We start from the raw sequence: 67,139 nt of genomic DNA on the forward strand, positions 1-67,139 counted from the left end.
TCTGTGTGTGTGTGTGTGTGTGTGTTGGTCCTAGGGCTTGGACACAGGGTCTAGGCACTGTCCCTGAGCTTTAGTGCTCAACCACTTGAAACACTAAGGCTTTTTGGTGGTTTACTGGGGATAAAGTGTCTCATGGACCTTCCAGTCCATGCTGGCTTTGAACTTAGATCATCAGATCTCAGCCTCTCGAGTAGCTAGGATAACAGGTGTGAGCCACTGGTGCTGGCCAGCTATGTTTGACTATTCTTACTAAGTGCACATAATAACTATTCAAAGTAATTAATTAAAAAAAGTTACCTTAAGGGCAAAAAGAACCACTGCTTTAGAGAGAAGCAAATAAATTAAAGAGCTGATGAATAAGAATCTGAGCAGTGAAGCTAAACATGAGGGAATGGGGCAAGAAAGAGTCCTGGCAAAAAAGATAATTTTTACCTTGCCCATGAAATTGTAACCCCTCTGTATGGTATTTTCACAATAAAAAATTGCAAATAAAAACCAATGAATGCAAAAAAAAAAGTCAAAACACATTAAAATTATCTGTACATGGGCTGGGAAGGTGGCTCAGTGGTAGAGTGCTTGCCTTGCATGCCTGAGGCCCTGGGTTCGATTCCTCAGCACCACATAAGCAAAAAGAAAAAAGCTGGAAGTGGCGCTATAGCTCAAGTGGTAGCGCGCTAGCCTTGAGCTGAAGAGCTGAGGGACAGCGCCCAGCCCAGAGTTCAGGCCCCACGACCGGACCTCAAAAAAAAAAAATTATCTGTACATATAAACAAGTTGAAAAAAGTAAATTTTAGATGACATTTGATAATAGATGGTTATAAACACAGTTCATAGAAAAAGAAAAAGAATTACAAAGTTTCTAATTATTTGAAGCTGTCTAATTTTCTAAGTAAAATAATAAAAGCTACAAGATCAGAAAAAAAAGATAACCTTCCTTCCAGTTCCTTTTTGAAGTAATGTTAGATAAACAGACCCAAACCAGAAAACTCAATTTATCCACATTCAGCTTTATTCTGAATTAAACATCTATCAATTATGTACACCAAAAGTGTAGAAAAAATTAAAGGAGCCATTCAAAAAAGTTCTGTGGCAAGTGGAGGAAAGGACATGATGTTAGGAGACCTGTTTAGGGAAGGAGATATTATCCAGGTCATGGATGCCATTTCTGTCAATGATTCGAACACTGAAAGTTGGCAGATTCAAGATGAAGCGCTTCTGGAGCTGTAGAGACATAAGGGATATCAGTCAACACATGTTTTCTGAGCAAAGCTCTGTTCTAGGCCCAATAAAAATAATTGCTTTTGTGGAACTGATATTCTATTAGTAAGTCGAGGCTGGCTGGAAGATACTGAGCAGGACCTGGGGGATGCAGCTGGGAGCCTGTCTGATCAGTCAGCTGACCAGAAAAGGAAACAATCCAATGTTTTTATGTAGACAGTCTGCTACCAATCAGTTTGGTATTTCTCTTGAAATGTTTCCAGGTAGAGTGATTTAGGAACAAGCGCTGAACCAAAGCAGTATATTACTAGGTCCCAACTCTGCTCCAGACACCTACCCATATTAGATAGAGTAGTTAGTGTGAGTATGTTTGTGAGTGAAGGTAGGAAGGATATCATCAGAACCATTCTTAGAACAAGCTCTTCTATCTCTCTTCCAGTCTGGGCTGAGGCTGCCCCAAAGGAGCAATCTATATGCATGGAAACAGAGAGCAAAGCTTTAATGTCTTCACTTCTGTGGATATCCTTCCTGAACACCTTACCGACACAGGACACAATCCTGGTTCCCTCAGGATCCTATCCTGGAACTAGCCATCTCCCTAGACTTAAGCCCTCCTCCATTTCACGTTTCCATCTTCTTTGCAGCTGAGAATAGGGCAGCAACAGCCCACCCATTTCCAGAATCCTTTCTGGTTGATGACTCGTGTCCAGAATCAAACTCCAAGGTAAAAAAAAATGACAATACGGAAATAAAATTTAAAAATGACTATCTTCATGATCTCAAGAGCATTTGCTATTTCAGTAACTTCTTCCTGGAAGCCCCTATAATAGTTAGGGCTGGCTAGCTTCTCAGTTGAATGGTTAAGATGAATACATGAGCTAGTTCTGTGTCTGCTTTGGAAAAGGGATTTATACATATGAAGGAGAGGGGTACTATGGTCTAAAAAAGATGGCTTGTATAAGAGGCAAACTACATGATTGCCAGGGCTCTCATCTTCCTATTCTCTTACTAGACCATGACTTCAATTTTATAGGCCACAGGAGAGCAAAACAATGAAAAAGCCTAATGGAATTATTTTCTACCACCTCATCCTTTTATTTACATCCAACTTAAATTCTTAGTAGTAATGAAAAAGTTCCCCTATGCTTTTTTTTTTTTTTTTTGCCAGTCCTATGGCCTAGGCACTGTCCCTGAGCTTCTTTTTGTTCAAGGCTAACATTCTACCACTTGAACCACAGTGCTACTTCTAGCTTTTTCTGTTTATGTGGTACTGAGGAATCAAACGTAGGGCTTCATGAATGCTAGGCAAGCACTTTACTAATAAGCCACAGTCCCAGCCCAAATTGCCCTATACTTCTGCCAAAAGCTTCCTTTTGCTTTCTACAGCTTCCTGAATGCTTGGGGAAGGACTACAGACTACAAGGGCTTATGCACTGTTGAGTGAGTACACAATAGGGTATTTAATGGAGGCCTCAGAACAGAGCCAGTATCAACAGCTCTTATAGTTAAGTATTGGGCCCAGTTCTCATCTATAGAAAAATCACTGGGGACTGTCAGTTAAAATAGAGTCTCAGGTTCTACCTCTGGACAGCAGAATCAGAACTGGAGGCAGAGATGGGGGACAGTAAAATCTGCTTTTTAAACAAATTCTCCAGATGATTCTAATAGACACTGAATTTTTAGAACCACTAGTCTGTCTGGATAGACCACAAAGAAAGGAAATTAAATTATAAAATTGACATTGATGAGGAGATGACCCATGAGAAGTAAGTCTGCTACCCACACTGAACTCATCCCTGGTAGCAACTTTACATCTGGTCAGTGGGTATTTATTACACCTTCTGGCAAGGACTAGAAAGAAAAGCAACCAGGGAAAAGGAACACTGGCAAACAGAGAGAAAACATTCCTTCCAGGGTCCCATGGGAGCTACTTACCTCCTCCAGACATTTCCTAAGAAGCTCCACTGCCCTTTCACGGGAGATAGCTGAAAAGACAACAGGGAAGCCAAGTACTGTAGATGCTGTCATTAAATGCAATCTTGGCAGATTTTGATTAAATTTCAAATTTCTTCAGATCCAAGTGCCACAGAAACAAAAAAGGCAAAAATGTTTAGGCTTCAAGCCTGCAATAAACTCATTCCATATGCAATGGAGGGTGCCCCAGACCAGTGCTCCAGCAGCCACGAGCCATTGCAAATTGATTTGCTACAGAGAGGGGTAAGCATGATGGAATCTGTCTCCTCTGGCCAGAGCCACTGCTGATCAAGTCCAGTGGTCTGCCTCTCTTTTTCACAGCCCACCTTCCACTCTACTGCCCTTTAGTCTATGGCTAAAATCAATTTCATCTGCCCTAGCCAGCTGCAAATCAGAGACTGGTAGGACAAGGCCAGAGTTTTAGCCTCACCCTCCCAGTTAGGTCTTAGTTTAACAATGGGGAGAGAATTTGGAGGATGAAACTGAACCTCTCCTAAAACACGACCCAAAGGAATTGACTATGAGTATAGCAAACTGGGTCAACACATAAAAGCACTTAGGCTTAGGGATGCTTGTAGTTATTTTGGAGGGCAGAGCAGCTATATTACTGACATGTGCCAAATCAAGACATAATCATCAGAGGCTACACTAATTCTTTTCAGGATGTGGCCTAAAGCTCTAGCATGCCTGAAGTCAAGCAAGAGGGTAGCACCAAAAAGGAAGGAATATGCCAGATTCTTATGATACTGCCAGAGACAAATAGAAATACAAGGAGAAAAGTGATAGTCGGGGGCAGGTGGCTCATGCCTGTAATCCTAGCTACTCAGGAGGCTGAGATCTGAGGATTGCGGTTCACAGCCAGCCCAGGCAGGAAACTCTGTGAGACTCTTATTGGAGAATAAACCACTAGAAAACCGGAAGTGGCGTTGTGGCTCAAGTGGTATGGTGCTAGCCTTGAGCTGAAGAGCTCAGGGACAGCATCCAGGCCCAGAGTTCAAGTCCCATGACTGACAAAAAAACAAACAAAAAAAAAAAAATGAGAAAAGTGATAATCTATGCTACATCCAGTCTATAAAATCTAAGAATTCCAAATGCCAATTGTCCTTAGTGCTATGGCAGAGGTGAGGATCAGGGTCAAAAGAAAGAACTTATTACAAAAGCAACTCTGGTCTAAACCTTTGTCAAGATGACAATGCATGAACAGGCAAAGAGATAGTTTTCCCTTACAAGAGGGAGCTACCCTTACAGGATAAGGACCAAGGCCACGGCCAACACCCAGATTTATGGCCTTAAAAAGCTTTGAGTTTAAATAAAAATCCCTTGGTTGACATCCTCACAAGTTCAAAACCTTATACACAAACCATTTGGCTTACTTGCTCTTTATAACTGAGATGTCAATAATCAGAATTATCAACAATGAATAAAACAAAACTCTTGTAAGCTACCCAACCCTAATTTAAAACAAAACAAAACCTAGCAAAATCTCATTTGGCTGACAAAAGAGCGACTTTTACCAACAAGTTCTTTCTTTCTTTCTTTCTTTTAGTGCCAGTACTGGGGCTTAAACTCAGGGCCTGGATGCTGTCCCTGAGCTTTTTAATTTTTTACTCCAGGCTAGCACTCTACCACTTGAGCCACAGCCCACTTCTGGCCTTTTGGTAGTTAATTGGAAATGAGAGTCTCACAGACTTTCCTGCCTGAGTTGGCTTCAAACCTGATCTTCAGATCTCAGCCTCCTGAATAGCTAAGATTACAGGTATGAGCCACTAGTGCCTGGATTCATCAAGTTTTATGAGAACCCTTGACCACAAGAAACAGTAGCTTCGAGAGAAGATCCCTTTCTACCTAAGATCCAGCTATATAATTCCTAGGGTGGACATTACTGAGAAGGGACTAAGACAGGGATCTGCTACTGCTCCTTTCTTAAGGGCTGGTACTTACTTGGTGTGTAGTATCGGTCCAGGATACTGAGAGTCAGAAAGGCACCATAGCCATGGGCTGCAAAAGGGGCCTTAGCCAAGGCTGCCAGGTAGTCCATGTAGTAGAGTGCAGGCCCCTCATGCTCATCATAGCCAGCCAGGAGGAGGTTCACATGATATGGGGTCTGCAAAGGTAAGACATGGCAAAGAGAACACTATAGCTCTTCTCACAGAAAACAGAAATATCCTGGCTCTTGATGAACAAGGAAATATTAGCAACAACTAAGTAAATCACAGTGAAAATAAAACTGTATATGTGAAGATATAACAATAAACCTCCCTTTATAACTGATATAAGGCAATAAACAACTTAAAAAAATTTTTTAATGGAAACTGTAAAGAAATCTAGAGGATTTGAAGTATGGGTATAGATAAAGAGGCCAATTTTTTTTTTTTTTGAACATCTGGAGCACTGGTGGTATAAGAAAAGCTGCTTTTTGGGGCTGGGAAGGTAGCTCAGCGGTAGAGTGCATGCCTTGCAAGCATGAGGCCCTGGGTTCAATTCCTCAGCACCACATAAACAGAAAAAGCCAGAAGTGGCGCTGTGGCTCAAGTGGTAGAGCGCTAGCCTTGAGCTGAAGAGCTGAGGGACAGCGCCCAGACCCAGAGTTCAGACCCCATGACTGGCAAAAAAAAAGAAAAGAAAAGCTGCTTTTTAAAAACAAATTATTTTTATTTTTTGCTGGTCCCAGGGTTTGAACTCAGGGCCTAGGGTCTATCCCTGAGCCTCTCTGTGATCAAGGCTAATGCTCTACAACTTGAGCCACAGTGCCACTTCCAGCTTTTTATCTCTATCTGGTACAGAGGAATAGAACCCAGGGCTTCATGCATATTAAGCAAACATTCTACCACCAAGCCATATTCTCAGACCTGCTTTTTTCTTAAACCCTAAAGACAAGAACTTGATACAAAATTCTGCACTTCAAAGGCAAAGCATGGAGCTCTTGTGTCATTGCTAGCTACTAAAAGCAGCAAATATAACTCTGAATGCCTGGTCACAGACAAAGTAGCAGCTTATACCAATTTATAATTTGATTGGCTCATGAGCTCAGGAGTTCAAGGCCAGCCTGGGCAAAATAGGCTTGTCTCCAAAAAAAAAAAACAAGTTCAGTCTGGATATCTGAACAAAAATGTCAAATAATAAACTCTTCTACAACTTTTAACTCATAGCCTTTCCTACCTGAACGGGCTCTGAACTGTGATCCTCAGAACTCAGCCTCCTGTACTCAGGTTACAGGCATGAGCCACTTGTGCCTGGCCCAAATCACTAGACTTTTTTTTTTTTTTTTTGGGTCTGGTTGTGGGACCTGAACTCTGGGCCTGGGCGCTGTCCCTCAGCTCTTCAGCTCAAGGCTAGCACTCTACCACTTGAGCCACAGCGCCACTTCTGGCTTTTATCTTTTTGCTTATGTGGTGCTGAGGAATCGAACCCAGGGCCTCAGGCATGCAAGGCAAGCGCTCTACCACTGAGCCACCTTCCCAGCCCTCACTAGACTTTTATAAAGTCTAGAAGGAAAGTAACAAATGTTCACAAACACAAGAAAATGGCAATGTAAGAATTGTAGCTTTGGCTGAAATGCTCACCCTTTTCTGACACAGTAAAGTCTGACAACATAGCTAAAAATTACTTTTTTGTTGTTGGCTGTGAGGCTTGAACTCAGGGCCAGGGCGCTGTCCCTGAGCACTTTGGCTCAAGGCTAGTCCTCTATCACTTTGATCCATAGCCCCACTTCTGGTTTTTGAGTGGTTAATTGGAGATAAGAATCTCGTGGAGATTTTTCTGCCCCGGCTGGCTTTAAACTGTGAATCTCAGATCTGAGTAGTTAGGAATACAGGCACGTGCCACTGGTACCCAGCTTAAAACTACTTTATCTATGAGACAAATAAAAAGTTGTTAATAATTTGGATTTGTTCATGTCCTTTCTCTGTAGTATCTACAAGTCTAAAAACAGAAATCTTGAACCAAGTCAATTTTCTCCTTTAATTTGCAAATGGGTAGTAACTATTCCTTCTAAATCAGCTATGTTAAATTCAGCCTATCTATGCCCCCAGGCACCAGAGGTACAACTCCTATTTGACATGGTTTCCTTTTTGCCCACTAGATGCATTTTTTCTTGAATTTGCTTCACTAAGTAGTGAGCAGGGGTTGTTTGTGGTTTTTGTATAGGTATGCCTGTATTCAATTTAATGAGACACCTATTATGGAACATAAGTAAAAATAGCTAGCTAACGGTTCTAGGAACATTCTTTGAACACTGATGAATATAGGCACTTGGTAGCCCAAAGACACTCCTGTTAGAACACATGAAAGTATTTTCTGTTTACTTGGAATTCTACTAAGCCAGCTGTGTGTGAGGTAGGAAGCATTTGTAATATTTTTCCCAAACTGCAGAGAATTCCTAATCTCCAAACAAGTTTCTGCTTATGGGGTAAGATGATAGACATCTGGAAAGAGTAAGAACTGGCTGGGCACTGGTGGTTCACACCTGTAATCCTGGTTACTCATGAGGTTGAGATCTGAAGATTGTGGGTCAAAGCCAGCCTAAACAGAAAAGTCCATGAGAGTTTTATCTCCAATTAACCACCAAAAACTAGAAGTAGAGCTGTGGTTGAAGTAGAGTACCAGCCTTAAAGTGAAAAAGCTAGGGGACAGAGCCCAGGCTCCAAGTTCAAGCCCAATTACACACACACACACACACACACACACACACACACACACACACACACACACACAACCACCTCCCACCAACACACACACAACCACCTCCCACCAACACACACACTACCACCTCCCACCAACACACACACACACACACACAGGTAGGGAGAGCAAAAGGGAGAGGGAGAAGATTGAAGATTAGTAACAAAGGTTTCCAACAGGCTTTTCCTCCCCTCAGAAAAATGCTAATGTAGTTTCTGACTTATCACAAATAAATTAATCATTTTGCTAAGAGGATAACTTGACTCCTCCCTACTCACTAGCCAGAACACCCAATTGCATGATTAACTAAAACATTTTTACAAAGTTACAATGATTATATCATCCATCTAGACACAGAAACCTTAATCAGCAGAACCCAAATACATTCTATTTCTAATAAGGATCCTGGTCCATGCTGTTGAGATTAACTAACGTTTAGAACAATTAGTGTCACTTAAAAGTCACTATCAAGCCAGGTGCTGGTGGCTCCTGCTACTTAGCAGGATGAGATCTGAGGATCACAGTTCAAAGCCAGCTGGGGCAGGAAAGTCCATGAGACTCTTATCTCCAATTAAACACCAGAAAACGGGAAGTGGAGCTGTGGCTCAAAGTGGTAGAATGCTAGACTTGAGCTAAAAGCTCAGGGACAGAGCCCAGGCCTTGAGTTCAAACCCCATAACCGATTTTAAAAAAAGTCACTATCAAGAGATTTTATGTGAAACTTGGTCAACAGAATTCCAGTTGCAAACTGTATGAACTACTGGTATCATTCATGTATGCTTAAGCATGCACACACTCACCAAAGCTGGTATTCATAAACTACAACTCATGGAATAGAAGATAATTCACAAATATTGTGTGACTCTGAATTACCAACTTTCGCATGTGTGAGATGCTTAAGCATAAATAAATGGTGTTATCTAGACTAATTAAATCAATACATCTGTGTAACAATTTGAAGTTTTCTGAAATTCTTCTGACAATACTCCATCAAAGATCTCTTGCTCATACTAGCTTTTTGTCATTTGCTTGCTCCTCTACAAATTGTGGCGTTCAAAGCCATAGTTACAAAGTAATAATTACAGGTGTCTTTACTTGTCTATCTATACTAGATTTATTAAGTGTTTTCCTAGAATGAAATTCTATCTAAGCCATTCAATTTTGTATTATTCTTACAGCATAAACAAATGTGACTACTTGTGGTATGTTCAAGGAAAAACAGTATACATAAAATACATCTCATTCAATATTTATGCAATAATAAACTTGATAAAGGCAAGCTTGTCTAGTGATAAGCAAGCATATAGTATATGCTCAATAAATGAGTACCAATAACCACAGGTTTGAGTACATATGTGGCTAAAGCCTAGTATCTATTATTACAAGACAAGGTAAAGAGAACCACTAACTAATGCAGAAAATGTTAAGTCCTATTTTTTTAAGAACTAGTTTAAGACAACCGACACCATCTCTTTGAATGTACAGATTTGTTGCTTAGCTATCAATTCTCTCTTTCAAATTCCATTTAGACTGGAGTTGCTAAGCAGAGAAAAGCTTAGAATACAGGTTAGGCATTCAAACTAAATCAAGAAAAGGCCAACAGCATAAATAAGTGTCTCTGGAAGAAACAGTGAAGACATGAAACAAAGGGCTAAATCTGAGTTTGAATTATGGCTCTATTATCTTAAGTATGACTTTTGAAAAACTGTCACTTTTCTAAATTTTAGTATTCTCATTTAAAATAAGGACAATGCCTACTACAAAAGAGCTGTAGTGAGAATTCAGAGGCAATCATATAAATGATAAGTATCTAACCTAAAATATTGCAAAGACCGAATAAACAGCAACTATTATTACTAGGGAAATAGAATAATCTATGAAATAAACAGTGCCAGTAACTGAGAGAAGCCAACTACCACTGACAACTGATATAAGCAAATTCTTTTTGTACTTGTTCTGGGGCTTGAACTCAGGGCTTTACACCATCCCTGAGCTTTTCTGCTCAAGGCTAGTCTCTACCACTTCAGCCACAGCTCTGTTTCTGGCTTTTTTTATAGTACTAAATTGGTGGTGAAGTTCTCACAGAATTTCCTGCCCAGGTGGCTTCAAACTGCAATCCTCACATTAATTTTGTGCTGGTACTGGGGCTTGCACTCAGGGCCTGGGAGCTGTTCCTGAGCTTTTTTGCTCAAGGCTGGTACTCCACCACTTGCAGTACATCTCTACTTCTAAGTATGTACAGGAGGAATCAGACAAATGTATTTTTTCTTCCCTTATCAAGTACAGGATATCTGCTTATTTATAACATGAAGAGCTTTGGGCCACTTTGAGGTTTCTTTGGATTTAAATAAATGTATGTAAAGTATACAGTATAATGCCTTATATACATAATCATAATACAGACTCGCTAACCACCACTTTTAAGATTTGATTACATTGTTAGCAGATGTGACTAGATAATAAAATCAAGATGTTACCACAGAAAGTTACCACCTTTTTATGGTTGCCAAAGGGGCAAAACTTAAACTGGGTTAGTAGTCAATAAGCATCTTTCTTATGTACTTCTTCCTAAGACAGAAACGGACATTATCTCTGTGTGTCTGATCCCTGCAGAGCTGAGGAACACACAGTACATGGCACACACAGAAACTTTCCTTAAGTTGGATGGAATATTTCCCTTCCTCCAATGTTTGTGCACACAATTTCTTCTACATTCCTGCTACCATGAAAAAGGAACACTGTAGTGATTGAGAATGAAATTCCATAAATTTTACAGCTAAAGAGAACAGTTGTGACAAATACACTAAAACAACAAAATCAGAGTCTGGGTGGTGACAAGCAGCGGTGTGACATCTGGCGGAAGCCAAAGTCACAGCAAGGGGGAGAGAGGTGGGCGTGAGGAAGCATCCTGCCGAGCGTGGACACGGAAAAGGAGAGGAATTGACAGTCTTCTTTTGGAGCCAGGCCAGCCTTTGCCACCTCTAATTGAATGGGACGACATCACTATGAGGGAGGTGCCTTGAAGAATGGTGCAGTTTCTTAAGCACTGTACCCTACCTTGGAATGCCAAGCCGTATGGAAGGCATAACTGCCATTCCTATAAGAGGAGATAGAGAACAAGGAACAGGACAAATAAGTTTATCTAAAGATGACTGGATTTTGAAACAAATAGTGTGCATGCCCCCCTTTCTGTGGTCCTGGAAATTGAACCAAGGGCCTTGCACATGATAAGTGTATGCTTTATCAACTGAGCTATAACCCCAGTCCCAAACTTATTCCTTTTTGTCTGATTGTCAAAACTGCCTAAGATTCCATTTTGGCATTGAGAATACTCTACAGAAACACAGTTTATAGAGTTAAGAGGGACCTATGAATTCAACTAGTTTATCTAGCATACCTCTTATACATGTGAAGAATAAAGTTCAAAGAGGAGATAGTGACTTGCTCTAAATGACACATGTAATTAACATCAGAATCAGATCTAGAACTCAGACTTTTCAACTGCAAATCTTGTGTGCTTTTCCAGGAAATCATGCTGCCTCCACAAAATGGAAATTAGTGTAAAAATGATTCAATATGTAAATGTCACTTTCACACTCAAGTATTTCAGAATGTACTATTTTGAACACCACATCTATTGTTCTCCGTTTCACTTATCACATATATAACCAGTAATATTTTAGGCTTTAAATGGCAAGTTTAATGTTACAATTATAACTCTTCTACAGGGTCTAAATCTTTACACATATATACATGTGATGCTAGATATCAACATTTTAATTGCTTTGTCAGTGTCCCTTTTTTAACCTTATTAATAAATAAAATGGATGAATTATTTTCCTGTACTGATGCTATGTATTCTCAATTAGGAGCTTTTTTTTTTTTAAATTAGCCAACAGGATTTAGTTGTTTTGGTATAACTTTTAAAATTCCAATTTTGTCATTTTAATTAAAGAAAGATTTGGTACCTGAAAGAAAATTTCATTATAAAATTCTAGAACTTTCAATTATTGTGACCTAAGAACATTTTAGCTCAAAAACATTATGGTTATGTGGTCTAGAACTTTCAATTATTGTGACCTAAGTACATTTTAGCTCAAAAACATTATGGTTATGTGGATAAGAAAAGGGATGAAAGAGAACTATAAAGTCAAAGAAAAATGAATCATTTATACCCTGAACTTAATCCTCTTGGATATATTCTTTTTTAAGAAACCTTGTGCAGATTCAATCTCTTCTGGCCTTTAGTATAAAACATACAGTTTATAAAAGGATTCAACCAAATCCTACAAGAATTCCCTAGTATTACCAGAGAGCATAATTATGAAACAGGCAAATGCTCCAACCAGCTTCACTTCTGTGTTTAGAACATGAATAAATTCAATAAATATTTAGTTAGCATTTGCTGTGGGAGAAGCATTGTGCTAGGAGATGGAAGATGAGGCCTGGATCTGGAAGAAGCTCCCAAGAGACGTGGGTGGATAGAAAGGACCAGACAGAGGAAACAGCAGTATGAAAGTAAAGAAACAGGGAGGACCAGGAAGGTTTGGGTAATGAAGGCATTTAGGACACATATACCATAAAAGAACTGGAATGGTAATACCTTTGGCATCCTAGACTAAAGATAATGAACTTCCAGTATATAAACCACTGAGGAGCCAATGAAAATTGCTGCTTCCATATCTCTGCCCATTCATGTCTTCCACTAGTTCCAGCATTTTCTTTTCTCTTAAACAGTAGATTTGTAGACAGGAAGTACAAATAAATTGTCATTTTAAGATAGTAATTATAGTTGCATGACACTAAAACTAGGATGGGCCTAAAAGAACAGTTAGTAATACAGATGGAAGATAATGAGGGCCAATTGTGACAAAAGCAGAAGGGAATGGAGGAGGAGATATAAAATATATAATGCATTTAAAAGGCAGAACTGAACAACTAGTAAAACAGAAAAGAAGCCAGGTGCTGGTGGCTCACACCTGTAATCCTAGTTTCCCAGGGGGCTGAGATCTGAGGATTGTGGTTCAAAGCCAGCCTAGGCAGGAATGTCTGTGAGACTCTTATCTCCAATAAACTGTGGCTCAAGTGGTAGAGCGCTAGCCTTGAGCTGAAGAGCTGAGGGACAATGCCCAGACCCAGAGTTCAAGACCCATGACTGACCAAAAAACAAAGAAAGAAAAAGGAAGAAAGAAAAAAAAAAAACAGAAAAGAGGAGGGAGAAAGAGGAGTTGAGATTTTCAAGAAAGGGTATAACCCAGTTACAATGGCCAACACTGAATTTGAACAACAAATGTTGGCGGGGATGGGAGAGGAGGGGGAAAGAACCCTACTGTACTGTTGGTGGGAGTATAAACTAGCACACTCTGAACAGCAGTTTGGCAGTTCCTCATAAAACTAAACATAGACCTTCCCTACGATCCAGTCATACCACCCCTAGGCATTTATCCTGAACATCAAGAGCCAAGATATAAGGACATCTGCACATCCATGTTCATTGCAGCAATATTCACAACAGCCAAGATATGGAAAACAGCCCAGATGCCCCACAATAGATGAGTGGATCCAAAAAATGTGGTACCTATATACAATGGAATTTTACACAGCCCTCAGAAAGAATAAAATTATGTCATTTCCAGGGAAATGGATGGAACTAGAGCAAATCATGTTAAGTGAGGTAAGCCAAGATCAGATAGATAAATGGTGCACATTCTCTCTGATATGAAGAAGTTAGATCCAAAACATACTGGGAAATGATGAATTATACAGGATTCTAGATACTCACATACAGTAAGACCCAAAGAGGATACTCTTTTGGGGAATAGAGGAGAGAATCACAAAGGTGCAGTGTGTAAGCCTCTTCATATTTATATAAATATACATACTGAAACAAACTCCTAAGATATGGAAACAAAAGACTTTCTCTCTTTTTTAGTTTTGATGATTCTTCTTTTATTATTTTTTGTTGTTGTTGTTGTTGGTCATGGGGCTTGAACTCTGGGCCTGGGCGCTGTCCCTCAGCTCTTCAGCTCAAGGCTAGCACTCTACCACTTGAGGCACAGCACCACTTCTGGTTTTCTAAGTGGTTTATTTCCTGTCCAAGCTGGCTTTGAACCATGATCCTCAGATCTCAGCCTCCTGAGTAGCTAGGATTATAGGCGTGAGCCACAGGCAGCTGGCTTGATGATTCTTTACCTTATAAATATTGTATACACATGCATATCTTTGGGAAGGTGGGAGGGAAGGCACAGAACTTGAGGGGAAAAGGGTGAAAAAGTACAGCAGTGGAGCTCACTGGACATTGATGAAAGTGAACTATACAACTTGTGGGTAGAGATAGGAGGGACTGGGACAGAATGAGGGGACAGATGACACAGATACGTGAGTCATTACCTGACTCATGTATATGTAACCCCTCTAGACATCACCTCTATAATAACAATAAAGTAATTTTTTTTTTAAAAAGGTGTACCCTGGGTTTGATTCCTCAGCACCACATAAGCAAAAAGAAAAAAGCCGGAAAAGGTGCTGTGGCTCAAGGGGTAGAGCGCTAGCCTTGAGCTGAAGAGCTGAGGGACAGCGCCCAGGCCCAGAGTTCAGGTCCCACGACTGGACCCAAAAAAATAAATAAATAAAAAATAAAAAAAAGGTGTAAAAGGGCTAAATTTGGACCAAGGACTTTGTTGGTTGTTATCTATGAGGCTTGAACACAGGGCCTAGATGCAGTCCTTGAGATCTTTTGCTCAAGGCTAGAGCTCTATCATTTTGACCACAACACCACTTTCAGTTTTCTTCTGGTGCTTAATTGGAGATAAGAATCTCATGGACTTCCCTGTGTAGGCTGGCTTTGAACTTAGATCCTCAGATCTCAGCCTCCTGAGTAGTAGCTAGGATTACAGGCCTGATCTTAAAGAGCTGTTCCAAGGCAGCTGGAAAGAAAAAACAGAGTATAGTAAAAAGTCAGTGAGCCTCAGTGAAAATGCAGCCTTCTGGAGGTTTTATTGACATGAACATAACTTTCTCACTCATATTGTGGAAGTCAGTAAACAATTCTAAAAGGACACATGGGAGAGGTATATGTAGGTTGCTGTACCAGTAAAAGAAGTTGAGGGTGTCATAAACTTGGTGGAATGGGGAGAAGGTAAGTACAGAGAAAATTTTCCTGATAAATATGGAAGTGAGTCAGTCAGCAATTAACAGCTAGCCATAAGAGCACACAGGTACAAACTAGAGAGAATATTAGCAAAAGCTTAGATACAAGAAAGAACAAGTTCCTATTATCTTCTAGTACTGTTGGACGAAAAAAAAAGGTACAGAATTAGATCTGAAGAGAGTTTTCTATTAATGCAATGTCTGAAAAGAAGCTGAAAGTGAACAGAACCAGAGCCAGGCAGCAGTGGCTCACACCTGTAATCCTAGCTACTCAGGAGGCTGAGATCTGAGGATAGCAGTTAAAAGCCAGCCTGGGCAGGAAAGTCTGTGAGACTCTTATCTCCAATTATGCACTAAAAAAGCCAGAAGTGAAGCTGTGATAGAATGCCAGCCTTAACCAAAAAAGCTCAGGGATACCATTCAGGCACTAGGTTCAAGCCCCCAGAACTGGACAACAACAACAAAAAGAATAACTTTCTGAACAGGGAGGTAAAAGCAACTGCTTGACTTTCTTCTGTTCTCTTCTGTTACTAAAAACCAATCATACTTATGTTTATAAATCATCATACTACATTGAGGAGAAGGCAAGCAAACCTTTGACTTTTTTGTTGTTGGTGGTAGTGGTCGTAGGGCTTGAACTCCGGGCCTGGGCGCTTTCCCTGTACTCTTCAGCTCAAAGTGAGTGCTCTACCGCTTGAGCCACAGCATCACTTCCATATTTCTAGTGGTTTGCTGGAGATAAAGAGTCTCATGGAGTTTCCTGGCAGGGCTGGCTTTGAACTGTGATCCTCAGATCTCAGCCTCCTAAGTAGCTAGGATTATAGGCATGAGCCACTGGCACAGCTTAAACCTTTGACTTTTAAGAGCACAAAATGAGACAAAAAAAACATGATTCTGATAAAAGGATTAGTTTTTCCTCTCTCCTTTTCCTCTCTACTCCCTCTCAGTCCTGAAGTCAGTCTTGAGTTTGCTAAGCAGATACCCAATCACCTGAGTTCCTCATATCTAGCCCTTTTATGCTTTGGCTATTTTTGAAATAGGATCTCATGTTTATGCCCAAAGCTGGCCTGGATTCTTTTATTCATTTTTCCCACATAGCTAGGATGACAGGTGTGTGCACACATCTTCTGTTTCTTTTCTCTGTCTTAGACAATTCTCTGAAAGTACATTTAGTATAAATTAAATAGTCCAGTTGGAGCCTTAAGTGCTCTATATGTAATGGGAGGGATAATATTGCTGGTCTGAGAGTTACAAAGAATTAAATTTCTCACCTGCATTCAAATGCCTAGAAAAATGTCTGGTAACAGTAGAAATTCAACGATTTTCAATCTTAAGATTCAAATATTATCTATGCTTCACTTTTAAGTAAGACTGGATTTTAAAGTACCTTCTCAATCATTCCAAAAATTCTACAAATCTTATTCTTCTAAAGCCATCATGAATCCCAAATTTGATTGGTTCTCCTGCTAAATTGTAGCCTTACGTATTTAATCGAAGTTTAGAGATTTAATGAGTTGAAATGCAACATGGCACAGATGCCTTATTATACCAACTAGTTAACACAGTATTTGCTTTCTACATTAATTTTACTTGCTAATCAAAAATACTGCTTTCTCCCAAATAACATCAAAATAAAATTGCTGATTATGCAATGGCAAAACCAACACCATGTTAACAACAAGGCCACTTGAATTCTTTTTTTCATGAGCTAGCAGTTTCCAGGGAAAATTCAAGATTCCATATATCTTTAACTCCTTAAAAAACTCAAATGCAGAAGCCATGTTTTCCTACAGACCAACACACCCAGGAATATATTAAGTTGACAATGAAGAACAGCCTCCTGAGTATGAATGCTGAACATTACAAGTAATCCATCTCTGATTTTGTGTGTGGAGGGGTTTGAACTCAGGGTTTGGGCACTGTCCCTGAGCTTTTGTGCTCAAGGGTAATGTTCTACCACTTGACCACCACTTCACTTCTGTCTTTTTGACGGTTAATTAGAGCTAAGAGTCTCATGGACTTTGCTGCTTGGGCTGGCTTCCAACCAAGATCCTCATATCTCAGCCTCCTGAGTAGCTAGGATTACAGGTGTGAGCCACTGGCACCTGGCTTCCTCTCTCTGATTTAATAAATAAGATGGTCTTCTGGAAATGAACAAGGACCAGGCTGGGTGACAGTGGCTCACATCTATAATCCTAGCTACTCTGGAAAGTAAAAGATATGAGATATGAAGACAGAGGTTCAAAGCCAGCCTGGGCTAACAAATCTAAAAGACTATTATCTCCAATCAACAAGTTAAAAAAATTGAAGTGAAGATGTGGTAGAGCATCAGCCTTGAGCAAAAAAAGCTAAGCAAAAGGCTAGGTAGGCACTGTAGCTCACGCTTATAATCCTGTTCAGATCTGAAATTGCAGTTTGGTCAGGCACAAAAAAGAAGAGAGGGAAATTTTTTTTTTTTCATTAAAAGTCTTCATAACATGGACTACACCTCCAGAGTTTCCATTTATATTCTTATCTCCAAACTCTCAGCCTTCCTTATAAATGGTATATGCCATATATTGATATTTACTTTTTAATTAGAGTTTTATTTGATTAAAACCCTAGTTAATAACTAGACTCTAGTTAATTTGAATTTTCTAATAACTCTCTAGTTACCTGTTTTAACTAATGGAATACAATATGATTTGTATGCTATGTCTCATTAGTTAAGACAGATTAAAAAATTAGGGCCAGAGGCTCTGAGAACTAATGGACCTGCCCTAAAAATCATTTGCAAACACTTTGCCTACTCTAACATGCTCTCATATACCCTGATGTGTGCTTCCAGTTTTCCCTTTTGCTTCAGCTTCGTCTTAGCAACAACTAGTCTTTCGAGGATCAGGTAAAGCTCTGTGATCCCAACAGCACCCTGTGTACATGGGAATCTTAGCACTTATCACTCTCCAGTCAAAGTGATTGTTTACTTTTCCATTCCCCATCTGAAGGCACGCACTAAGCTTTGCACCTGTTTCCTCAGCCCTAAGAACAATAGCAGGCTGGAGATTTGCTAAATAAATAGCAGTTACAGAACATCTTGGCTATAGGAAGCCATACTATTCAAAGGCAACAGAAAGGGAAGTGAAGAATTTTGGTAGAACATTTCAGCTATTCAGATATTATTATTCCTTACTCTTTTTTCCTTTTCAATATGATTAATCGCATTTTCTTTATTGTCTATACTCAAAGGTAATGGTAAATCTGAATTTTTTTTTCATTTATTACTTTAAAAAATGTGTTGTGCTGGGGCTGGGAATGTAGCTTAGTTAGAGTGCTTGCCTAGCATGCATGAAGCCCTGGGTTCGATTGCTCAGTACTACATAAACACAAAAACCCAGAAGTGGCTCAAGTGGTAGAGTGCTAGCCCTGAGCAAAAAGAATCTCAGGGACAGTGCCTAAGCCCTGCGTTCAAGGCCCAAGACTGGCAAAAAAAAAGATGTGCTTTCTTGCCACTTTAGCCTTCCTTTTTTATCATCATAAACCTTTTACAAAGTAACACATATGCAAGTACATAAAATATACATGTACAGCTTAATGTATATGATGAATACACATGGTAGGTAGCACAGTCAATACTATATTCCCCCCAAAGCCCTTCTTGTTGCCTACATGTATCTATTTTAGGGAGAAAGTAAAGAAAATCTCACAGGATTTTTTAGATCAGACTGTAAATTCATATGGGTGATCCTAGGCAGGTAAAAAGAATCACTAAGATGTGTATATTTCTGTCTATGAGTCTATATTAGGGCATGTCCACATCTGTGCCTACTCAGGCCACAGCACTGATGGCTCATACCTGTAATTCTAGCTATCTAACTCAGGCTCAGTACTGAGGAACATAGTTCAAAGCCAGCTTAGGCAGGAAAGTCTGTGAGACTCTTATCTCCAAATAACCACCAAAAAGCTGCAAGTGGAGCTTAACTCAAGTGGGAGAGCTTTAGCCTGTGACAAAAACACTTAGGGAAAAAGCCCAGGCCCTGAGTTCAAGCCCTAGAACCAGCAAAAAGAACCACAAAAACAAAGTGTAAATCTGTATTTCTAATGGTAAACATCTTAAAAAATAATAGGCATGTTTTTACTAAACAGACACAGTACTCTGCTACTCTAGGCTTAAATCAAACCAAATAGGAAATCACATGATTTGTATAAAAAATTATACAAATCATACAAATGCTTCATCACCATTGTGGACAGAAAAGATATTTTAAGTGAAAAGTTGGCATTATGGGATTGCACAATTCCAGCCATCCAATAAGCTTATTCCACTCAACCAGAATAGGGGTTCTCTCTGCTCACAGCAGGCATCCAACAGGGTAGCACATATATGCTCTCTGAGTGAGAAAGCAACACCTTCTCACATACAACCCCCTGGAGAGAGATGGGGAAGGGGAGGGGGAGGACTTTACACCTGCAAACTCCTAGCTATCAGCACTAGGGTTGGGAAAAACAGCACATAATTTTTTAAAAAGAAGAGGGTAAAAAAGGTTTCTTGATGAAGCTAGTAACTTCAAATAATCTTCTCAAGCCATGTCCCTGGACTTCCTTAGGAGAATAGTAAGTACAATAATTCAATAGCTACTCTTGTCTTCCTGATGGACTTTTCTCAAGCCCTAATGACTGCCTAAGTAAACTGCTCAAAAGAGCAGCTGTCAGAATTTTTATTCCTCTTGGTAGAAAAATAGTATTAAGCACCAAGTGTTGTCATATTAATTAAGGCATCTCAACTTCAAGGCACATCTGTCTCTGGGCCTTTGGATAATCAAAATGACCACTAAAAATAGAACAGCAGTATCTCTAGTGGGGCAGATCTAAGCCACCCTGATCCTAGGAGATTCCTCTAAGATGTGACCTGGGATACATTTGTGTTTTGCAGCACTATTGAATATCCATCTGAATGCAGCCATATGTTTTCAGTTTTTACTTCATGTCCCACTGAGGTTAGGAGGCAAAAGTAATAAACATAAGTCTTGGCCCAAAGTAAAAACATATAGTTAACTAACCAACTGACAGGTATGGTGGGAATGAAAATGGCTCACTGAGTCTAAAAGGGATGGATCCAAAAAATTAAAGAGTTAATTATATCTTAAGTTTCTTTTTTTCTAATTTCCCCATTACCAGAAATCGGCCAGTTCTGTCAAGATGCCCAGGCTATGTGGCAGTGGTGTCAAAGGCTGGCATTTGCTCCAAGGCACCACCATCTGCAGTAGCACAACATTTTGTCTCCGGAAAATAAACACATCTGCCTTTGTCAGTATCCTCCCACTGTGCCACCCATCTGGAGCAGGTGAGCTGGAAGGCAAGCCTGGGCATGGACAGGATGGGGTGAGCAAGGAAGATGAGGCCTCAAGGGAGATGGCAAATAGAGGAAGAAGGCAGTGAGTGCTGTGTCATGTCACATCCTGCTAACCACTTTGATAAAAAGCCTATGAAATGACACCTCTTGTGGATATTTTAATCACATATATCAAATGGCTGGTCATGTTTAAGGGACAAGATCTGCAACATCAAGGTTTCACTTGGGGCATCAGCTCACAAGGTCATATGGCTCCAATGATATCAATAAACAGATAATATTTTTTGTGACAGCCATCTAAAGCATGAAGAAAATAACTATAGTGCAGAATACAACAGTCAAAGCAACAGGATCTTTTTATAAGACAGGTATGCACTATTACATATGCACACCACTATCAATATCAAAAATAGGATAATTTTTGATTCAGGGCTAGGACAATTCAATGCTAGGACAAGCCATGTCCACTTCTAGAAATAACTAATACCTGCAGTTCTTTCCTATGTTTCTCTCACTGAAAAAATAAATCCAAGTCCAGTTATGGTCATGTCAGCAGGTCTTTATTTTTGTTTTTCATGATGTTGAAGACTGAAACTAGGCATTGTGTATGTTAAGCACCTATTCAAGGGACCTAAACCATTGGGTAATACCTCCTTTGGTCACCACTGGGTGCTATCTGAGGACTGAAAGAAACCATAAAATCCTGTAGTCAAGCTGGGCACCGGTAGCTCACGCCTATAATCCTAGATATTCAGGAGGCTGAGATCTGAGGATCTTGGTTCAAAGCCAGCCTGGGCAGAAAAAGTCCATGAAACTTTTTTTACAATTTTTTTTGTTTGTTTGTTAGTGCCAAGCACTGGGGCTTAAACTCAGGGTCTCCTGCTCTTACTTGGCTTTTTATTTTTTTATTTTTTTTGGGTCTAGTCGTGGGCCTGAACTCTGGGCCTGGGCACTCTCCCTCAGCTCTTCACCTCAAGGCTAGCACTCTACCACTGAGCCACCTTCCCAGCCCCCGTGAAACTCTTATCTCCAATAAACCACCAGAAAACTGGAACTGGCGCTGTGGCTCAAGTGATAGAACACTAGCCTTGCGTTGAAGAGCTCAGGGACATCGCCCAGGCCAAGAGTTCAAGCCCCACCAAAAAAAAAAAAAAAATTCTGCAGTCAGCCAGACACCAGTGCTTCACATTTGTAATCCTAGCTATTAAGGAGACTTGAGATTTGAGAATGGAGGCCCAAAGCCAGCCCAGGTAGATAAATCTGAGAGATTCTTATCTCAATTAACCAGCAGAGAGCCAGAAGTGCAAGTGTAGCTCAAGTGGTAGAACACCAGCCTTGAGGGATAAGCAAGAGAGAGGTCCAGAGTACTGGCATGAAAATAAATAAATAAAATCCTACAGTCAATTACTTTCTTCCTCTGAGTTTGTTTTTTTTTTTTTGTGGGTAGTGGGGCTTGAACTCGGGGCTTGGGCGCTATCTCTGAACCTTTTCACTCAAGGCTAGTGCTCTATCACTTTGAGCCACAGTGCCACTTCCAGTTCTCTAGTGGTTAATTGGAAATCAGAGTCTCATGGACGCTGTCTGGGCTGGCTTTGAACTGTGATCTCAGCCTCCTGAGTAGCTAGGATTACAGGCATGAGCCACTGTTGCTCAGTTTTCTGAGTTTTTCAACTAACTCACAGCAGAGTTCATACGAAACATCCTAGAGCAAGGCTTTCAATTATTTGTAGTTTTAAGGTATGATAGTTTTTAAGCTACCATTTGAGATGGTGAATCTACCTTTACAAATAAAATATTACATGCAATTCCTGAATATAAAAGATAAAAGCAGGCTGGGAAGGTGGCTCAGTGGTAGAGTACTTGCCTTGCATGCATGAGACCCTGGGTTCGATTCCTCAGCACCACATAAAAAGAAAAAGCCGGAAGTGGCGCTGTGGCTCAAGTGGTAGCACTAGCCTTGAGCTGCAAAGCTGAGGGACAGCACCCAGGCCCAGAGTTCAGGCCTCAAGACAGTCAAAAAAAAAAAAAAAAGATAAAAGCACAGTTGATATACATGAAGTAGAGCTAAAGCTTCACTATACTGGTCTTTCTAGGTGAGAATCTAAAGACAGCTTTGAAGTATATGGTGTGAAAACCACTATATAAGCTGGGTATTTTTTCCAATTCATTATTTCTACTGCTTCTTTACAAAGCATTTGGATGGCCTTATTAACAAACTAAGTTACCAATAGCTCATAAAGCATTTCAGAAAAAGTTCTATGAAAACACTTTGGCCAACGAGTAGTAGTAAAGCCTTAAAGATGCTGTATTGTAGAGTTTAGCACCCTACCTACATCCTGGCACAGAATTCCACATTCCCTAAGGACTTCAGAGTTGGCTGGTTTCCACCTCAGTCTTCATATCTATAAAATGGTGAGTGTGTAATAGATCATTTCAAATGGGTTACGCCAAAATTGCCACAATTAACTCCAAGAAATAGCCCCATTATTCATTATGCTCCCTCTTTTGCCCATTAACCAAATAAGAATTTAAGCACATAGGCTTTGAGCATAGTTTCTAAGTCATTACAAAGTTTTCAAAATAATCCTGTTGAAGCTCAAAAAACAGTTCTTAATAATAGAAGTTATGTCACTTAAATACTATTTTCCAGGGAGGTATCATTTATTCACTCCAACTATTATTTTCTGCAAAATCACACAAACATTAGGTACCAACAGAGGGATACTGAAACCAAGCTTTTGCTTAAAGGAATCTCATAAATACTTGGAAAATGGGGAGTTGAACATATAACAGAAGTTGAACTAACCCCTTTTCTGTTTCTGGTGGCCTAATCAATCAACTTCAATGTACACAAACACTTAAATAAAAAACTAACATGAAGGATTTTGAACATTTTCACTTTTTAAAACCTTAATAACATTCCCTTCCAGTGTACAAAAGCATGGTAATATTCTCTATGGTATATGTGGTACTAACTGGACATTTATTCAGTAAATATTGGCTGAAAATCAACAATGGACATATATTCATAGCTCATTTATATAATTCTATGTCTGAATCTTAAGTTTAATAGAAATGGACATGTCAGCTGGGCGCCGGTGGCTGAACCTATAATCCTAGCTACTCAGGAGGCTGAGATCTGAGGATCATGGTTCAAAGCCAGCCCAGGCAAGGAAAGTCCGTGAGACTCTTGTCTCCAGTCTCCAATAAACCACTAGAAAACCGGAAAGTGGCACTGTGGCTCAAGCGGTAGAGCGCTCGCCTTGAGTCAAAGAGCTGAAGGATAGTACCCAAGTCCAGAGTTCAAGCCCCACGACTGACCAAAAATGAAAAAAGAAAAAAGAAATGAAGATTTTCAGGATCCCCTAAGGGCACAAACATACTTGTATATCAGTTGAGTAACTGAAGAACAAAACAGCATTAAAGTATTTGAAGTCAGAATCTTAGCTTTATGTGTGAGCGCATGCCAGTAATTGGTCTGGAACTCAAGGCTCTCGTTTTTCTTAGCTTTTTCACTCAAGGCTCGAGCTCCACTACATAAGCCATACCTCTACTTTCTGCTTTTTTAAATTGGAAATAAAAGTCTCTCAGATTTATCTGCATAGAAAGTTTTAAACCTTGATCTTCTTTTAGATCTTAGCCTACTGAATTGCTAAGGACTACAGATGTGACCCATTCATGCAGACTCATTGCCTTTTTTTTTTTTGGGGGGTCCAGTAGTGGGGCCTGAACTCTGGGCCTGGACGCTGTCCCTCAGCTCTTCAGCTCAAGGCTAGCGCTCTACCACTTGAGCCACAGTGCCACTTCCAGACTTTTTCTTTTTGCTTATGTGGTGCTGAGGAATCGAACCCAGGGCCTCACGAATGCAAGGCAAGCGCTCTACCACTGAGCCACCTTCCCAGCCCCTAATTGCCTTTTATAATTTATTCACCTATGCCTTTGGATACATTTACTTGGATACATTAATAGGAAAAAGTAACTTCTCTATGAACCAGCTTCAGTCTCCTTATAACTCAAATGGTTAAATACATATGTGTCTACTTAGGTAGAGACATATGTAAATGTTTAGAATAACACTAAGAAAACTTTCTGTGACCGTGAAAATATACTATGTTTGTGGATGTCTAGTATTATAGCTGCTGAGCACTTAAAATGTGACTGGGTATAGTGATATACATCTGTAATATCAGCACTCAAAAGGCTAAGTCAGAAAGGTTCCAAGTTTGAGACCAGACTGGGCTACAATAGACAAACAGTCTCAAAACCCTAAAATAAGAATCTAAACAGTAGATGGGGGCTGGTACTGGGAGAATAGTAGCTTAGTGTAAGACTATATGCTTATCATGTCATGTGTGACTTTGGGTTCACATCTCAACATGGAAAAGAAAAGAAATGCAGGTTTCTCATTCAAGAAACTCTAGGAGACCTTTCTGGACTTTAAATTTTTTAATTTAATTTAATTAATTCAAATTAAATTTGACCTTAAATAGCTCTATATGCTAGTGGCTACCATATGGACTGTAGATAAATCCTAACAACATAAAAAATATTCAGTGTTAATTTATTTTCCTATTAATGGTACTAATTTTTAAAATTTTTCAATTTACTAGGAGCTCAGCTCAACTAAAATAGAACAAACAGAGCACCAGTGGCTCCCACCTGTAATCCTAGCTACTCAAAAGAGACTGAGATCTGAGGAGCACGATTCAAAGCCAGCCCAAACAGGAAAGTCTGTGAGACTCATCTCCAATTAACTACCAGAAAACCAGAAATGGAGCTGTGGTTTAAAGTGGCAGAGCACTAGCCTTGAGTATAAAAGCTCAGGGACAGCATCCATATTCCGAGTTCAAGCCTCATGACCAACAATAAATACATACATAAACACAATAAAATAGGACAACAGAGAGTCTAATATGAAGCTAACCTGTAACCATTAAATTACTTCTTTAATCAAACTATAGCAATAGCATTATAAAAACAAACACCATTTTTTAATTTTTATTTTGTCTGTCATGAGTCCTGAACTGTGTGGATCTGGGCACTGTCCCTCAGCTCTTCAGCTCAAGGCTAGTGCTCTACAACTTGAGCCACAGTGCCACTTCTGGCTTTTTCTGCTTATGTGGTACTGAAGAATTGAACCCAGGGCCTCGTGCATGCAAGGCAAGCACTCTACTACTGAGCCACCTTCCCAATCCCGCAAACACCATTTATTAATCATTAGAATTTGTCCAACGACACATAGCTGGCAAATATCCGATCCTCACAATGCTCTCAACCACAATTGCCTGCATCTTAATAAGTCAGTTTCTGTAAGATTCTTCACATACTCAGTGGTAAGTAAATGTTCACTAAACCCTAAAACATACACATACATACAGCAGTTGGAAATCAGACAAAAGTTATGCATGGTAACCAGCTAACCCAAAGTAAGTCACATCTACCAACTGATAGGACCATGTAAATACACCAAAATTAATGCCTGTAATTGTTATAGGAAGACAAAAGTATCATAACCCTTTTTCCCAGAATAAAATAATGCATGAATAAATTCATATTTTAGAACTAAATATATTTTGATAAGAGAGTAGAACAAAGACTGGATCTTTACTAGAAGCAAGGAGAGGAAGTCAGTGTTCACTAGAGCCCTATGTCCCTGTCTAGAGGGATATTTACTTGTTAAAACATCAAACATTTCTGCTAGAAGATTAACGGGATTCACTGCATTTGCATCAAGCGCACTGCAACTCTTATCTCAATTCTAAAAGGAGCTTAATTAATTCTCTTAATGTCTGCAGCATTTAGTGAAATGTCTTATTGTGCCCAAAGCTGAAATTCAGTTTGGTCTGGTAAGGCAGAAGAATATTTTATACAAGGAGCCATGACATACTCCTTACTATCATGGAAACTTTTGGGTGGCAGGAAAACCAATTATCTGACCTATTTTCCTCTCAAGAAGGAGTAGACATGAAAAGACCAAAGATTTTTCATTCAGATCGAAACATATAAATTTGTCTCAATCTGTCACATCTGTAACTTCTATAGTCCTAAAAGATAATTTACTGAGAAGTTTAGAATTAGGCACTGGAAAACAAACTGCTTTAAAGACTTGTAGTAAAGCCTGGCACTGGTGGCTCATGCCTATAATTCTCATTGTTCAAGGGCTTAAATCTGAGGATTGCGATTCGAAGCCAGCCCCGAGACTCTTATCTCCAATTCATCATCAAAAAACCTGGAAGTAGAGCTGTGGTTCAAGTGGTAAGAGTACTAGCCTTGAGCAAAATAGCTCAGGGACAGTGCCCAGGCCCCGAGTTCAAGCCCAGGACCAGAATAGCCACACACAATTTTTTTGTAATAATGAGCTGGGAACATGGCTCAAATGGTAGGGTGAGTTCAAACTCCAATACCACCACCATCAAAAAAGAAAATCTAGGGGCTGGGAAGATAGCTCAGTGGTAGAGTGCTTGCCTTGCATGCATGAAGGTTCGATTCCTCAGAACCACATAAGCAGAAAAAGCCAGAAGTGGCACTGTGGCTCCAGTAGTAGAACACTAGCCTTGAGCTGAAGAGCTGAGGGACAGTGCCCAGGCCCAGAGTTGAGGCCCCACAACTGACAAAAAAAAAAAAATCTTTTGAGATGCTTATCTCCAATTAACCAGCAAGAAGTGGACATATGACTCAAGTGGTAAAGCACCAGCCATGAGTGAAAAAGGTAAGTTTAAGAAAGTGAGGCACTGAATTCAAACCTTATACTGGCATGTCGTACATGCATGTGTGCACACACACAACCCTCACAAATTACATATAACTCAGATTTGCTTTGTTTTTCTTTGAGAGGGAGTAGTACTTGGGGTTTGAACTCAGGACTTGGTGCTTGCTAGGCAAGTAATCCTACATACTGAGTCATGCTGTCTACCCTATAACTCAGTTTAAGCAAGAGATGAAATAAAAAAAAGAGCACTACCGAAGAACCAAGGAGCTGATAGAACACAAAACAGTCAAATAATTATGGTTTCATTATTGCAGCTTTGTCTGACCTGATGTATGCCCTCAACTAGTCTCTTTACCACCTTCTGCCTTTCATTATATGAGCGATAGAGAATTAACTTCTATCTGTCTCAGTGGAATATTGAGTAGATTAAATCATTACACAAAATGCTTTGGGCAAAAGTCATATGAATGTTAAATATTATGATTTACAAGCATTCATTTTCCTAGCACTCCTGTGGGGTTGGGAAGTTACCTAGATTTCATAGATGAGTAAATATGCACAGAGGGTAAGGTCATATGGTAAGGCTCTATTTACTTAGTCCCTATGGGAAAGGAATAATTCATACATTTAGCAATCATTTGAACTTTCTTGGCATATCCTATACAATCTTTAATAATTTCAATCTTTTTTTAACATGCTGTCAATGTAACTGAATTCTATGATAAAATAAGCTTAGAATAAGTGAAAGTAATCCTTGTGTCTAGGCAAAAATAGTCATAAAAAAATAATCTTAGGATAAAAATTGTATTATTTGCCTCTACTACCATGTAGGGATAATCAACTATAGGAATTTTGAAAAAGCAGTTCACTATGAGAAACTTTCAAAGCATTTTTGGCTGTTTCCTACAAAATTAAAAATAATATGTGGACTAGCATTCATACTCCGTTGTTATTTTACCCAGAGATGCTGAAGAAATATTTTCAAACAAAAACTTAAATATGGATGTTTACACACTTCTAGTTGGAAGCAACCAAGATGACCTTCAGTAGGTGAATAGATAAAGAAACTAACCACAGTGCCTCTAGAGGTATTATTCAGCAATAAAAATAAATGAATTGTTAAGCCATAAATAACACGGAGGCAGTGGATGTGTGGCTTGGCTGACTATGTATTTAGTTATATATAATTATATATTGTTTATAAAGTCATTCCTGGTAGCTTCTTCTTAACTTTTCTGTGAGCCTAAAGTTGTTCTTAAAAGACTTAATAATTTTTAAAGTCACAAACTTTCATCTTAAAATATGTCTCAACCAATAAAAGAAAATTTTTTTTGAGACTGGGTCTCACTGAATGGCTCAGGATGACCTGGAACCTACTATGTAGGCCCAGAAATCCCTGAATTCTCAATTCTCCTGCTTCAGCTTCCTAAGTGCTGGTACTATAGGCATGTAGCACCCAGTCCAGCTCCTAACCAAATTCTTTGGGAAAATAGATTTGCCTTCTGGGCTTTAATTAACTACAGTGCCAAGCAGAAAACAAATCTAAACAGACTAAAAATGGCATAAATAGCAATGAGAACGGTTCAGGAAAGCCCCACAGGGCAAAAATACTGCTCATGACTAATAGAACTATAAAAGAAGCACAAAAAACCTTTCTGCTCATATCTAAGACTGATAGATATATTGCTTACCCGACTCCGGAGATAGTCAGCCAGATTTCGACGTGTGAAATTAGCTGCCGCTGTAGGAGATAATTCATATCCTGGCATAAGAGATACAAGAATGAAACTTAAAATGAAGAAGGAATAAAGTATCCCAAATCTTTTTTCCCCCCACAGGATCTCTCTGTACAATATAGGATATCCTTGAACTTGAAATTATCCTGCCTTGGTTGTCTGAGTACTGTATTAAAAGTATGCATCAATTGCCAGTATCACTATGCTTTTGTGTGGGCGATAGGGGCAGTACTGGAGTTTGAACTCAGGACCTCATATTTGCTAGGCAGACACTCTGAATTACACTTTCAAACCTTTTTTTTTTGGTTGGTCGTGGGGCCTGAACTCTGGGCCTGGGCGCTGTCCCTCAGCTCTTCAGTTCAAGGCTAGTGTTCTACCACTTGAGCCACAGCGCCACTTCTGGCTTTTTTCTGCTTATGTGGAGGAATTGAACCCAGGGCCTCATGCATGTGAGGCAAGCACACAACTGAGCTAACTTCCCAGACCCCAAACTTTTTTTTTTCTTGCTGGCCATTTTTGAGATAAAGCCTTGTTTTCTGCCCTGGTGTGTACCTGGGTTGCAATCTACCTAGTTTAGGTTTCTTGTTATATAGCTAGGATAACAGGCATGTGCTACCATGCTCAACTCTTAGTTCAGAAAGTGTCTTACTAATTTTTCTTCCATGCATGGCTTTGAAAAGTGATCCTCCTTGGGGCTGGGAAGGTGGCTCAGTGGTAGAGCACTTGCCTTGCATGCATGAGGCCCTGGGTTAGATTCCTCAGCACCACATAAGCAGAAAAAAAGCTGGAAGTGGAGCTGTGGCTCAAGTGGTAGAGCACTAGCCTTAAGCTGAAGAGCTGAGGGACAGTGCCCAGGCCCAGAGTTCAGGCCCCACGACCAGACCCAAAAAAAAAAGAAAAGTGATCCTCCTAGTCTGATTCCCAAGTAGATTTAAGTAGATTTATAGATGTGAGCCACCAGTACCTGGCTCCTTATGGCTCTTAAAGTCCATTATCTTTTATCTACAATTTGTAATATATGTCCAGTTTGAAGGGGTACAATCCTACTTCTAGTCCCTATCTTCATGCAACAGCTATGAAATAGTTTATTAGTCCTGACCACAGATAGAATCAGGATGACTGTTCTATGGTTGCATCAAATTCAGAGACTTAGTTAGACTATTCATTCACTAACACAATGAGGTTTCCTTTCAAAGAGATACAAACACACAGGTGTTGAAAAAAAGAAAGAAATATTAAGATGCCAATTGCTGTAAGTTTATTTTAAAAGGATGTTAGAAGAGAGACTGGAAGTTAGGATAGTCTCAGAGTTATACTTTATGTAAAATGTAACTTAAGTATAATATAATTTTCAAAAGTCCAAGACACAGAGAAAGTTTTCCATCACTGTACTTTTTTTTTTTTTTGGTCATGGGGCTTGAACTCTGGGCCTGGGCATTGTCCCTCAGTTCATCAGCTCAAGGCTAGTGCTCTACCACTTCAGCCACAGCACCACTTCCACATCTACAAGTCAGTAGATTTACATGGAAAATGACACAAAGCCTTGTCATTAAGTTATTCCCTGCAACATTTCAAGCCCTATTGTCAGAGTGAAACTTAAGTTTAACAGGGTCAATGCTGGATGTTTTCACGCTTATTAGTGCATATTAAATCACAATGAGAGCAACCCTAAACACCATGAATATTGCTCAGTCCTCCATCTAATCTCCCAAATGTTACTAAGGATTTGATAGTTACCTTAAAGGCAGAAAGTCTGAAGCCTGATTATCTGTATAAACACTTTTCTCCTTCATGCCCTTATTGATGCTCACATTATTGTCTCACTGTGATAGTAGGAACTGAATCCAGGACCTGGTACACGCAAATACTTTACTGCTCGGGGCTGGGAAGGTGGCTCAGTGGTAGAGCGTTTACCTTGCATGCATGAGGCCCTGGGTTTGATTCCTCAGCACCACATAAGCAAAAAGAAAAAAGCCAGAAGTGGCGCTGTGGCTCAAGTGGTAGAGCGCTTGCCTTGTGCTGAAGAGCTGAGAGACAGCGCCCAGGCCCAGAGTTCAGGCCCCACAACCGGACTACCCCCCCCCCCCCCAAAAATACTTTACTGCTGAGCCATATCCCTACCCATAGCTCAGTTCCTTAATATGCATAAGAATTACTATAGAGGACCTTATAGTTAACTAAAAGGCCATTAAGGGCAATTTTAAACTAACACAATTTTGCTTTTAGGCACTGACTTTAAACCTAACCGCCCCCCTTTTTTTTTGGGTCCGGTCGTGGGGCCTGAACTCTGGGCCTGGGTGCTGTCCCTCAGCTCTTTTAGCTCAAGGCTAGCGCTCTACCACTTGAGCCACAGCGCCACTTCCTGCTTTTTTCTTTTTGCTTATGTGGTGCTGGGGAATCAATCCCAGGGCCTCATGCATTGCAAGGCAAGCGCTCTACCACTGAGCTACCTCCCCAGCCCCGTAAAACCCCTTTAACAATCAAATTTTGTTAGTCTTGTTTACTCATCTTTTTCAGGACAGCTAGTAAATTATTACTGTAACTACTATACTTCAGAAACATTATCAGTCCCCTTCACCCTAAACTTGCTAAAATCTTTTTTTGTTGTTGTTGTTGGTCATGTGGCCTGAACTCAGCCTGGGCACTGTCCCTCAGCTCTTCAGCTGAAAGCTAGTGCTCTACCACTTGAGCCTCAGCCCCACTTCCAGCTTTTTCTGTTATGTAGTGCTGAGGAATTGAACCCAGAACCTCATGCATGCAAGGCAAGCCCTCTACCACTGAGCCACCTTCCCAGCCCAACTTGCTAAAATCTAAGTACCCTGTGCCTCAGGGTATGCTGCCTCAGTGAATGGTAGTAAATGACTGTTATTTATCTTTGCATCTCTGCAGCACAGTATTTAACATAGATGAAAACTACAAAAATATTTATGCAAGGGCTGGGAAGGTGGCTCAGTGGTAGAGTGCTTGCCCTGCATGGATGAGGCCCTGGGTTCCATTCCTCAGCACCACATAAGCAAAAAAAGCCGGAAGTGGCACTGTGGCTCAAGTGGTAGAGTGCTAGCCTTGAGCCAAAGGCTCAGAGAACCCAGGCCCAGAGTTCAGGCCCCATGACCGACAAAAAAAAAAAAAAGTATGCAACTGAATGCATACTAAATGTACTACAAAAACATGGAAACAAAACTTACCTAATCATTTTGCATATGTAATTTTATTCAAATTAATTTAAGCCAAAGCTAGACTCTTTAGGTTTTGGGTTTTCTTTTTTGCTGGTCCTGGAGCTTGAACTCAGGGCCTGGGTGATGTCCCTGAACTCTTTTGCTCAAGGCTTGTGCTCTACTATTTAAGTTAAGGCTCCACTCTTGGCATTTTGATGGTTAATTGGAGGTAAGAATCTCATGGATGGGGCTGGGAAGATGGCTCAGTGGTAGAGGCCCTGGGTTCAATTCCTCAGCACCACATAAGCAGAAAAAGCCAGAAGTGGTGCTGTGGCGTAAGTGGTAGGGCATTAGCCTTAAGCTGAAGAGCTGAGGGACAGTGCCCAGGCCCAGAGTTCAGGCACCATGACTGACCAAAAAAAAAAAAAATCTCATAGATTTTCCTGCCTGGCTTCAAACTGTGATCCTCAGATCTCAACCTCAGATCTCAACCTCCTGAGTAGCTAGGCATGAGCCACCAGGGCCAAATTTAAGTCTAACCTGAATATAATATATATGAAAAAACATGTACATTTTGACAGTACAGAGGGAAGATCATGTGAAAGATCTATAAGCCAAGAAGAAAGACCTCAGAAATGTCAACTTTGACACTTTGATCTCAGTCAAGATTTTTTGAGCCTATAGAACTATGACAAAAGTTCAGCTTAAGCCAGTCTGTGGCACTCTGTTATGGCAGCCTCAGCAAACTGATGCACCAACAACGCTTACCCACCATTTCTCATTTTATAAAGCTGCACATTTTTCTGAATGTATTCTGCAAACTGCACAGTGTCTCCAGCCTGTCCAACACATAGGAGTAAGATTTTTTCACTCATCTTAAACATCTTGTCGTGATCTGCTCAAAGAAAAAAAAAAATCATGTTAGAAACTGCTTTCCCAGAAATTGACAGCTACTATATATGCAACCATAAATAGGTTTTAAGTAACTACTATAATAATTTATTAACTACTGTCTTTAGAAGATATTAGTAGACAACATTATTAATATCTTTCACTCTACAAGTTAAATCATCAACATATTTTATTACTTTCTCTTTGGTGCCACTTCTAGGGCTTGAATTCAGGGCTTAGACACTGTCCTTGAGCTTTTGTGCTCAAGGCTTATATGCTCTATCACTTGAGTCACAGCTCTACTTCTGGATTTTTGGTAGTTAACCAGAAGTGAGTCCCCAGCTGGCTTTAAACTGTGATCCTCAGATCTGAGCCTCCTGAGTAGCTAGGATTACAGATGTGAGCCACCTGTACCCACTGGTACTCACATATTAATTTCGATTTCAATAGAAAACTATATACAAAAGCTGACAATTTAAAATACTATTTGAGGGGCTGGGAAGGTGGCTTAGTGGTAGAGCACTTGCCTTGCATGCATGAGGCCCTGGGTTCGATTCCTCAGTACCACATAAGCAAAAAGAAAAAAGCCAGAAGTGGCGCTGTGGCACAAGTGGTAGAGTGCTAGCCTTCAGCTGAAGAGCTGAGGCAGAGCGCCCAGGCCCAGAGTTCAGCCCCACAACCGGACCCAAAAAATAAAATAAAATAAAATACTATTTGAGGCCAGTGGTACAGCATGTGCTTAGCAGTGTGAGGCTTTGGGTTTGATCACTAGTACCTAAACAAATTGAACATATTTTTGCCATCTTACAACATTTGGAATTTAAGAAATAGAACAAAGAAGGAAACTAAAGGAATCTTTAAGTTTAGTTTAAGGCTCTTGATTATAAAGCTCTAAAATGTTTCTATAAACACAAAACCACACATAAAAACAACTGGTGCTACAGTTAAAATTAAGGAGCCATTTCAAGAAGGAGAAAAATTAGCTGGAAATATAAATCACTTTATAAAGTAAATCAACTTGCTTCCAAAGCAAAAGAAAAAAATTGGTTGCCAAAGCAAAAGTTCTAATGCATATTCTAACAGTAAGCTATCTAAAATACCTCAAAAAATCAAAAATATTCTAACCTTATCTAGCAGAACCAGACTCACTCAGATTAGATAAATACTCAGATTATAATTATTGCCTAAGGGAAAAAACTCCATATTCAGACTGCAGCTTCGGAGAAAAAAAACCTCAAATCTTTCTATCTTACCCCTACTTTCGCTTTTCATTTTTCAAATAGTGCCGAATAATCTTCCCTGGGAGACATGTTTCCTGTATGAAAGCTTTTGAAATGTTAAAATCCCTTAATAGGATTTAAAGAACAAATGCAACTATCAACTTCTTTATAACTGTTGGAGACTTGTCAATACTAGTAATATAGATTCTTAGACTTTGGGGGAAAAAAAACATATAACATGTCTGTAGATAATTCTGAATTGCCTTAATACTCCCACATAAACACATTTTTATTTGTTACACAGGCTACAGGAAATCTAAAGACTGTTAAGTTTGTAAAGCTGTTTATAAAACTTTTTCACTAACAGATATAAAGAAAAAGGACCAGAAGAGTATATTCTAAGTTCTTGCCAATAGAAAAGGCTATTTTGGGTTTTTTTGTAGGTTATAGGGCTTGATGGGCCTGGGCACTGTCCTTGAGCTTTTTCATTCAAAGCTAGAGCACCTTACTACTTTCAACCACAATGCCAATTCCAAGTCTTCCGGTGGTTAACTGGAGGTAAGAGTCTCCAGACATTCCTTGCCCAGGCTGGCTCTGAACAGCTATCCTCAGAACACAGCCTCCTGAGTAGCTAGAATTACAGGTGTGAACCAACAGTGTCTGACATAAAGGCAATTTTTCTTTTCTTTTTTTTTTTTTTTTTGCTTATCAGTGTTTCCTAGCTTTTTGTATTTACTATGAAAGAAAAATTATTAATACATTCATGTCACTTTTTTTTTTTTTTTGTCGGTCATGGGGCTTAAACTCTGGGCCTAGGCATTGTCCCTCAGCTCTTCAGCTCAAGGCAAGTGCTCTACCACTTGAGCCACAGTGCCACTTTCGGTTTTCTGGTAGCTGATTGGAGATAAAAGTCTCACGAATTTCCTGCACAGGCTGGCTTTGAACTGTGATCCTCAGATCTCAGCTTCCTGAGTAGTTAGGATTAGGATTACAGGTGTGAGCCACTGATGCCTGACTCCTGTCGCTTCTTTTTGTTTTTTGTTGGTCATGGGACCCAAACTCTGGTCCTGGGCACTGTCTCAGCTCTTCCGCTCAAGGCTAGTGCTCTACCACTTGAGGCACAGTGCCACTTCTGGCTTTTTCTGTTTATGTGGTGCTAAGGAATCAAACCCAGGGCCTCATATATGCAAGGCAAGCGCTCTACCACTAAGCCACCTTCCCAGCCCATCATGTCACTTCTTGAGTAAGAAAAAAAAAATCTGTCTTTTCTGGAGGACAGGCTTACAAATTTAACAAGTTTATATCATAGTTGGAAGAAACACTAAAGTTCTAGGCAGTAAATGGCTCAGTTTTGAAATATTCAATACAGGCCAAAATTTGTATTTATTTTGGTGGGGCTGAAGTTTGAACTCAGAGGTAGTCAGGCAACCTACCATTTGCCATGTCCCCAATCCTTCCTATTTTAATTTTTTTCAGATAAGGTCTCAGATTTTGCCTAGCCTGGACCCCAAACCTGCTTATACCTCTGGTTTAGCTGGGGTTATGTGAAACATCATACCCAATTTATTTTTATTTTTATTTTTGGTTGAGATGGGGGAAGGGAGAATGTTTTGCTAACTTGCCCTGGCTGGCCTCAACCTACAGTCATTTTGATTTCTACCTCCACAGTAAGTTGAGATCATAGGTCTGAGTTATCGGCATCAGCTACCAAAAAGTTGTTTTCTCTTCTTCTTCCTTTTTTTTTGTCAGTTCTAAGCCTTGAACTCAGGGCCTGGGCATTGTCCCTGAGCTTCTTTTGCTCAAGGCTAGCACTCTATCCCTTAAGCCACAGGGCCACTTCTAGCTTTTTCTATACATGTGGTACTGAGGAATCAAATCCAGGGCTTCATGCATGTGAGGCCAGCACTTTACCACTAAGCCACATTCCCAGCCATTGTTTTTGTTTTTTAAACTGAGAGCATACCCAGTAAGTAGTAAAAGACGCTGTAAAAACACAGGTGATAGATTGTTGGGTGCTGGTGACTCATGCCTGTAATCCTAGCTACTAGGAGGCTGAGATCTTAGGATCCAGTTCAAAGCCAGCCCAGGCAGGAAAGTCCTTGAGACTTATCTCCAGTTAATCACCAGAAAACCAGAAGTGGTGCTGTGGCTGAAGTGGTAGATCACTAGCCTTCAGCTGAAGAGCTCAGGGACAGCGCCCAGGCCCAGAGTTCAAACCCTACCACTGACAAAAAACAAAACGAAACAAAAACAAAACATTACAAGTGACAGATACTAATATCTGTGATAAAGAAACTGCCAGGGCCAGGCTACTCAGGAAGCTGAAGAGATCTCAAGATTACAGTTTCTTAACTCCAATCAATCACCAGCCCCCCCCCCCCCCTCCAAAAAAGAAGGGAAAAAAAAGCTGGAAGTGGAGCTATGGCTCAAGTGGTAAAGCACTAGCCCTAATAAAAAAACTCAGGGACAATGCCCAGGCCCTAAGTTCAAGGCCAGGAGTGGCACCAAAAAAAGAAAAAAGAGGGGGGAGGGGGAGGGATGGGAAAGGTGTGTGTGGGGAAATGGGAAGAGATGGAAAGGGGAAACAAAGGAGGCAGCAATGCTTGATGAGAGTATATTCATTACTTTGCCCATCTAATTGTAACCCCTCTGTATGGTGTTTTCACAATAAAAAAATAAAAAGAAAAAAGAAGGAAAGGGAAAAGGAAAAAAGCCAGGCCTGGCATAAGTGGCTCACACCTATAATCCTAGCTACTCACAAGGCTGAGATATGAAGATCTCAGTTTATAGCCTGCCTAAACAGACAAATGTAAGAGACTCCTATCTCCAACTAACCAGCAAAAAGCCATAAATGGAGGCATAGTTCAAGTAGTAGACTGGAAGCATAAGCAGAACAAGATTAGGATACCTTGAGTTCAAGTCCTAGTGCTGGCACTCACAGGCATGCATATGCATGCATACACACACACACACACTCCCATACAGCTCTAGGGAAGTTGTAGTTATTCACAAAGCATCTGCAAAATCCACAAACATAAACACATGGACAACTGAACATTAGTGTGGACTAATGTATAAATCCCAATGGACTAGAACCCACTAAACCTCAGCTGTGGTCTGGACCTAGTTCTCTGAACCTGGGCAAATTACTTGCCTAAGTATGTAAAATGCAAATGGTGATAAACATCCATGCCAAGCTCACAACTGAGAAAAAAGTGTAATAAATTCATACATGCACACTTTTATTATACTCAGTATTAGATAATGTAGTTCATTCTACAGGAATTCACAACAAAGAGGTCTGCAAGGGCTAGAGTATTTGGAGTAACTTAATTTACACAGTGATATGCTAAAAAACTGTTTAGAAGTATTGTTTACATTTTATACCTGCAGAAAATAAATCTCCCCAAATTATTATATTTTAGTATTTCTTCCCATTCTATTAAAGTTCCTTCATGAAATAGAGGGGAAAATCATTAGACTACTCTAAAATTTCTGCCATAAAATATTTTATACCAAAAAGACTACATGAAACATGAAAGTTGAGTACAACTGTCTCCAACTATTTCTCAAAAAACTCAAATTCATTTTTCTTCTATATCATAATGATCTTTTTTTTTCCTGTGGATTCTCTTAAGAGTTACTCCTAAAATCACTAATTAAAAAAAAAAACTATAACTAGTAATGCTTTTATCACACAAAATCACCTTGTTTTTATTTCTTTGGGTTTTTTTTGCATTTGTTTTTTGAGACAGGGTCTCACAATGTGGCACCAGACTGGCCTTAAACTTGCTATGTAGCCTACGATGGTCTTGAATTTGTGACCTTCCTGTCTCTACAAGGGCTCCCTCCTTTGCTTAAAGTTTTCCTTCCTTCTATGGATTATATCTAATAGGCTGCAACCCCCATAACAACAATAAGTACTATGTGTATGGAAGGCCTAAAGCATACTCTACTTTTCCAAGTGGTTTCACAAACAGTATTGAGATGAAACAAAGAACCTTGTAAAGGTATTGATTTGATTATTGTTCCCTAGACATTATGCTAAAATCAGCTTCTCCAAGGCCTTTGTTTTCAAACAATAGGCAAATTTATTCTCAAAGCAAATGTATTCCTTTGGAGACTAGTTCACCAATAGAACTTCTAAAAACTAATAATGGAACTTCATAAAAATAATCTAGCTTAAAGAACAATGGATACTACAGATGTCTGACAAACCTATTTCAGGCCCCTCTAATTTCCTTCAGAAAGAACAGAACTTTAGTGGTCTCTAAGTTCTGGATGGGAGCCAAAGAATGACAAATCAGACAGATGCCTATCTCCTTATAAAAACAGTAATGGATTTTCTTTTTTCCTTTCTTCACATACTTCAGGAAATTCCAAGTTTAATCATTCTTTCCCTAAACCCAGGTTCAACTGTCATCTCAAAGCTTTCTCTAATCTCTTCAATTATGATTCCTCTCACCCCCTTTTTGGTGCTGGTACCAGAGCTTGAACTCAGGGCCTTGCACTATTATCTTGTCTTTCTTGCTCTCTGCTCTCACTCTACCACTTACATCACACTTCCAGTCCAGAAATTTGCTAGTTAATTGGAGGTGGAGTATCCCAGATTTTTCTGCCCAAGATGGCTGAGTAGCTAGGATTATAAGTGTAAACTACCAGCATCCAATTTCCTCTTCATTACCCACAAACAGAACAATCTCCTCTTCCTCTGCATTAAGTCATAAGTTAGCTACAACTCATATGACACATTACTTTTCAGCTTATGTTAACATTGTTTCTACATATAGCTAAATCTCTTGCTGAACTGCAACTATTTTTAAAATAGGGCTATATCTTACTCTTCTTTGCATCCTTTCAATAATGCCAAACTTGTCAAGTGCATATAGATGTTCAAAACCCATCAAATGATCTTTAAATAATCTGGGCCAAAGCATACGTTTCTTTTTGTTGTTGTTGTGTTTGTTTAGTTTTTTTTTGTCTGTCGTAGGGCTTGAACTCTGGCCCTGGGCACTGTCCCTCAGCTCTTCAGCTCAAGACAAGCGCACTACCATTTTGAGCCACAGTGTCACTTCCGGTTTTCTGGTAGTTAACTGGAGATAAGTCTCAAGGACTTTCCTGTCCAGGCTGGCTTTGAACTTCAATCAGATCTCAGCCTCCTGAGTAGCTAGGATTAAAGGCTTGAGCCACCAATGCCCGGCCAAAGCATACTTTTCAACAATATCTAGTCTATGATCAGTCATAATATTCTTAGACTCTGAAGATCGACAACCAAAATCTTTTAAAATTATGGACTGAGTATCTACTATACAGAAACACTAAAGCAGCTATGAGTAAAAGACTGCACAGGCTCGAACCCAGCTTCTACCATTAATAATGTTTGGCATATTTCTTAACCTCTGTGCCTCAAACTAAAACCTGCAAAGCGGACAGCTTATTTCAAAAGTTTAACGAATTCACATAAGTTGCTTAACATGTACTTAATACATAAAAAAAGTGCTTAACATGATTTCTAATAAGCACTTGTCAAGTACTAAAAATGTGTACATAATCCATTCACTCAATTCTTCCAACATTTTGATTTGTATTACTAAAATAACCTATGAGGAAAATTGAGCACTGCAAAATCACTTGTGCAAAGCCATAAAACAAGTGGACTGCATTTACTATAAGCAAAGCCTAGCAAAGCTGGGGAGGGGCGGGGGAGGAGAGGATCCGAGGTGAGCAAAAGCAAGATATGGAGGGTGCAAAGGAAATGCCAGCCAAGCTGCCAAGCTTCTGTCCTCGGTCTCACTGTCCTCAGAATCTCACCGTGGGCCGCCCTCAGCCTAACCTCAGTACTAGCTACGACGAAACATCACAGATTGAGAGATCTACACAGCCTGGTGCCGAGAAGGGGCTTCAATCCTTACCAATTAAGTTTTCTTAAGCAACTCTAATCTAGCCAAAAAAAAAAAAATTAAGCAATGGCCAGAGTGGGTCCTAGGTTTGTCTGCCACCCTCCTCAAAACTTGAAGACACCGGGTGCTTCCTCCCAGGGGCACACCCACAAACTCTCCCTCCCGGGTCCTCCACACCCAGGCCCGGCGGGGCCTCTCCACCCAGGCCCGGCGGGGCCGCCCCTGCCTTCCTCTCACCGTCCTTCATTTGGACAATATTGCTGGCAGCCACCCGGTCGGAGGCGACAAGGACATAGTCGGGGCCCTGGATGCCAATGAGGTACTCCATGGCGGCGGGAAGCCGGAAGCTGAAGGTTCCACGGAGAGCAGGACCCGTCGGCCTCTTGGCCTCACGAGTGAGACAGCACAGCACAGAACAGCTAAGCTTGGCGCGACACAGGCCGCCAGACTGCCCGGCCCCTGTCGCTCTCGGATGACGTCCAACTAACGCGAGAAGTTGGAGGGCGGTGTGGGTGGAGCTGGGGCCTTGCGCACAGTGCTGTGGGCGGGCCCCGGGCTGCCCTGTGGTGGCTGTGGAGGTCGCTCTCCTGGCGAAGGCCTGGTTTCCAGCTCTGCATTTAACAAGTTCGCTCTAAGTCCCTCTCCCCGCAAACCAGATTGGAGAAATAAAGTAATTTGAGAGGAGCCCTACTTACATCCTTCACAAAAATATATACGACAAGGTGGAAGATCAAAACCAGCAAGACAGTGGAAGAAAATCGCTTTTTTCCCTTGTGTTAGTATGGGGCTTGGACTCGACCTTGCGTTGCACTTACTGGGCTTTTTCACTCATGGCTGGCGCTCTACCTCTTGAGCCTCTAATCTAGCTTTTTGCTGATTAATTGTGAAAGCAGTCTCATAGACTTTTCTGCAGGAGCTGGATCTAACTGTGATTCTCCAGATCTCAGCCTTTTGAGTAATTAGGTTTACAGGTGTAAGCCAGCAGCACCCTGCAAGAAAAGTATTTTGACAGTAATTGGAAGAGATGTATTTCTGAGCATGACAACAAACCCAGAAGCAATACAGGAAAAGATAGATTTCAGACTTAACTACATAAAATCAGACAGGTCTAACTTTAACATCTGAATTAGTACTGAAATGCGTATATAAACAATGTTTGTACACATGAAATAGTTAATGGCTAATTTAAAAGGCATTTCCTGTGCTACCAGGGAAGCTGAGGCAAAAAGATGGTTTGAGCCCAGGAACTGGAGACTAGTCTGGATGATAAGAGAGCACTATCTCAAGGGAAAAATATCAAAGGCTGAGAAAAGCAATTCAAGTAAGAGGCAACATGAATGGCCAAAATTATAACCTGGATAGTAATTACGAAAATGAGAAATAAGGAAAAGTATAAGTTGTGTGCTTTTCTTTTTCTTTTTGAGACAGTCTGTAATGTACCACTTGTTGGCCTCAAACCCATGATTCTCAGCATCAGTGCTAGGAATATAGGCTGAGGCCAAGCCACCACATCAAATTTAGATAACCTCCTTAGTAGGGACAATTTGATACCTTAAAATTTAGAAGGTGGTGCGTAACACTGGTAGCTCACGCCTGTAATTCTAGCTACTCAGGAGGCTGAGATCTGACGATCATGGTTCAAAGCTAGCCAGGGCAGGAAAATCTGTGAGACTCTTATCTCCAATAAACCACTAGAAAAACAAAAGTGGCGCTGTGGCTCAAGCGGTAGAGTGCTTGCCTTGAGCTGAAGAGCTCAGGTACAGTGTCCAGACTCAGAGTTAAAGCTCCACGACAGACAAAAAAAAAAAAAAAATTAGGGCTGAGAAGTTGGCTCAGTGGTAAAGTGCTTACTTTGCATGCCTGAGGCCCTGGGTTCGATTCTTCAGCACCACATAAGCAAAAAGAAAAAAGCCGGAAGTGGCGCTGTGGCTCAAATGGTAGAACGCTAGCCTTGAGCTGAAGAGCTGAGGGACAGCACCCAGGCCCAGAGTTCAGGCCCCACAACTGGACCCCCCCCCCAAAAAAAAATTAGAAGCTGGGAACCATGGAAAAGATTATGGATGTTTCTTCAAAATATTAAGAAGGAAGTGGCACTGTAGCTCAAGTGGTAGAGCGCTCACCTTGAGCTGAAGAGCTGAGGGACAGCGCCCAAGCCCAGAGTTCAAGCCCCACGGCGACCAAAAAAAAACACAAAACTGTTAAATTGTTCAATCCTAAGAAAAAGGGTAATATTCCATGACTAGAATCTGAGACCCACAACTGAGTTTTCATACTAGCTTATTGAGAAATGGAAAATGGGTTGCAATTATATCTCTAAGCAGGACTATGAAAATCATTTGCTCCAGTAGAAAATGTAGCTTGTAGTACTCATTTCATCCTGATGTTTCTCCAGCTCTCTGCCCATACAGGAACAGAGCCTCAGGAGTATGGGACAGCCTATCTATCATGGGATGGATGCCAGAGGCAAGTGAGGTCATTAAGTCAGCCATCTCTCTACGAACATAGCTGCATCCATCATTCGAGAAATAATTTTTTTCTTAAACACTGCTGGGGAAAGTCAGTACACCTCTCTTCCTCTTTCTCCTCTTCCTCCTCCTCCTCCTTGTTCTTTGCTCTCTCCTTTCCTCTCTCAATACTTCAACACAGTATAAATGTTTTTTATGTGTTTTTAATTGTAAAAATAGTTACACCAATACACATGTACACAAATGATGCAGAAATGAAGAGTTAAATACCTTTTCTCACCCAAGATAACCACCCAACAAATTTCTGCATCCTTCCAGACTTTTTCCTCTGTACGTACTGATATTCATGCACTCATTCATTTATTCATAAAAGCTGCAGAACTCTGGCAAGGCACCAGTGGCTCGTGCTTGTAGTCCTAACAACTCAGGAGAATGAAATGAGGAAGATTGAGATTTGAGGTTTACCCAAGCATACATGTGAGATTCCTTCTCAAGCACAGTAATGCGTGCTTGTCACCCAGTGACCTGAGAGGCTGAGGTTGGGAGAATCATGGTTCCAAGCCAGGCTGAGCAGAAAAATTCTTGAAACTTTGTTGCAATGGAGAGAAACTGGGGGGGGCCGGGAAGGTGGCTCAGTGGTGCAGTGCTTGCCTCCATGCATGAGACTCTCGGTTCCATTCCTCAGCACCATATGCACAAAAAGCCGGAAGTGACGCTGTGGCTCAAGTGGTAGAATGCTCACCTTGAGCTGAAGAGCTGAGTGCCCAGGCCCAGAGTTCAGGCCCCACAACCAACTCCCTCCCCCCAAAAAAGAAAAAAAAACATTAAAAAAAATGTTTTAAAAAGAAGGAAACTGGGTATGGTGGTGCATGCCTGTCATTCCAGCTATGATGAGAAGCCTGAAATAGTTTTGCCCAGTGGTTTGTTCAAGCCTGTAATCCTTGCTACTCAGGAAGCTGAGATCTAAGGATTACAATTCAAAGCCAGCCAGGGCAAGGTCTGTGAGACTCTTATCTCCAACTATCAAAAAGCCAAAAGTGGGGCTGTGGCTCAAGTAGTAGACCACTATCCTTGAGCAAAAAAGCTCAGTGACAGCACCCAGGCCCTGGGTTCAAACCCAGGACCAGCACACACACACACACACACACACACACACACACACAAACATTTAGCTAGGCATTGGTTGGTATGCCTGTGAGGAGGCTAAGATTGAGAATCATGGTTCAAAGCCAGACCAGCAGGAAAGTCCATGAGACTCATATCTCCAAAACCATCAAAAAGCTGGAAGTAGAGCTGTGGTTCAAGTGATGAAAGTGCTGGCCTTAAGCAAAAACTCTCAAGGATAACATCTAGGCCCAAGTTCAAGCTCCAGGACTGGAGCTTGCCGGTCCTGGGGCTTGAACTCAGGGCCTGGGCACTGTTCCAGAGCTGCTTTTTTTCTTAAGGCTAGCACTCTACTACTTGAGTCACAGCACCACTTCTGGCTTTTTCTGTGTATGTGGTGCTGAGGAATTGAACCCAGGGCTTCATGCATGCTAGGCAAGTACTCTACCAACAAGTCACATTCCCAGCCTCCCCCCCAAAAAATTTTTAAAGGGCATGGTTCAGTGGTTGAGTACATACCTAGGAGCAAGTTCTAGGCCCTGAGTTCAAACCCAACTACCAAAAAATATTAGCCAGCTTTTAATTATAAGCTCATGCTTGTAATCCTAGCTATTCAGAATACTGGGATCTGAGGATCTTTATTCAGACTTCAGGAAAGTCCATGAGATCCTTATCCCCAATTAAAAAGCAAAATGATGTAAGTGAAGCTATGGCTCAGTGGTAGAGTACCAGCCTTGAATAAAAAAGCCAAGTGAAGCCTGGCACCAGTGGCTCACACCCGTAATCCTGGCTACTCAGGAGGCTGAGATCTGAGGATAGCCGCTCAAGGCTAGCCTAAGCGGGAAAGTCCATGAGACTCTTATCTCCAATAAACCACCAGAAACTGGAAGTGGTACTGTGGTTCAAGTGGTAAAGCGCTGGCCTTGAGCTGAAGAGCTGAGGGACAGTGCCCAGGCCCAGAGATCAAGCCCCACACTGACCAAAAATAAATAAATAAAAAGATCCAAGTAGAAGCACAGGACCCTGAGCCCCAGTACCATCACAAAACAAAGAACCTGTAGAACGCTGAATGGGAAGATGAACTTTTTGTTGTTGTTCTTTTGGTACCAGTCTTAGGGCTTGAACTCAGGACCTGGGTGCTGTCCCTGAGCTTTTGTGCTCAAGGCTAGTGCTTTACCATTTGAGCCACAGCTCAAATGGTAGTTAATTGGAGATAAGGGTCTTACAGATTTTCCTGCTTGGGTTGGCTTCAAACTTCAGACTTCACATTTCAGCTCTCAACCTCCGGAGTAGCTACGATTACAGGCATGAGCCAGTGGTGGTACTAGGATTTGAACTCAAGATCTTGCATTTACTAGACAGGTGTTCTACCACCTGAGTCATGCCCCACCCCTACCCCACCCCACCCCACCCCCTTTTTGTCTTTATTTTTCAGGTTCTTGACTTTTTGCTTGTGGCAGGCCTCAGACTACAATCCTTCTACCTGTGCATACCTACATGCTAAGTTTATAAGTTGAGATAGGGTCTCACTAACATTTTCTCCAGACTGACCTCAAACTTTGATCCTTCCAATTTCTACCTCGTTGGTAGCTGGGATTATAGACAGGCACCACCATGCCTGCCATGATCTGACAGTGTTTTAAGTTGGCTCCTCCTTCTTCCTCTCTAGGAGTCATTAAAATTTCTTCCATTTCCTTAATCAGAGGCCAAGTCAATTCAAATGAAAAGATTTTTTTTTCTGAAGCCATGGTTTCAAGCCAGAAAATGTTTTTTAATCTGTCTAATGAAAAAAATGAGTTCTACATCCTTACTGACAATTACAAGAACCAGCTTTAAAACCTTACTTCAATCAACAACACATTAGTGAATATGCTTCTGCAAACCCACCTCACATTGATAACTGCTTGTCAGCCAATCAGGGCACATTCCACTGAATGCCAGCAAACACTCTCACCTAAGTAAGATTCTATCAACGCATTCATGTCTCTGAAGAACCACTGATCTTTGAATTTGATGCTTTAAGATCCATTCCAAAATGCTAAAATCAGTAGTATGCTCTTCTTGGAGAAAACTGTGCCTGACTAATGTATTTAAGTAAGCAATCAATTAAGCTTTATAGTTTTCCTGTTTGATATTGAGTGGTGGCCTCATCTATTGACAAGTGGAAGATTGCTGGCTTTGAGTATGCCTACAGCAAGAAAGGGCTGTACAGTAGCAGCAGGATACAGTATTAGTAGACATGTCACTTGGGCCATTTGACCCAGCTGATTATGGGTTACCAGAAGTATCTTTGGTAGAGAAAAATGTCATATGGAATGTCTGCTAATCTGTGATGAAACAGTTGTTTTTTTCCACCCTGGCATAAACTGAGTACCTAACAACAGGGCTAGTAGATAAACAGGTAGCTTGCCAAGTGCTGGTGGCTCATGCCTGTAATCCTAGCTATTCTGGAGGCTGAGATGTGAGGATCACATTTCAAAGCCAGCCTAGGCAGGAAAGTCTTTGAGTCTCTTATCTCCAATTAACCACCAGAAAGCCAGAAGTGGAGCTGTGGCTCAAAGTGGTAGAGCACTAGCCTTAAGCAGAAATGCTCAGGGACAGCTTCCAGGCCCTGAACTCAAGCTCCAGGATAGACAAAAACAAAAACCAAGTAGCTTGACCTCATTTAAGACTGGATTCTGTTAAAACTACCAAGCTATAAAGTCAAGTGGATCCATCACATAACAGACTGGAAGTGGAATATTTGAAATTAAATCTGACTCTCAAGGCCCAAATTAACTGCATGAATAATTTTAATTATTTGTTATTTATTCATTTACTTATATGAACTCAGGGCCTGTAGCTTGCTTGTCAGAAAACTCTGCTACTTCAACCACATTTTCCACCCTGCATGATCATTAATTACTCCTGTAATTAATCGTAATCAGCATGGAGAGGCAGGACCACAACTATACAATGTGGACAGGGAGGAATATGTTTAGAGGTCACATGATCTACTGAAATGTCTCTTAATATATCTATGCCAGTTGAACGGTAAGTTTCACAATCATGGCCTGATAAAAAATCTGGTGATTTGGAAACCAGCCTCCTTTAAAATGAGTTTGGTCAAACCATCAAGGATGTCAAAGGGGAGAAGGCTCAGAATGGGAGGTATAAGAAGGAGATGAAGAGCAGATCATCAGTTACAGCTTAGAAGCAATATTCTCTCAATTTTCTTGAACATGTCTCAGAGTCTACTCCTGGAAACCCAGTCCAGGGCAGTGCACATTGTTCAGAGTTTTTGTGTGACCTTGGGGAGAAGGGTGCCCCTCTTTTTCCCCCCTGAAATTGAATACCTTGTTAACCAGAGCAAACGAGGACTTAACTAATATTTACATAATGTAGAAAAACATGCCACATCTTAAACATAAGATCTGTGAAGTAACATTCACCCACTATAGGGAGATATTTCCTTGTGATATGTGTTACACTTCACACTTTCTAGTTAAAGTATTCTGAACAAGGTAAGTCTTTCACTGACAGATGTAAGACAGTTCCTCTGATGTGGTCCATGTTCCAGAAAACACCTCTTTCATCTTTCATAGCAATACAATATGGTGGTTTGGGGGCTGGGAACGTGGCTTAGTGGTAGAGTGCTTGCCTAGGATGCAGGAAGCCCTGGGTTTGATTCCTCAGTACTACATAAACAGAAAAGCCAGAAGTGGCGCTGTGGCTCAAGTGGTAGAGTGCTATCCTTGAGCAGAAGAAGCTGAGGGACACTGCCCAGGCACAAGTCCAAGCCCCAGGACTGATCTATATATATGGTGGTTCATACATTTATATGCTATCTGGAAAAAAAAAAAAGCAATCTTGAATTTCAATACTGGCTCTCCTATTTACTAGCTGAGAGGTCAGCAAATCTTTTAGGTCCATTTCATTTTATAGAAAACGGATCAGGTGATTGGGACTGTTTAACCTCATAGAGTAGATATGAAGATTAAATAGGATTTTAAAAAACAATGTATTTATCATAGTGCTTGGTGTATAGTAGACACTTAATATCTCTCTCTATCTGAGGCCACTGTTAAAGTTCCAGAGCTGACCCAACAGTTAGGTAAAGGGCCAAAAGATTCCCAGTAAGAACCATCCATAAGAGTCATCTATGATTGAGGGAAGTCCCAGAGATGCATTAGAAGGAAGTCTACTACAGGAGAGGTTGGGCCAGAGTGAGGTCAAACCAGATGGAAGGAAGAATAGCAACAAAAGCAGGGAAGGTAGAAGCTAGCCCATCATGCTGAAACAAAAGAGGCAGTGTAAGGAAAAAGGCCAGGGATTGGTGAGGGTGTATTTAGAGCAGCTGGAGAAAGATAAAAGTACAAAGTATGCAGATTTGGAATCAAGGTTCTGGAAAGCAGTCTCCACCTAGCCCTCAGTATCTCCAAATGATACAAGAAAACTTAAAGAAACATAGCCCACAACAGATAAAAACTTCTCTTTAATTTCAAATTTTCTCTTTTGCTCTTCCACGACTCACCCAATAAGAAGTTTGACTTTAAGTTAGAAGATACGAGAATGAAGCCAGCCTTGGAGAAGAGGCCAAAATCAGAGGCCCAGAGATAGGATTAAACTGTAACTGGGTCCTGGGCTCTAGGGCTTCAACTTCTGAACTTGCAAAGGTAGCCCTCGCTAGAAAATCTTGTTGCCCTCCATCACCACTGGGACATGTGGTTGGCTTAGAACACAAACACTAGAGTTGGCCAGCATCTTCCACAACTGGCTCTGGCATCCCAGAGGTCTTCAGACAAATGATACCTCCCTAATCCTTGTATTATCTCCAGGGAGGAGAGAAGTCACATCTGCTGATGGCCAAAACACAACACTCTTCTTAGGGGTCCCAGAGGAACAGACACGGCCTCAGGAGAACTTATCTAGTGCTTGATCAGAGGCCTGTTGCCCTCTGAAACTGCACAAAACACATCCCTGACAAACAATGATTATTTATCATCTGTAATTGTTTCAACCTCTTGCCAAGGGGCAGGGGAATTGACCTAATGACTTTAAGAGCATTCCATTCACCTAGGAATGATTCCATACAGAGATTCTGACATCTTAGGAAAAGTTGCAGATGATTTGTAAGGATTCTGCACAAACATCAAAAGTTTCGTTTGTGCCCTCTGACTTCTGATCCTCAAGATTAAAAAGAATCACGAGCCTGGTGCCGATAACTCATGCCTGTATTCCTAGCTACTCGAGAGGCTGAGCTCTCAGGATCATAGTTTGAAGCTAGTCTAGGCTGGCTGTGAGACTCCTATCTCCAATTAACTACAGGAGAAGGAGGGAGAGGAGGAAGAGATAGCAGCCACTAGAAGCGGAGCTATGACCCAAGTGGTAGAGCTCAGGGATAGCACCCAGACTCAAACCCCAGACCCCAGAGTTCAAACCCCAAGACCAACACACACACACACACACACACACACACACACATACACACACACACACACACACACATTGATAATCATGAAACCTAGGTTTATCTTCTCCCATAATCTGAAATTACAGAGAAACCTCAAGGTCACATTAATTCCTGCTTTACCTGTCCTCTATCATTTTCAATCTAAATTCAACTCCTATCTAGAATTCACCCCTAACTATCCCACCTTCTACTCAGTCTCTGTCTGATCCAGTGAAAGGTGATGCACTCTCTTGCTTAGGTCCTATAACACACCAACTCTTGTCCTATAGCACTCCACTACTGTGTACTGGTTCCTAATGTATTAACAGCTTTGGACTGTGGTGACAGGAACAAGATGTAAATATGCCCAGGCCCTAGCAACCCAAAACTGATGTTTGGATGGCTGAGGCTCTGGGCTGGAAGCCCAGCCTAAGTCTGAACCTCCTCACTGCTCGCCCTTGAGGAGCATTTGCTTCCCTGATGCTTCTGCCATGAGGAAGTGTGGCAAGCCAGCTTGCTGCTGGCACCTGCCACCCTGTAGCATAACACCAGCACTAATGGCAGAAATAATCACAGTGACAACGATGGCATGGTGAACATGCCGAAATCACTTGTCATCTCCCCAGGAGCCTCCAGCCTAGGGCTCCACTCTGACAATGTTCCTGGCCCTTGGCCCACAGCACTGTCACAGTCATATACTAGGCTCATCAGAATGGTTGATGTTATCATTACTGTCATCACAATTCAGGATAACTATTCACTTATTTTTGCAAAAGACAGTTAATGAGGGCAGACTATGTGCCAGGTACCATGAAAAATGCTAACAAAGTTATAGAAAATTAACACCTTTCAAAAAGTTAGTGTAAGCCAAGAGTGCAGATTATGCTTGTAATCCTAGCATTTGGAAGGCTAAGGTTAAGGAACTGAATGTTCAAGACTAGCCTGGGCTACAAAGGGAATCTCACACAACCTGGGTTACATAGTAATACCATGTCTCTATAAAGGAAAAAAGAGGGGGGAAGAAGGGAGGGAGAGAGGGAGAGAGGAAAGAAGAGAGAGACAGGAGAAGGAAAGTAGGAAGGAAGGAAGGAAGGAAGGAAGGAAGGAAGGAAGGAAGGAAGGAAGGAAGGAAGGAAGGAAGGAAGGAAGGAAGGAGGAAGGAAGGGAGGGAGGGAGGGAGGGAAGGAGGGAGGGAGGAAAGAAGGAAGGAAGGGAGAGAAGGAAAGGAAAGGATAGGAAAGAGGGAAAGAAGGAAGGAAGGCTAGAAACATAAGTGATAAAGTGCTTATCTATTTCAGTGTTCGAATACTGGATATAATCCTGAAAAGAAGGAAGAGGAGGAGGAGGAGGAGAAGGACATATTAGATAGGCCATTGTGGGTAGATGGATTTGTAGTGCTTAGAAAAAGAAGATATAGAGAATGCTAAATAAATAAGTTTTGATGAATAGTAATGAATTAGCAGACAAATAACTGAATAAATAGGCAAGGGGATCTGAGAGATAGAAGAGAGTAACTTTGTCAAAAAGGATAAGGAAGACTTTCAGTGGAGGTGACATTGAGCTGAGCTCTGAGAGCTGAAAAGGCAGCACAATGTACTTCTTAGGAGCACAGTCAGGATCCAGACGCTTGGGTCTGAAGATGAACTGTGTGATTGGGAGCATGTTACTAGATTTCTCTGTTCTGTGTGTCAGTCCTCCCATCTGTAAAATGGGTTAATAACAATAGCTTCCATATAGGATTACTTTAAAGATAACATGGACTTTGTACTTGTAAGATGTCCAGTTCATAGTTAAGTATTACATAAATGTCTGATAAACTAAATGGATAAAAACCCCTCAGGCTAACAATGTAGAAAGTGAAGGAGGTGAAGAATGGCCTTCCAAATAGTGTAATGGAATGGAAGTTTCCAGAAGATGGTGTCTCAAATCATGGAAATGCAGTGAGAAGCAAGTTTGGCAGGGTATCTTGAATTATCAGGGTATGGGGTGAGCCACTGCTTTTTTTTTTTTTTTTCTTTTTTGGTCAGTCGGGGGGATTGAACTCTGGGCCTGGGCACTGTTCTTGAGCTGAAGCTCAAGGCTAGTGCTCTACCGCTTGAGCCACAGCACCACTTCCGGTTTTCTGGTGGTTAATTGTAGATAAGAGTGTCACGGACTTTCCTGCCCCAGCTGGGTTGAACTGCAGTCCTCAGATCTTAGCCTCCTGAGTAGCTAGGATTACAGGTGAGAGCCACCGGTGCCTGGCAGCCATTGCTTTTTTAAACAACTTTTTTTTTGGTAGTAGTTTTAGATTCACAGAAAACTTACAGAGCAGTTCTGATCATTCCAATATATCTTTCATCCTGTTTTCCCAAATGGCAGCATCTTTGCCAGCATCATTCCAGTGAGCACCAAAGCTGATTGAACTACACGCGCGCGCACACACACACACACACACACACACGTGTGCACGCATGCATGTGCGTGTGACTTGCTCTAGAACCAAAAAAAAATTATCATGGCAGGTTCTCTACCCTATGGTTCTCTCTTGGATTCTCATGAGTTCTTGCCTCCACATCTTTCTGCAGTTCGATTCTAGGCTCTTTTCACCTTCCTCTGTTTTTACCTACACTATTATGGCTAGCTTCCCTCCGCAATGCACATGGAATTGGAAAGAGTGTAATTCTGACTCCATCTAATCATTAGTGGCTAAGGGGTTGAGTAGAGGGACTGAGGGATTCAGAGACTCTGCCCTTAGGAAGAGAATATTCATGGGAAGAAACGGAAAAGCATCCCTAGGGCACAGTCCTCTTGCCTGAAATTAAATAAAACTTAGAATAGTATCAAAATATCTGTCAGCTTGGCATGGGCTATCGTTTTGGAGAGTAGGAGATTTATCAATCTAGAAATGTACCCAGAGCCTAAGAAACATCTTTTTCATTGGTATTCCCCCTGGATTGTCTGTATTTGGGTGCTGCCTTCTTGGTTTCTGCTACCTCTATGCTCACTTTGTGCCCCACCAGGGTGTCAGACCATGACAGGAAAACAAAGGATCAATCTTTGATAATTCAGCATAACCTGAGAAAGTAGAAAATCTCTCCTAGATTTATGTCAGCAGAAAGGCCCTCCCATTGTGGTCAGACCTCAAAGAGAGGACTTGGGGTAAAGGGGAAGGGGAAGGCTAAGGGGAAGAACCTGTGCTTGTGTGTGTGTGTTTGTGTGTGTGTGTGTGTGTGTTTTCTAAGAGCAGCCACCTGTGCTTTACATTTATTACATGGTGCAGTATATCCTAGCTTTGCATCCACTTAGAATAGCTCATAGAAACCCCGAAGAGCTGCCATGTTTATCCCCATTACACAGCTGATAAGGCTGTGGTTAGAAGAGATGATATGATTGGTCCAAAGCCATGCAGTTAGCTGTTGATCTATGCATGGAACCCAGGCCTGTTGGACTTACATCCCAGAGTTCCACTGTACTATTCTGCCTAGCAATGGTTTGGAGAATGAGATTGTATCTGGAGGAGAATATAGAGAAAAGCAAAGCTCACAGGTGGTCAGAGACATAGAGAGTTAACCAGCTTCTCAGTTCCTCAAGGACAGATGGCCTGATGAGACTGGTTGGGGACTGTAGAGAATGAGGAATCGATCTGCCGGCCCATGTGAAAATGGATTGTAGCCCCAGCTTGCGTGTGTCAATGGAGCTGATTAGCACTTACGTGAGTCTCCAGCCATCGATTGACAGGTGAGAATCGTTCTGGGAACAGCAGGGAACCAGTTCCTCTCCCACCCCTATTCCCACCAGTTTCCTTCCTTCACAGAGATTTCTTCCCGCAACACCCCCCCCACCCCCCCCCCCCCGCCCCTTCCACCTGAAGTCTCTAGACTCTTCCATGCTCTAGGCCTAATGCATGGCCAAAGCTTCTCTAGCTGCAGCTGACTAAAGGAAGATGGCATGCCTGGCACCCACATCAATTCATCCATGCCAGCTGCATCTGGGAGAAAGTTGGATGGCCTTCACAATCGCATGGCCTGCTTGGAGGATCTGATGAGGGTGTCTAGGTTCAGCTTGGCGTTTACACCATACAAAGAAAAAAAGCAAGGATTCTTTGCTCTATTTACTACGTAACCTTGAGCAAGCCATTTCCCTCTCTGGCCTTCAATTCCTCTATATGTATAGGGTTAAAAATGGCTTTCTCATTAGAATGTTTGAGTTAAATAAGGAAATGTAAGTAAAACTCCTTTGCAGTTGCTGACACATAGTAGGGATGTGAAGGTTAGTGAGAGAATGACTAACTCTCCACTGTCCTCAAATGGTGATTACTCTGGGAAGAACTCTAATTAGCTGATCACACTTCTACCTGTTTGCATCATTCGAATTTCAAGTACAAGACAGGACTGAGTTTTGCCTGAACTGGAGCATTTCTGCCTTCAAGAAAGCTTAGAACAGTATTAGGTTGTCTTTAAGGAAGTAAACTGTCAAGTTCCAGCAAAGGAACCAGACAGGTTCAATTCCATCAGATCCCCAAGGCCCATCTGAACTTAGAGTTTGTATCCTACACTTGGCACATGACTGAGGGCATGTTCTAGGCATTGTTGTATTTTTAAGTTGATGGCTATTTTCATTATTCCCAATTGTACCAAATCCATGTGACAATTTTGATTCCTTCTCCTACCCTCCCAACTCTGGGAGTTCTTCCCAGTTAACTGTAATCCTGATTTTTGCCCTGATCTTGCCAGACTTCCCCCTGGGGGCCTGGAATTGTCTCCTGATGGCTAGTCTTCTGCTCAAAGACAGGTCTGTTCACAAGTACTCATCCTCAGCCTTGCCTTAATTGGGCACTGCAGGACCAGTGAAGTCTGATGCTATGGCAAGAGGGGATCTATTTGAATTTCCATATATGCAGTCTTAAAAAGCTCTAATGCAGACCCTCGGACTGAGGGATCAATGAGAAGTGTGCTGAGTACCAATAATAGATGGCATGGATGAAGACCAGATAGGGTGGAGGATAAACTTGGTGCTCCCAGCCCTATGCCACTATCAGCACCATGGACAGACACCACAGGCTGCAAATAGGAAGTCTGATTCCCCCTCTTCTGCTTCCTGTCTGTCTGCCATGAAGAAACTCTTCTACTACACACTTCCACTGTTCTGACATTTAGCCCAAGGCCTGAGGGCCAAACAACTGTGGACTAAACCTTCTGGAACCATGAGCCAAAATAAATCTGTCCTTTCTTTAAAAAATTCTTCTGATTGTAAGTAATGGAAATCTGTTTTATACTATTCTGAACTATTCTTTGCATGAGCTAGATGATTGAGGTGTGGTCTGTGGTGGTAATGAATGTTAAGTTTTGTTGTAACAAGCAGTGTGAAGGTGTAGGCACACCTCCTTCGAAACAAGATGTGGCTTATTTAACAGATATAATGCTATTCAAGTTATCTATCTCTTCTTGAATAAGCTTGAATCATCAGGGAAAGTGCATTTTTTAAAAAATCCAAGTTGTATGTAGAGAAAGACCTTGTCAAGTTTGTTTTTGTCTTTGTATTAAACATATAGCAAGTACTTAAGAAATGTTTAAATGAGGAAGCCCATCAGGCCAGCACCCACATGGCAAATGATTTTATATTCCTTCTGGTCCTCATGTTTAGCATTGTGTTAGAAACATATGGTAAGGGACTTGTGAGATAAACTAATACTGCCCTCTCAACCTATTATGATGAAATAATTAGAAAGTAAAGTAGATTTGTTTTTACTTAAAAAATCCAAGTTTGTAAAATATATTGGCATAAAGTTTTCATAGTAGCTCCTTATTATCCTTTAAATTTTTGTCAGTTCTGTGTTGATAACCCTTCTCTGGGTCATGAAAATGATTTTGGCAATTCGCATGTACTCTCCTTTTTTCTGATTATTATATATAGTGGTAAATTTTGTTGATTTTTTAAAAATTTTGTTGATTTTAATTATTTATTTAGAGCTAGGTGCTGGGGACTCATGCCTGAAATCCCAGCTACTCAGGAGACTGAGATCTGAGGATTGTGGTTCAAAGTAACCTGAGCACACTAAACAAAAGGAAAGAAATGTATATATCACCTGATGTGGAAGAAATAGTTGTATTGTCAAAGCTCATAGAATTCACAAACTTCATAGACCATGATAATGACAATTTGCCTTGGGAAGGTTAAAATGTGTTTGGGACTTTAACTAAGTATCACTATCCCACAATACTGTGAAAGTTGTGAAATTTATGTAATCACTTAATCTCAATTAAAAAATATTAAAAAAACAACAACAACAACCAAGTAACCTGAGCAGGAAAACTATTTGTGGCCTCCTGAGAAGACAATACTTAAGACCTTGTATTCCAGAAAATTATTTATTCTATCCTTGATTAATTTATAACTTGGATGGTATATGAATTCACCAAATTGTGTGTGTGTGTGTGTGTGTGTGTGTGTGTGTGTGTGTGTGTGTACATGCATGTATGTGTATACACTGGTCTTGGAGTTTAAACTCAGGGCCTGGGCACTATCTCTGAGCTTAAGGTTAACACTCTACCACCGGAGCCACAGCTCTACTTCTGGCTTTTGGGTGGTTAAATGAGAGGTAAGAGTCTCTTGGGTTTATCTGCCTGGGCTGCTTTGAACAGTGATCCTAAGATCTCAGTCTTCTGAGTATGAGGATTACAGGTGTGGCCACCAGGACCCAGGGCATCTGAATTTTTAAGGAATCTTTGAAATGTGGCTGTTGAAAAGTCCTTTGTTATTCCTGATGGTATACTTTTGTCACAATGAAACTCTTTAACATTTTATTTGTATCAATTTCCTATAAAAGTCAATTTTAAGAAGACAGTGTGAGATTTATTATATTGTCATACCTTTGTTACATCTTTTCATCCTGGAAATTTACTTTTCTTCTATTATTTTGAGATCATTCCTCTCTTCATCTCTGATCTCTTAGTACATAAAGGTCTCTTCTTTTTTTTTTTCCTGCTCAGTGTCTTCAGTGAAATGCCAATCAGTGTCCACCAAGAAGATACACACATGACTACAAGCATTCTGGAAGCTGTGTATCCTGATCCCTTAGGCTGTCCCCTAAAAGCCTTCTTTCCATCATGCCAGCTTTTACTTCTTTCCACTTGCCCAGTGCTCTTGGATGGATTGGAAACTGGATCCCTCCTGGTTTCTCTCTCTCTCTCTCCCCTCTCTTTCTTCCTCCCTCCCTCCCTCCTTCCCTCCCTTCCTTTCTTCCTTCCTTCCTTCCTTACTTCTTTTTTATCGGTTGTGGGGCCTGAACTCAGGGCCTGGGTGCTGTCCCTGATCTTTTTTGCTGAAGACCAGCACTCTACTACTTTGAGCCACAGTGCTACTTATCGTTTTCTGGGGTTTAGTTGGAGATAACAGCCTCATGGACTTCGCTGCCCGAGCTGGTTTTGAACCATGATCTTTATATCTCAGCCTCCTGAGTAGCTGGGATTACAGGCATGAGCCACTGGTGCTCAACCTCTTCCTGTTTTTTCCTCCCTCTCTCCTCCTTCCCTCCCTCCGGATTGAACCAGAAACTCATGCATTCTGGGCAAATGCTCCATCAATAGACAATAGACTATATCCTCAGCCCACTCCCTGGTTCATTTATGGGGATGGGGGTAAGGGGTGGTCTTGGGGCTTGAACTCAGGGCCTGGGCTCTGTCTCTGACCTTCTTTTTCCTTAAGGCTAGCACTCTACCACTTGAGCTACAACTCCACATCCAGCTTTTTTGGTAGTTTAATGGAGCTGAGAGTCTTACAAACTTTCCTACCTGGGTTGACTTCAAACCACAATCCTCAGATCTCAGCCTCCTGAATAGTTAGGATTACAGGAGTGAGCCACCAACACCCACTTGTGTGTGTGTGTGTGTGTGTGTGTGTGTGTGTGTGTGTGTGTGTTGGTCATGGGGGATGAACTCTGGGCCTGGGTGCTGTCCCTCAGCTCTTCAGCTCAAGGCTAGCGCTCTACCACTTGAGCCACAGCGCTACTTCCAGCTTTTTTCTGCTTATGTGGTGCTGAAGAATCGAACCCAGGACCTCATGCATGCGAGGCAAGCACTCTACCACTGAGCCAACTTCCAAGCCTTCCCAGTTCATTTTGTAAACTAAATAAAACTTCTGATCCCTGCCAGTGTATGGAGGAAAAAAAGTAGCTGTTTGCGTGTAACAGGAAGGAAAACTACATCTTAAGTAGACTTTCAATCCTTTCCCTTGTTCTTATTCCATACCTTTCGCCTACTTTCTGCAATAACTGGTGTCTCTAATATCTTGACCTTTTCCTGCTCCGCTCCATGGTCTTCAATTGGATGATTCCTCTTTGGCATCCCTTGTTATGGCACTTAGTATACAGCAGTCTCATCTCTTCTAACTATTCCATTCACTCGACAGCTTCCAAAAATTTGTAAAAGTCTGTGGTCTACCACTTGCTCCTTTATATTCTTTGTTTGTATTCTTGTGATGTTTGTTGAGTGAGTCAATATAAATGAATTTATTCCATCTGCCATATTTAACCAGATTAAAAATTATTCTTGGGATTGGATGCATGGCTCAGTTGACAAAGGGCTAGCCAATGAGTGGAAGCATCAGGTACAGAGTTCAAGTCCCATTCTTAATTACTATATTACATTGTCTCTCAAATGAGACAGTACCTCTGGGATCCTCCAACCCAATGAAGATTAAATGAGATTACACATGTGAGCATACATTTTAATTCTAAAGAGCTATATAAATGTGAGTCTAGACTGAATTCTCCTGCCAAAATGCCGTCTTTCATTCTCTCTGTTCACTGATTTCTCCCCCTCTGCAACCCTTCATATTTTTGGAGGCATTTTTTGATCAATCTAGCTCCCAGGAATTGCCAGAGGCCTGAACCATCAAAGATTCTCTTTGTCCCTCCTTGGCCCTTAAGAAATTCTGCTTTATTCTGCTGTGGGCACATAGCTAAGATGTGTAATCAAATATTGGTCTTCCAGGGCCCAGAAAAAGAGCTTTCCTCCTTCATCCTACAGGAGGAGACATGGAGTTGGCTAAACAATGAGGTTTAGAGGCTTCTTAGTGGTGTGGAGTCTGAGCTATGGCTATGGACCTCAGAGCCCACCGTTTCCTTCTTGCCTTCTCTCCTTTCCCAGCTCTTCTCTTCTGGGCAGTGGGGTCAAGGGCAGTGGCTGTTCTAGACTCTTTATTTTTAGAGAGACTTGAAGGCTGGATACAGCCATTATGTAGGCCCTGACCAAGGAAAGACGTCACTCTGGTCACTTTTTTTCTGTTATAGATCATCCCAGGACTTAGTATCCCTCTCTTCCACCTCTCTTCTCTCTCCCACTACTAGTCCTGTGTGACTATTGAGCACTTGAAATATAGTTAATTAGATGGGTTGCAAGTATAACGTATATACCAGAATTTAAAGACTTTTTTTTAAATGAACAAAAAATCTCATGGAAAAAGTAGTTCCATACTAACCAATCATAGAATGAAATGATAACATTTTGGGAATGCAGGCTTGAATAAAATACATTATTAAAAAGTAGTATCATCTGTGTCTCCCACTTCATTTAACAACATTTATGACTTGCATTGGGAGACAGGGCTGATGGCTTGCATTTTATTTCTATCTAGAACCTGTCCGGATCCAAGACTTCCTGACTGGGCCCTCACCCGCTTAAACTTGTCATTCTTTTCCATGGAAACAGAACCCTTCCTTGTCATTACTGAGGTCTCTTGCCAAATGGACAAATGCTATTTTCACCTCATATAGACATATAGAGCTCATATAGAGCTCCTTTCCACTGATTTTGAGGTCAAAGATACAGACAACCCTATTCTTCTCTCCAGGATGCTTTTTGGTTGCAGTCCCAGCAGGTGCTGGTTCTCTAACCCAGACATAAGCCTAGAACTCTCTAGGACGCCTCAGACAGGCTAAGCCGCTACTGTGTGGGTGGGTAAGGCCAGGTGGTCACAACCATGTCTTTTTATTAACACCTTCTCTCTTTTCGTCCCTTTCCTCCTCACCACCCCATCCTTCTCATCTTTTTTGAAAGTCTAATTCTGAGCAGCCGGCTCTGTTCAGCCTCACTGGTTTGTTATGGCTTATAATCTGCGCCAGGATTAATTAGCTAATTACTAACAAATGTCTGCTGGCAAGATTCTGCTCCAGCTTGTCAGCTTGAAGTGTTTAATTATTTTAATCATTTACTTTCATCTTCAAAATTTATGCTGCCAAGGGGGTTGCAGGGCATCTTTTAATTATGATTTGGGATTTCTGCTGGGCTGTGTTCTGTTCCTGGGGATCGTTTTTTTTTTTTTTTTTTTTTTTTTACTATTCTTCCTCCAAACCTTGACTAGTTTTCTCTTACCAGTACCTAACTGTATGTTCCAAGGGTCAGAGATGGGGAGAGAATCCGAGGCCACCTCTGGACACCATTCCTGTATCCTCAAAACATGATATGCCCTGATGCATGTATGACGAGCAGAAGAACCTATTATATGCTTGACACCATGTTAGACATTTATTGAACATTTGCTGAATATGAAGAATATTGAAACTTCTGACAACTGGACAGAGCAGCCTGTGTTGATCAATAGGGACAAGAAAAAGAAAGAAGGAGAGCCAGGTGCCAGTGGCTCATGCCTGTAATCCTAGCTACTCAGGAGGCTGAGATCTGAGGCTCACAGTTCAAAGCCAGAGGTAGAGCACTCGCCTTGAGCTGAAGAGCTCAGGGAAAGCACCCAGGCCCAGAGTTCAAGCCCCACGACTGCCAAAGAAAGAAAGAAAGAAAGAAAGGAGTCCTTTTACATATATGTTATGATATAATTTAGATACTATCAAATGAGGTTGTCCTAAATTTAAATCTCTGTGAATTGTCTCACACACACACACACACACACACACACACACACACACACACACACGTGTACAAGCCTCTTAGATCAATGAACCCTGGAGATTCAACTCTGCCTTAGCCAGTAGGGCCTCCTAACAGTAACCAATTCTAACTTGGACCACCAGAGATTTAGTTAGTTCTCTATCTCAGAAGTGGAACTGCATGGGTTGTCTTCTTTTGTGTGAGTCTTACTCTAGATAGAATTTCATCTGAGAGAAGATAGGCTCTTTCACAGAAATCAATATTCCCATAAAAGAATATTCAAGGATCAAGATGAGAGAATCACCCCAAGTTCTTAATAGAGATTATCCCATGGCTTCTTCCCTTATAAACTCTGTCCTTAAAAATGAAGTAAATGTTATCCTCTCCCCTCTTTCTTCTCTCTTTTTTTCTCCTCTTCCTTTCTCCTTCCTCTCTTTTCTTTCCCCTAGTCATATACTCCACAATCTATTAGGATTAGAAAGTCCTTTATTAGATGATTCCAGAAGCAAAACTCATGATTTTCCTAAATACACATGGTTTTCAGAGGAGTGAGGTAAAGTAAGAACAAACTAATCCCCAATTCTAAGTTGAATTATATCCCTCAAAAAAGATATGTTGGAGTGAGGTTAAATGCCAACTTGGGCAGACAAATCTGAGAGATTCTTAATGCTAAATACCCAGCCATAAGTGAGCTGGGCACTGGTGGCTCACACCTGTAATCCTAGCTACTCAGGAGGCTGAGATCTGAGGATCATGGTTCAAAGCCATCCAGGGAAGAAAAATCTATGAAACTCTTATCTCAAATAAACTACTCAGAAAAAGGCAGAACTGGCACTGCAGCTCAAGTGGTAGAGCACTAGCCTTGAGTGCAAAGAGGCTCAGAGACAGCACCCAGGCCCTGAGTTCAAGCCCCAGGACTTGCACACACACATACATGCATCCATATACACAAAGGTGGGGGGAGACACACACACACACATACACACAAACGAGCAACTCCATGTAAAGATGCAGGCAGAGGGCTGGGAAGGTGGCTCAGTGGTAGAGTGCTTGTCTTGTGTGTGTGAGGCCCTGGGTTCAGTTCTTCAGCACCACATAAGCAGAAAAAAGCCAGAAGTGGTGCTGGGGCTCAAGTGGTAGAGTACTAGCCTTGAGCTGAAAAGCTGAGGGACAGTGTCCAGGCCCAAAGTTCAGGTCCCACAACTGACAAAAAAAATAAAAAATAAAAAAGATGCAGGCAGAGATAGAGTGATGCAGCTATATGCCCAAAACATCGGAGATCGCCAGCAAACAGAAGAAGCACAAAATAGGGCCCTTAAGGACCCTACACACACCTGATTTCACATTTCACACTTCCAGAATTTGAGAGGACCCATTTCTGGGTTTTTGGGGGTTGTTGTTTGGTTGGTTTTTGTCATCCTTGTTGGTGGCTCTCTATAACAGAAGCCCTGGGAAATGAATGTACACCTCTCAAAGGGAATTCTGGTCAGTCTTTCTCAATCTGTGTCATGGGATCCTGTGTACTGCAGGATCTTTGGTGCACAAACCAGCAAGAGTTTACCCAGCCCAGGGCAGGGAGTGAATAAGGTGACAGTTTAGAGCTGGGGGACTAAAGAAGAGAGAAAGATCAACTTAATGAGCTCAGTGATGCTATTAATGAGGCAACATCCAGGGGCTTCTGGGATGCCCTGTGTGAGGACAAGCCAGGCCAAAGGGTGCCAGAAGCCAGGCCATGCCAAGTTCTGATATGATGTGATCTGTGCTCTGGGTGATCACCTCCATTCAGAGGCCACAGGATGAGCATAGCACTGGACACAAAGAGCCCTTGGCAAATGGCCAAGCCAGATGGAAATTCCATCTCCACCTTTCCCTGCACAGGGGCCTGCTCTTGTAAATGGCATCAATTTCCAGTGCACTTAGGTTCATATCTGAGTCTACTGATGTTACACCTGCACCGGATTGTGCCAGGCTCAGCACTGTGCCAAGCTTAGGGAGGAACTCTATGTGTGCTTCCCTCCTCCTACTCCTAGCCACCTTTGAAGTTCCATCTGGAACAGTCTGCTTCGTGGGTGTTCCACTGAACATCTTACTAGCCTGTCTGACAAAGCCATAGGGAACCTCCTGCACAATCCCTATAAAAACCCTCTTTGTCTGGGCTCCTTGCTGTTCCCTGCTAGAAATCCCTCCACCTCTCATCCCACCTCCTCAGGTCTCATATCCTTAAGGTAATAATCAGGTCAGCTAGAGCGCCAAGGCCTTGCCTAACAAGCCCCCTCCAACACTCCAGCCACCAGCTCTCCTTATCAGAGCCTGGAGGTCTGTGTGGAGTCTGGATTCCTAACTTAGGCTCTTGTCTCCTGTAGCTAAGACTTGCTTTTGATGACTTTTATGATGAAAGGCCTGGGTAGGTCCCCTATGCTGAGCTGTCTGAGGAGCCCCAATCACAGGTGAGGAGGGCTTGTGCCTGGGAGGCCTTATAACAAAGAACAAGGAGAGAAACAAGACTGGATCTAGGTCTAACCCTTTAGATTTCAACTTCCTCGTCTAAAGAGTAAGGTGTAAACTTCATAAAACTACACAGAATAGTCAGGTATGGTGACACATGCCTATAGTCATTGTACTTAGTAAGAGACTGAGGCTATTTGAGGATTGTAGATTCAAGGCCTGGGTTACCTAGCAAGAACTTGCCTTAAAAACAGAACAATCAAACTAGACACAGATTAAGTAATTATATGAAATAAAAATACATATGACATACATGCAATGGAACTCTATTTAGCTCTGAAAAGGAAGGAAGCTTTTACATGCTATATGGATGGGTCTGAAGGGCCATTGGGCTAGTAAAATAAAAGTCATAGGTGTACCATATGAGAGATAATGGTAGTTGCTAGAGCTGGAGGGAGTGAGGAATGAAGAGTTGCTGTTTAACAAGTAGAGTTTGTTTTGCAACATGAAGAGTGTTGTGGAAATTGATGGTAGTGACAGTGAATGTATTAAATACCACTGAGAGCAGGGTGCTGCTCCTATTACTCTCCTAGGGGCTGCACCTATAATTCTAGCTGCTCAGGAGGCTAAGATCTGAGAATCATGGTTCAAAGCCAACCCCAGGCAAGAAAGTCTATGAGAATCTTATCTCCAATTATGCACCAAAAAAGCCATAAGTGGAGTTGTGGTTCAAGTGGTAGAGCACTAGCCTTGAGTAAAAAAGCTCAGGGACAGTGCCCAGGCCCTGAATTCAAGCCCCAGGACCAGCACACATCCATGCTTGTTCACATGCACACCCATGCAAGTGTGTGCACGCATGAACACACATACACACACACACACACACACACACAATCACTGAACTATACAATTAAAATGTTGGGGCTGAAATGTGAGTTCGTGGTGGAATGCTTGTCTAGCATGCATGAAGCCCGGGGTTCGATTCCTCAGTACCATATAAGCAGAAAAAGCTGGAAGTAGTGCTATGGCTTAAGTGGTAGAGTGCTAGCCTTGAGCCAAGAAGCTCAGGGACAGTGTCCATGCCCTGAGTTCAAGCCCTAGACTGGCAAAAAATGGTCAAAATGCTATAGTTTATTCTACATATCACCACAAATTTTTAAAAATAAACCAAAGGAACCGGTGGTATAGCTCAGTGATTACAATGTGTGTTTAGCATGCATGAGGCCCTGGACTCAATCCCCAGCATACACACAGAAATAAAGTTAAAATGTGAATTGCAAAGCTCTGAACAAATGGTGTTATTGGCATTATTACAGACCCTTATGTTTGGCCCTGGGGACCTCAGTAGACCTCCTCCATAATAAAATCTCTGCCTTTCTCACTTGTCATCATTTTCAAATACTAACACAAAAATGAATGTGTCTAATTGCCTCAGAGTCTAGAAGGGGAAACATGGAGGTTAGAGTCACAGTCTAAGTCTGGTTTTAATCTTGGCTTTGTGGTAATTGGCTACACCAGTTTCTGGGCCTGTTTCCTCATGAGGACAGAATAACACTGACTATGAGACACAGGTGTAATGATCATGAACAATGATGCAATGAGGTCTGGACAGAGCGACTAGCATAGCTGGCGCCCACCTGTGAGACAATGTGGGCACTAGTTCCAAAGATCCGAAATAAGGATATTGTCGGAGTCAATTTTCCTATTTTTCCCTCTCTCTCTCTCTTTCTCTCTCTCTCTCTCTCTCTCTCCCCCCTTCCCCCCACACCTGTCGGTGTCAAATAAGGAGCATCAAAGCAAAAGAAGAAGGGTTGGAGTAAAGATAGATTTAGGCACTTTCTTTTCTCCTTTTCCCTTTCTCTTTCCTTCCTCCTTCCCTCAATTCCTTCTTGCTTCCTTTCTTTTTTCCTTCTTTCCCTTCTTTTTTCCTTTGTTCCTTCCCTCCTTCCTTCTTTCTTTCAGCTATATCCTGAGACTTCCTTATTTTCTGCAGGATAGATGTCCTTGAAATTATTCTGTTCTTTTCCTCTTCACACTTATATTTTCAAAAACTACGCGCAGGAACATAATATCCTGAGACAGATAAGAACTGGATAGAACAGCCAGCCTCTGGTCTACTCCCCTAGAAACAGGATGTCATTTGAAAGTTTACCCAGTATCTCACCAGAAGTAGAAAGCCCAGGGTGGGTAGGTTTTGGGGGTTCTCAGCTGCCATGTTATTGGACCACTCTCAGTTGAGATTCCATCTGCTCTTGGCACCTTTCCTGAGTCCTGGAACACTGGCTAACAACAAATCCTAGGTTTTTTTTGTCTCTTGCTGCCTGTCTATAAGTAATAAATCTTTTTAATATAACATGCTGTGTGTGTGTGGTTGGGAGGAGCCTGTTCTTTCTCTTTGGAGTGACTAATGCAGAGTAAAACCTGCTTGAAGTCCATCCATTCACCCATCCATCGACCCATCAACCTACCCACTTAACCACCAATCCACCCATCCATTCATTCATCATTCATCCATTCTATCCTTCTTTCCTTTCCTCTTTCTATCAATGACCCCTCAGTAAATTTCCACAGGGTTCTAGACAGTTTTCCAGGACAGTGGGGAATAGCCCAGTGCCTGATCTCAAAGAACTCTTGACCTTGTTTGGGAAACATAGTGGCATTAAAATGGCTTTGGGAGTATAGAGAAAAGCACATTCTACTTTTTTTGTGTGCAAGTCTGAGTTTTCACTCATTGATTGACACTCTACCAACTAACTGAGCCATGCCTCCAACTCTGAGGACATTCAAAGATGCATACATGTCTCAATTCCTTCATCTATTAAATGTGGATAATAAGACTTGACTCATGGGATTGTCTGAGGATACTATATAGGATTTTGTGGAGATTCAATTGGTATAGAATAATCAAGGCTCAATGGCTAAGGGTAGGGAGATGAGACACAGTGGATGACTCCTGGGCTCCTGGCTTAGGCAACACCTGGATTGGTGCTGGGCAGGGTCAGAAGAAGAATTGGGGAAGGATGTTTGGGGCAAGATAATAAAAGCAATGTTAAACATACTGAATTGTGAGAAAGGCAAGAGGATATATTAAGGCTAAAAGTGACTAGATTCCAGAAGAGACCTGGGCTGGAGACTAGTGAGTTGGAAAAAAATGACTTGGGTGTATGTGAAACTTCTAGATCAAAAAGAAGAGGACTGAGGGTTCATGTCAGCATTTAAGAGTGGCTAGAAGCTGGGTGCCAATGGTTCATGCCTGTAATCCACTCAGGAGGCTGAGATCTGAGTTTTGCAATTCAAAGCCAGCCCAGGCAGGAAAGTCTGTGAGACTCTTATCTCTAATTAATCACTAAAAGAAACCAGAAGTAGAGCTGAGGCTCAAACGGTAGAGCACTAACCTTGAGGGGGTAAAAAATCTCAGAGACAGTATGTAAGCCCTGAGTTTAAGCCCCAGGACCAGCACACACACACACACACACACACACACACACACTTACACACGAGTAGGTAGAGATAGAAGAACATAGACAAGAAGGGAGAGTTGGGTCAGGCTCTGGTACACGGCTGTAATCCTAGCTACACAAGAAGCTGAGATCTGAGGATCACCGGTCAAAACCAGCCTGGGCAGCAAAAGCCATGAAGCTCTCATCTCCAATAGAAAACCAGAAGTGGAGCTGTGGTTCAAAGTGGTAGAGCACTAACCTACCACTAGCCAAAAGAAAATAAGAGAAAGAGAAAAAAAGAAGGAAGATCAGGAGCTGAGAGTGCTTCTCCAGAGTCCATCATGTCAAGTGGCTGTGACAGATGTTGAAAAAGACCATCAAGATTAGACCTGGTGTTGGCATTTGCTTGTGTGTGATGATACTAGGGCTTTTTCTGTTCAAGGCTGGTGCTCTACCGCTTTGTGTTGGTTAATCAGAGATAGTTTCATGGACATTCCTTCCTGGAGCTGGTTTTGAGCTGAGATCCTCAGATCTCAGCATTCTGTGTAGCTAGGATTACAGGCTTGAACACTGTTGAGCACCGGCTCTGCATTTGCAATTATTGCCTGCTCCGTCCAGATCACAGTGTGTTGGGGGGAGGGTAGAAGAGGAAGGAAATAAATCCATTGACTGCAACTTTCTTCTAAGAACATTGACAGAGAAAGAATGGAAGGAATTTGAATGCTAATTTGAAGAGAGGCAAGACCCTTTTGGATTGGAGCAATCCTAAACAAGTGTTGTTGTTGTTGTGGGGCTTGAACTCAGCGCCTTAGCATTGTCCCTGAGCCTCTTTGTGCTGGAGGCCAGCATTCTACCACAGAGACACTTCCGGATTTTGAGTGGTTAATTGGAGATAAGAATCTCACGGGGACTCTGCCCAGACACTGGCTTTGAAACATGATCCTCAGATCTCAGCCTCCTGAGTAGCTAGGATTATAGGCCTGAGCACCCAGCCCTAAACAAGTATTTTAGGCTTAAGAAGAAGCCAGGAGATCAGAAGTGTGAAGAAAGAGGAGGATGGGATGGAAAATGAAGATCTGACTAAGGGCTAGTTGTGTCTAGCATCCTTTTTGACACAGAGAGTTCAGATCAACTGAGGCCCCACTTGTACTGAGAAGAAAGGACCTCTTTGCCGTCTAACATGGCAAAATTGGCCATGAGGACTACACTCTGGTGTCTGAGTCTATCCCATCCATACATTAACCTTGTCTCCACCCCCCAGACTCACCCACACCCTTTGCAACACACAATCTGGAACATAATAGCTATCACTAATTTATATGGGATTTTTTTGTGCATGTGCCATTCCAGGGGCTTGAGTTCAGGGTCTGGGCCCTGTTCCTGAGTTTTTGTGCTCAAGGCTAGTACTCGATCACTTGAGTCACAGCTTTA

At 41.4% G+C, this 67,139-nt stretch overlaps 1 protein-coding gene across 1 annotated transcript; it reads right to left on the reverse strand.

Annotated features, from left to right (window-relative positions):
* Positions 1 to 987: 987 nt before the first annotated feature.
* Positions 988 to 40,409, reverse strand: Psmb2 (proteasome 20S subunit beta 2). The gene is made up of 6 exons (XM_042684028.1): positions 40,199 to 40,409; positions 32,723 to 32,845; positions 28,751 to 28,821; positions 5,134 to 5,296; positions 3,154 to 3,203; positions 988 to 1,221 (listed from the first exon to the last, which is right to left on the reverse strand). The coding sequence occupies exons 1-6, from the start codon at positions 40,287 to 40,289 to the stop codon at positions 1,114 to 1,116; spliced, it is 606 nt and encodes a 201-aa protein (XP_042539962.1). The 5' UTR covers positions 40,290 to 40,409; the 3' UTR covers positions 988 to 1,113.
* Positions 40,410 to 67,139: the final 26,730 nt, after the last annotated feature.

Source organism: Dipodomys spectabilis, unplaced genomic scaffold, assembly GCF_019054845.1.
Source record: "Dipodomys spectabilis isolate Male_0828 unplaced genomic scaffold, ASM1905484v1 ptg000002l, whole genome shotgun sequence".
NCBI classification, from domain to species: domain Eukaryota; kingdom Metazoa; phylum Chordata; class Mammalia; order Rodentia; family Heteromyidae; genus Dipodomys; species Dipodomys spectabilis.

Coding starts and splice junctions, on each gene's coding strand:
- Psmb2 (XM_042684028.1), bottom strand. CDS start 40,289: ATGGAGTACCTCATTGGCATCCAGGGCCCCGACTATGTCCTTGTCGCC. Junction 28,822..32,722: donor GCTTTATAAAATGAGAAATG/GTGGGTAAGCGT, acceptor CTCTTATGCCAG/GATATGAATTATCTCCTACA. Junction 5,297..28,750: donor CTGACTATCTCCGGAGTCGG/GTAAGCAATATA, acceptor TTACCTTTGCAG/ACCCCATATCATGTGAACCT.